The sequence below is a fragment of the Rhodamnia argentea genome, chromosome 10, assembly GCF_020921035.1.
Source record: "Rhodamnia argentea isolate NSW1041297 chromosome 10, ASM2092103v1, whole genome shotgun sequence".
In the NCBI taxonomy this organism is placed as follows: domain Eukaryota; kingdom Viridiplantae; phylum Streptophyta; class Magnoliopsida; order Myrtales; family Myrtaceae; genus Rhodamnia; species Rhodamnia argentea.
Window position 1 is genome coordinate 3,789,629 of NC_063159.1, and position 54,198 is coordinate 3,843,826.

Here is a 54,198-nt window from a genome sequence, read left to right on the forward strand (position 1 = left end):
CCATTAGCCCTCTGTCTAAAAATTGCCTAAGTCCTCTCTTATTTTCTTATCCTAGAATGGTTTCATGTTGGACAATTTCAATAATTTTTTATTGGGACAGATTTGTTATCAACTTGGAAATGCCACGCCGATCCGTACTTATTGCCCAATTACTTTACTGATGTGGATTTGTATCCGATGTGAAATTGCCACGTCAAGTTGAGACTAGATCACAGAGATGGTTTGAGAATAGATTGAAAATTTGTGATTTTTTTTAGACAAAACAAAAGTAAGGGTAGATCTAGAACCGGATCTAAAGTTGAGGTTTTTTTCGAGAAAAAAAAAAAGGCTCGGGGTAAATTTGAGTCTAGACCTAAAATTAAGGGTTTTATCTAAGACAAAAAATATTCGGGCCAGATTTGAGACTGGACATATAGTTTGGAGTTTTTTAGGGAATTACACCATATTATTTGATGTATCGACTTCCTAGTGATAAGTATAACATATTCTCAAGGTACCTAATTTTGTCGATCAAGGCGGGGTAGAGATGAAAATCGACATGAGTGTGTGTGTGTGTGAGAGAGAGAGAGAGACCTTGTGTTTAACTAGTGCACAACCCTAGTCCCGTGAAAGTCGCATGAGCTTTTCGGGTTGGCATGCAAGTGGCTCTCGCATAAACTTAGTGCACCTACTTCTTGACTAATTACTCCGTTGAATCTTTTCTATTGGTGTTGGTTTTATGGCATTTGAAGGGGAAAAGCAACTCGTTCAGCAATGTAGGCCTCGTTCATGGGTTGATGTCCGCTAAATCTATGGGTGCTCTTCTCGTCTTTCCATATGACCAAATCTTCGAGGCCACTAAAGGCGGCCACAAGAAAGTCGTGATTAGATCCATCAAACGGATGCATCAAATCGGATCATAAATGATCTAATTCAAATAGGCTTATTTAATTCATTTATGACTCGTGCATCGTAATGCAAATTTAGTGAACCATACCCAACACATATTGTCCTCGACCGATATTCCTAAAGTACTTTAATATTAAATCCAATATAGGAAAACTCATGGGATAAGAGTGCGGAGTGATTAAACATAAGATCGAGAGAGAATAAAAAGTTAGATCTAAGTAAATTGAAAACCTGTTTACGACCAATTTATGACCAATTTAACACTCATTATGTTTAAACCCATTTATGTCTTATTTATTTTATATAACTAACTCATATAACAACTCAACACATCTTATATAGGTTGAAAAATGAATTTATGACCCATTTTGACAAGTCTAACTGTGATTAAAGGCAGTTTACAAATTATGACGGTAGAGGACCTCCTCCATTAGCTCCCTAACATGACAATTTCATTCTCACCTTTGCAAACATCAGACACGTAATAGTAATCTTAACTCCAGCATGCCAACACCCTAGGAGAAGTTCCTACTTTTGTGTTCGCGCACACATGTTCTATGTACTTAAGCATAACACAGGAACAACTGCAACGTAGAATGTAGAAGCAAGAAACTCAATACTTCTCTACGAGGTCAAGCTCGCTCAGATCTTATTTGGCATGTACAAGACACAAGTTCAAGAAATATGGAGACCGTCATGCTTGCTTATAACTTCAACCATGTAATCTGATCATTGTCTTGAGAGATTCCACGGATATTATTATTTGATGTATCAACTCCGAGTGATGATTGTAGCATAATCTCAAGGTAACTAATCTTGTTGATTTGGGCGAGGCCGAGATGAAAAATCGACATGAGAGAGAGAGAGAGATCTTGTGCTTGACTAGAGCATAACCTTAGTTCGGCGAATGTCGCACGAGCTTTTCGGTTTGGCATGCGAGCAATATCTCGCATGAACCTAGTGCACCCATTTCTTGACTAATTAGTCCATCCAGTATTTCCTGATGGAGTTGTTTTTATGGCGAGTACGTTTAACCCGAGAAACATTTGAAGGGGAAAAGCAACTCGTTTAGGCATATAGGCCTCGTTGATTGGTTGATGTCCGCAAAATCCATGGGTAAAATCTTCCCATGTGATCAAATCCTTCGATTTTTCAAGGTTATTAAAGGCGGCAATCAGAGAGCTGTGATTAGACCCATCAAACCGGTGGGTTGAGTGAGGTCGGGTCATAAATTGGTCACTATATTGCAATGCAAATATAGAAACCCATGTCGGACTCGACTCATACCAAATTCATACCCAACCCAATCAATATTCCTAAAATACTTTTATATTTAATCCAATTTAGGAAAACTCATACCCAAACTACGGAAATTGTGCATACCGAGTGAGCGCGAGAGAGAATGAAGAGAGACATATAGGTGAATTGGGTTTAAATAAACAGGAAATTCATTTATGACTCATTATATTTAAACCTATTTATGGCCCGTTTATTGAATATAATAGACTCATATAATAACTCAGCCCAACTTATATGAATTTAGAATAGACTTATGATCCATTTTAACATGTCTAGTTGTGATTAAAGGGAGTTTACACGAAATTATGATGGTAAAGGACCTCCACCATTAGCTCCCTAACATGACAATTTCGTTCTCTCCTTTGTATATATCAGATACAAAATGGTAATCTTCACTCCAGCATGCCAACACCCCAGTGGAAGTTTCTTCTTTTGTGTTTGCACACATGTTCTATGTGCTTAAGCATGACACTGGAACAGCTCCAACTCCAACGTAGACTTTAGAAGCAAGAAACTCAATACTTCTCTTCAAAAGAAAAAAGATATCGCCCAATAGATGAAACTCATTGACATCAAACCAAAGACCTCTCTCTCTCTCTCTCGTATGCAGATCGACGGCCGCCCCTTCACTCCGCGGGCCCGACGGATCCTTGTCTCTGCCTTCACTAGCCATTCTACTAAGGTTTGGATGCCTCATTAGTTTCACATGATCTAACAGCTGAAATAAGCACGGTAAATGTTCACGCATGAGCCGTTCATGGGTTTCTACAGTATTACCATGGGCCAACATCTAAAGAATGCAAATAACAAGCAAGCAAGTTTGGAACTTAGCCCCAAAAAAATGAACGGAGCTGGACTAAAAATCAAACGGTAACTCCCATTCGACGTTGAATTTCAACGGCAGAAGCATTGAAGATGTGCGAGTCCAGTGGAAATTCCATTCCCAACGTGGGCCACTTAGCAGTTTTCACTGGATGCTACGTCCGTACTCACTCGTGCTCGTCACATCTCCCAGTTCCTGTGCGAACCCTGGAAGGCTTCGAAGCAAAGACTCGATACATGGTCCTCCACTAATCACAGGTCAACCTTTTGAACGTGTCAGAAGCATATCAGTGTTCTTCTTATTCCTCTGATAAAGAGAATCTTGTCATTCTTACTTGACAAAACAGAAAAGCCACATGATTGGAGAGCAGGTTCAGCGTGCAAGCATCAGAAGTACGAGGTTTTAGGTTCTTCTGGGGTCGGTGTTGCTGATCAGTACGGTACAAATTATATTCAAAAGCCATCGTCTTCGATCTGATTCATTCGTGATCTCCGGACAGATTGTGCAATAATGCACGGCTCTGTCTGAGAAATAACTACTCCCAAAGCTCCTCCCTTTCTGTTCTTTTGACGACTCGTTCATATGTGGTTCTGGTTCTCCCATATTTTAAAGAAATTATGGATCATACATCATATTTTAAGACTTGTTCGCAAAAAAATGGCGGATTCTTTCGTTGTTATCGATACGTGATCAATGGGCGCAGAGTTTGATCATTTGTATACAGAGTGAAGGAATCAATAAAAAGTGGAATCGACAATCTCGAATACAGTCGTCAATGACAGGAGAAATTCCAGCGAAATAGAACTACACTCCTCTTTATCTTGTGAATGGACGGACATTATTTTTCCTACTTACTTTTTTATTTCTAGGGGTGGATTCTGATCATCTATTTCATAAAGCTTTATGGAATAGGACAATGTTCGTTTTGAAGAAGTTTGATCGGTGTGATTAGACAGTAAATATATCACCGACGCAGTGTAATTTTTCTTTTCTTTTCTTTGTTCGTTTTAGACATTAAACAGAGCCTAATGCTCAAGCTGCACTTTCAATAGTCACATGGCTCGTGACCAAAACCTCGATCTGTCGGTTAATTTGGTACTTTCCTTATTTGTCTCAATCCCATGTGGGCATTAGGTGATCTTTTGTGCTGTGATGGTAGCTCGCGGGTCATTGCATTCGATGATGGAGTCATGACATCGATGAATAATTTAGGATTGAACTGGTACGAGAAAACCATATAACCTTAAATTACTTAGCAAAACCTGATTCACATGATGATATTTGTTGCTATCTGAGGGCGAGGTGTGAACACACGCTGGACATTGGACAACATTGCAGTACACTCTGATGACACTTTTGTGCTTGCATAGTTCATGATTTTTTTTTACTTCTCTTTTTTTTTTAATGGCCTCACGCCAAATACTTTACAAGTTTCATTGGGCCACAGTCATCAACTTTCTTATGTACCCACCAATCTCAAGTTCTCATTGCGAATATCTTTTTCATGTAATCTGATCATTGTCTTGAGAGATTCCACAGATGTTATTATTTGAGCCTAATTCCCTAAAATATTCCAAACTTTTGGTTAAGTCTCAAATCTACCTCGAAGTTTGTTTTGTTTCAGAAAAAAAAAAAAAACCCCCCAAACTTTAGATACAATCTCAAATCTACCCTGAACTTTTTTTTTTTCTAAGAGAAAATCACCAATTTCTGCTCTAATCTCAAATCTGCCCCCATTTCCCCTCTGTCTAAGAATCGCCCTAAGTCCTCTTTTATTTTCATATCCTAGAATGGCTTCATGTTGGACAATTTCAATAATTTTTTATGGGGCGAATTTGTTATCGACGTGGAAATGCCACGTCGATCCGTACTTATTGCTCAATTACTTCACCGATATGGATTTGTAATCGATGTGGAAATGCCACGTCAAGTTGAGACTGGATCACGGAGATGGTTTGAGAATAGATTGAAAATGTGTGAATTTTTTTTAGACAAAACAAAAGTCGGGATAAACCTGGGACTGGACCTAAAGTTGAGAGCTTTTTCCGAGACAAAAGAAAAGCTCGAGGTAAATTTGGGACTGTACCTCAAAATTAGGGGCTTTATCTAAGACAAAAAAGATTCAGGCCAGATTTTGGAGATTGAACCTACAGTTTGGAGGTTTTTTAGGAAATTAGACCTTATTATTTGATGTATCGACTTCCGAGTGATAGTTATAACATATTCTCAAGGTACCTAATTTTGTCGATTAGGGCGAGGCAGAGATGAAAAATCGACATGAGAGAGAGAGACCTTGTGTTTAACTGGTGCACAACCCTAATCCCGCGAAAGTCGCTTGAACTTTTCGGGTTGGCATGCAAGCAGCTCTCGCATAAATTTAGTGCACCTATTTCTTGACTAATTAGTCCGTTTAATCTTTTCTATTGGTGTTGCTTTTATGGCATTTGAAGGGGAAAAGCAACTCGTTCAGGCATGTAGGCCTCGTTCATGGGCTGATGTCCGCTAAATCTATGGGTGCTCTTCTCGTCTTTCCATATGACCAAATCTTCAAGGCCACTAAAGGCTGCCACAAGAAAGTCATGATTAGATCCATCAAACGGATGGATTTAATAATATCATAAATGATCCGATCCAAATAGACTTATTTAATCCATTTATGACTCATGCATCGTAATGCAAATCTAGTGATCCAGATCAGATCCGACCCATACCCAATACATATTCTCATCAACCGATATTCCTAAAGTACTTTAATATTAAATCTAATATAGGAAAACTCATATCCAAACTGGGATAAAAATGCAGAATGAATAAGCACAAGATCGAGAGAGAATGAAAAGTTGGATCTAAGTAAATTGAAAATCCGCTTACGACTTATTTATTACCAATTTAACACTCATTATGTTTAAACCCATTTATGTCCTATTTATTTCATATAACAAACTCATATAACAACTCAAAACATCTTATATAGGTTGAGAAATGAATATATGACCTATTTTGACAAATCTAACCGTGATTAAAGGCAGTTTACACGATTATGACGGTAGAGGACCTCCTCCATTAGCTCCCTAACATGACAATTTCATTCTCACCTTTGCAAACATCAGACACATAATAGTAATCTTAACTCCAGCATGCCAACACCCTAGGGGAAGTTCCTACTTTTGTGTTCACGCACACATGTTCTACGTGCTTAAGCACAACACAGGAACAACTGCAACGTAGAATGTAGAAGCAAGAAACTCAATACTTCTCTTCAAAAGAAAAAAGACATAGCACAATATGTCAAACACATAGACATCAAACAAAATGCACGCCTCAAAAGCCGCAACCAATCCAAAGCACCACAAGGAAAAAAATGAAGGAAGCCGACATATGGCAGTCTCTCGCAATGAGGTCGAGCTTGCTCAGATCTTATTTGGCATGTACAAGACACAAGTTCCAGAAATATGGAGACCATCATGCTTGCTTATAACTTCAACCACTCCAAGCAAGGACAGAGTCCCCAGCAAAATCGAGCCGGATAGTAGTCCTTCAAATAGACCTCCCTGCTGTATCCAATGATGTAGAAACTGAAGGCCCTCTTACGATGCGTCATGGTCACGCGCGTCACTGGCACGACCGAGATTGTGTGCCTCTCGCATATCACCCTCGCGGTCGGAGGCACAGCAGCCCTCTCGGAGATGACTTCGGAAGAGAACTTATTGAGGAAGAATGAGTCCGCAAAAAAGGCCGGGGTGCACTGATATGCTTGAGTGTTGCACAACTGGACCCCTCTTGCTCTGTGGAATACCTCATCCGGAACCGAAGCGGCTCCACTTGTTGCACTCACTTTTCGGGTGGATAGAGTCTTCCTGCAACGGCAGAATAGTATCTTAGACCAATGTTTGTTCAACCACCCGATGAATACTCGAGGCATGCAAATTAAAACCGTTCTACTTCTACCCTTCAAAGGACACCTAAATCTTCAGAGCTATAAAAACTAACACACTTACACGAAATATACACCTCACAACATGCTATCACAACTGAGCACTGCATATATTTTCTAATAACATACTATCACAACTGAAAACATGAAAGCATGTTATCCAACACAATTTTTTGTTGAATTCAAGTTGGTATGCAAATTATAGCATCTCCAGTTCCTGCACTCATAAGATTTCCACAATTGCTTCGCATTGAACCAATCGCATTGAACCAATAAGGAACTATGTGTGCCATAAGCAGCTGTTATCATGATAAGTTGCTGTTAAGATGCAAAACTATAGAGTCCGAAAGTGGAAGCAAGAGTCAACAATACTCTACAGAAATTGAAGGTTTGCTTCCTACGGAAAAACAGGCATATAGTTGTGATTGTGCAGTAACAGAGGGATAGCAAGCAGGCATTATACATATCTTTGTCAAAAAGTACGGTGTCAAGACTTTTGTGCGACCAGTTAGTTCACCTACTATCTTTACAGTGTAGCAAAACTTCCAAAAGCACACGAGCACACATACCATTTGACAACAGCAACACCTCGTGAGAGAAGAGACCCACTTCCGAGACATGTTTTGCATTGAATAAGTCCACGAGATCCACAAGTTGCACAAGGAATCTTCCCCTTGCCATTGCATTTGGCACATCTATGAAAACAGTATTATTAACACGATATCATTCACAATAAACCATCAGCGTACAGTGTTCTGATGCAAGTATATATCAGGAACAATAACAGCACAATCAGATGAGCCAACCAACCAGTCTGCTGAAATCATCTCGCCCAACAGCATGAACTATCATGATGAGACTAAGATTTTGCACCAAAAATTTGAACTTTGCAGACATTAAGCCCTAGTCTAGATGGAAAAGAATGCTGATGACCCGAGAACAAGACAAAGCTTAGGAATATGTAGCCAAGATTGCAAATTTCAGAGCAAAGCTATTACATGGAATCAGATCCATCTCTATGAGCAATTAAACCCCTTCCATGACAACCAGGGCATGTGGTCATCTGATTTTCCTTATAAAACCCACGTTCCTGATCTTCATTGCAAGTGGGACACACTCGATCTCCCCGTCCATCACAACCTGCACAACTTTTCTCAAATTATTCTAGTTCATAAACAAAGCCACATATCACATGACCGATCATGATTGTGACGTAAATAGAAATTTTTCCTCCTTTTTTATCTATTTTTTGAATCTATGTAAGAGGATTATCATAGACGGCATACAGCAGATAACAGAAAAACCCTACGGTGCAGAGGAATAAAGATGGCCAGCCAGTATCACAAATTCAAACATCCTTCTATTAAAAGCTGAAGAATTAATGTATCCAAAAATCTACCTGAGCATTTCTCTATAGTCTCAGAATGAGGAACTTGTGCCCGTGTCTCCTTGTAGGGAACAAATAGGACGGGAAATTGAGATCTCAGATCCAATTCCCAAATTCCCAGTTCAGGACCCTTATCCTTTCCATCAATGTTGCCGCCACGGTGGGGTTCAGTTTCTCTTATAATTTCTCTCTCCTCCACAAAGGAATCTAAAGTTCCCACATAAACATTGCAATCTTCAACTGCGTGAATCTTCCAAGTACGAGCCGGACGACTTCCCCAACAGCAGCGATGACCAACATGATCAATAAGCAACTCCCGTATCTCTACTTCATCCAGTATTTGCCTACAAAGGTGACCCGGTCAATAGACCATTGTTCCAGCATGCAATAGGCACAACTTTTTTACATCACTTATCAGAGATCATGAAACAAAGGATAATCGCAGTTACATGTCAAAGTGTCAATTAAACAATGACCAACACTAATATCGCATGGCAAGCAAGAAATACACCCTGCAAGTATTTCTAATCAAAGTTTAATACAGGAATATGGCATTCCGTTGGCTTAACTGAAAATACTCACGAGAGTTCCACACAGAAAATGGACGATATGCCAAATTCATCACTCTTGAAAAATAATGGAATGACACAAAAGCATTTTCACTCGCATGGATTGCAAATCTCAGCATGAAAGCATGCTATATATCATACACTTCCTCCACACTATACTGATTAAACAGGGAAAAAGGAACAGTTGCATTTTCTTGATCAATATAGTACCTTATCCCTGTTAGAAGTTCTGTGAAAATATGAGTAAAAATCTCCATCCCTTGTATTAAAGAAAGATGTCATTTTTCAATAATAAAGCTGGAAGGTTAAAAAAAAGACTCACTTTTTTGGTTATACCAATTTTACCGGAGAGACAACAATGAGCTTTATTCCATGACAAGTCAGAAACTTTACGGAATTCTGAAGGATGGGAAAAAAAAAAAAAACCTATAGGAAGTGGCTGACGAGAGTTGGTTATTTCTCAAGGATAACAGTAGCATTCCCAGCAAACCAAGCTTCCTATATAAACGTTACAGAAAGTGTTGAAGGCAATCACACTTCTCTTTTCTCTGTACTGGGCATCCAATTAACCCTCTTTCGTCTGACCAAGGATTATATTATGCATGTACCAATACACATCTGAAAATTAAAAAAAAAAAAACTAGTTCATTATGTGATTTCAAACCACATAAGTATCATGATCCTGCAAACTGAATCGAGAGCACCAGACAATATTACGAGATAAAGATGTTTCAGCTGAGCTGGATGGACAACTGAAACTATGGCAGCAACAAAAGTAAATTGAAGTAGGGAAGGCTGGAAGCACAAGAAAATGACTGAAAACTTTGTGTCATAACTCGTTACGGTATGACTGGGGAGTAGCAAAATTGTTTCAGCTAACTGTTACACACATGGAAAATGATCCTCAAGAAAAAACAACAGCGGATCCACCAGGTCGTACCTCTGAAATTCACTGGTGGTTCCACCATAGCCCTCTCCATATCCACCTTGATATACAATTGCTTGCTCTGCAGAGCACAAGATTCGATAGTGATAAGAACTGAGTTAAACTGCCCCGTCCCAAAGTTTCGACTTTCCAGCACGAAGAGTCGAACCCAAAATCAATCAAGCCAAAGGATCACGCATTCCGCAGTTTCGCAAGCCGAACGACGATCATAATCACGACGTTTAGCAAGTAATTAAAAGATTCAGGCACCCAAATTTCATCTACCCAACCCACATTCTTGCAGAATACGCTTAACCCAGAATCCAAAATTCGGAGATAGGCGACGCACGTACCACTGGGAGCGGGATCGGGCTCGGGCGAAGAGACGAGAGCGGCGTGGATAGAGGGCGGATAGCGATCGGAGACGGCGGCGGCGGAACGAATCTCGTCGACGCTGACTTCGGTGCCAGCCAAAGAAGCGGTGGGGATCACAGAGCCGGTCCTGCCCACGTACTGGTACGACCGCCACTTGTCGGGCGCGGTCTCTTTTTCCCCATTTTCGCTCCTTATCTCTTCAAGTGGACCCCGAAAGTCACAAGACCGAGACTAGACATTCCAGTCGCAAGAACGGAAGAGGGAAACCCAGAGAGCAAAACGATGCGTACCTGAGAGCAGAGGTTCCTCCATCTTTCTGGTCTCAGAGGGCACTCACAGAGAGGGAGGGAGGCAGAGGTCGAATATAAACGCGGGGAAACTGCCTTTCCTTAACCAAGAAGGTAAGAGAAGCTACGAGGGAAGCGATTTTTGTCTGAATTCGAGTCGTAGCAAGATGGGAGGAGGGTCCACGCCTTACAGGATGGAGATGAGGAGGCGCGCGATGAGAAGGATCGATGCAAGAAATGCGTTCGACTTTCCTTTCCCTTTGTTTTTTCACTGTCTTTGATACGTGTTTAATATGATTCTTAAACTATATAAAATTAATTCAAGTTAAGGAATCACGTTATACATTAAATTAAAATGTAAAAATCATTTATTTCATTATTCATACATCATTCTACTTAGGAGGCGTCCTAAAATGCAGTTAGATACGATATTTTCAAAGTGGTGGATTGATATTATTTTCTTGACCTAAAAATGAACAACAATAAAAGAAAAAAAAAACACTCCAAGGCGGAAAATAATGGAAAAAAAAATGAAAATGATTTAGTTATCACTGATGGGCAATTGAGATCAGGCTTTGGATATGTGATTGAATAGGGAAATGAATGAAACATGGGTTCTATGGGCAAGATCAATCATGGTTGATGAATAGACTTACTATATGAATTAGAATGGGGGATCTATTCCTATATGCTACACTCATCTCATGCACCCTCCAGTCCACAGTTGGTTGGGTTCACATCACATATCTACTTCTCACCCAAAGAAGTAAAAAAATAAAAGGAAAAAGGACAAAAAAAAAAAAAAAGGACTCCTGCCTCACTGCTCACTCTTGCGCTCCCTTTGTATCTTTACCTCTACCAACTCACTACCCCCGCCTTAGCACTAACCATAACCAACTACCATTGGGACCGCTATTACAAGCTATTGCCATCAAAGCCCACATCGTGATTCTCTTTCTCTCTGTACCGCCTATTATGCATCTCTGTAATCCATGACTGTCACCTTCTCCGTGGTTGATGGCCACAAAATCAAGACCAACCATAGTTGTCGACCTATCCCATCATATTTCTAACTTAGAGGCCACTGTATGTGTTATGTGTTGTGTGCATATTGCAAAACCTTACTTCCTCACTCACCCGTCCCCACCCCCGGCCCCTTGAGAATGTGAGGAATCGAACCCTAACCTCCCCTTTCCCTAATGGAAAGGGCGGTCACTGGGGCAACTCCTAATTGTTATCATAAGAGGGAGATTGCAAAGCAGTAACTCAATCATAGAGACAGAGGAGACAATAATGATAGCCGATGTCGACGATTTTGTTGTATGTAACTCAAAGGTAGTGACATGTGAAGGTTAAAAGGCATATATGATACCGTTGACACTTAAAATAATCCAAGAGAGACTCGTGACAAGCACGTGAGGAAGCGATAATCGGCTACAGGAAGGGACACCGAAGCAAGGAACGTATCAATCGGAAAGGTGCCACGTGTCGGGATAAATTCCGGCGCCACTTCCTTCTAGAGCAAGAAAAGCGCGCGGAGGGAGGCCACGATCGAAGCGGTTGGCGGTAATCCCCACGAGGTAAAAAGAAAAGGCGCGAAGACCGGGAAACCGTCATCCACGTGGCTTATGGAAAAGAGCAAAGCGTGGGGGCAAAGGAAGAAACCGCTCGGCGGTTACCAAAGAGCTTGCCTATAAATACCTCGCAATAGCAAGATACAAAGACACGACAAATCCAAAACACTTGCATTTTCAAATTAGCTCTTAGCTCTTAACCTTTAGCCTTTAGCCTAGCCTAGTTGTAGCTTTCGGATCCCCGTCGTCGATTCAATTCCGGCGAGTATCATATCCAGAGTTAGGTGTCGTCGATTAGATTCCGGCGTCTACTCGTTAGGTTCATCACCGTCGATTAAATTCCGGTGTTGCACCCTTCACCCATCCCGTCCAAGACCGTCGATTCAATTCCGGTATTGTGTCCTATAATTCCCCGTCCAGTCTTGTTGATTGAATTCCAGCATTGTGTCCTACGTTATTTCCCGATCCCGTCGATTCAATTCCAGGGTCACGTCGAAGTCTGTCAACATATCGTCACCATTGCGCATTGGGCCGTCGAAGTTGTCGAAAACCCGTTCGTAACGCGCCCTTTTGTGTAAATCTATTGCATTTGACACTCTCTGTCCAAAACCGACCCGGAACCCCTTTTCGGAAAACGAACGGATTAAGTTCGATAAAAGATTCTCGCGTAAGCAACCTTCATTGGGCCATAGTCAATCTGGGCTTAGAACCCATAACCAGCAAAGCCTTGTCGAGGGATTTTAACGCGCAACAATCTTTTTTGGCACGCCCGGTGGGACCTTTGGTGTCGGTTCGAGAGAAGTGCTATGCCACGCACATGAGGACGTAACAACATAGACGGTGGTGGAGACGAACCCCAGGAAGAAATACAACGAATGGAGTCATCCACGGCCCACCAAGAGGACGTCGAGGTCTCTCGACGTAACATTGAGGAGCCAAGGAGAAATCCGGAAATGACGCATGTCATGTTAACATCGATAAGGCGTACCATCGAAGAAGTCCGGAACGAGTTTGCTGATCACATGGTCCAACGGATGACCGAAGTTGTCGGGCCGTTAATCATCAACACGTATCACGAATGTGCTGCGGGGTAGCATGGGACTACAATTAATCCACCTCATGCTCAAGAAGGGAATGGTTTCGTGCCAACAGAAAACGGGGGTCTACCAAGAACAACACCGCCAAATGGAGGTCTTGCGAGGGCGAATGCTCAACCTTTAGCACCTCCGCGGATTCTGCAACGAGGGGAGACGTTGCCGGCCAATGAACCTAGACCCACGGTAAATGCGGACACATGTATGTTCCCTAGACATCCTATTCGACAAGATATACCTGCGGATACCGTTATGCTTCCGGGACACCCTGTTCGATAAGACGAGAATATGGCTCGTCGGGAAGTAGCTGCCCTACATAACCCCGTCCCTATCAATGAACAACCGGTACCCATGATTATCGAAAATCAGGGGGCAATGCCCTTTAGGGGGCAATGGCAGGCTAGGGGGCAAGATCAATTACCCCAAGTCGGGGGGCAAGGACAAGATCGACACCAGGCCGCACGACCTGGATATCGCCAGATGAATCGGGCCCTACAACCACCAGGTCCCGAGCCAATGTTTCACTTTGTTGTGCAACCCATATATCATCCACCACAACTTGAATATCAAATGCCATATCAACCGCAGTACCATCGATCAGTATTCGACCGTGTACCCGTATACATGGACCCAATGGTAGGATACCGGGCTAATGTTTACCGAAAACCGTACCCAGATTGGATGGATACGATCCCGTATCCAAGAGGGTTTAAAATACCCGAGTTCACATTTTTTTCTGGCGAGGATGATCAGCCCACGTATGAACATATCAATCGTTTCCTAGCACTATGTGGGGATGCTACACATGCGGATCACTGGAAATTAAGGCTCTTTCCATTATCCTTGTCGAAAACAGCCTTTACATGGTATACCGCACTACCACCCAATTCGGTGTTGACATGGGAACAGATGGAGCGCTTGTTTCATGGCCGGTTTCAAAGAGCGGTGTCGAACGGGTCGGTAGCGGATTTGTCGACAATGAAGCAAATGACAAACGAGACGGTCGACCGGTTTATTGCAAGGTTTAAACGGGCTAGGAACAAATGCTTAGTTCCTTTACCGGAAAAGACATTTGCTGAGTTCGCTTTCAACGGATTGAAATTCGAAATACGAGATAGGATGGTGGGGCATCCATGTGCAGATCTATTCGAATTATCCACGATGGCAACAAAGCATGAAAGCTCGCTCAAGGAAAAAGACAAAAGGCATACCCGAAGAGGAGATGCAAGTTTTGTCGAGCCACCCGATTTCGACGAAGAGTCAACGGAGCCTGTTGAGGTAGCCGTCGCCCAATTAACCATCGACAAGCCATACACTTGCCAAGCACCGAAGCCAGCAAGGATGAAAGAAAAGTCAACTATAATGGCTAAAGCAAAAGAGGCGGTGTACTATTCATTCGATGTGAATCGGGCGTAAGAAATTTTCGACATATCGCTGGCCGACGGACAAATCGAGCCGACGGAGGGGCGTAAGATACCGTCCAAAGAAGAATTAGCGGGGAAGAAGTATTGCAAATGGCACCACTCATGGAGCCATAACACATCGGATTGTCTAGTCCTTAAAAAGAACATTTAAGAAGCGATTCGACAAGGAAAGATCAAATTCGCTGAAGACAAAGGGAAACCCTCGATGGATGTGGACGCGGATCATTTTCCAATGATGACTGGAATGGTATCTTTAAAGTAGTCGAGTAAAGGCCATACGTCAACAAATTATGCGCTTATTGCAGGCGAAAATTGGGAAACATGAATACACCCGAGGAAGGGTACCAAAAGAGCGATCGAACTAGTCGGAGGGATAAGACGCCTTTTCACATCGAAAGTACCGGACCTCGAAGAAGTTCCAATCATCGGAGAGTTTATAAGTCATTTAAGCGGAGATACGATGAAGGGGACCCCACAATTGGTACTTTAGGTGAGCCAAGCGGCAAGTTTGATTATTACGTAAGCTATGGTCCACCAACCCCACATCCTCAAGAAAGAGTCCACTATGGATGGGGAAAGGAGTTCGACAGAAATTTTCGACAAGGCCTTCATAAGCCACATCGTCGACGCACTCTTAAGATACCAAGCAACCCTGTAGAGGGGTCATGGTATGAGGTGACGGAAGATCAAGAAAAGGAGAAAATCTTGACCCGAACTCAGAAGAGAAGGGTGCAAAGAAAGAACAGGGTCCGCATACTACGGCAACAGGAGATTCCGGCCAGTCATGACTCGATGGCAGCGGCTCCTAACCGCACCAAACTGCGGAGGCCGAGAAATCTGGTTTGGCGACGACGACTAGAAGAGACACACCCAGCTCAAGAAAAAGAGGACAAGGGTACAAAGACACGTAAAACATCCGCGTCTAAATCCCGATTTAAAACCCCTGTTAGCGTGTCGGTATCCCCTCTAAGCTCTTGTATGGTACGAGTTAAATTGCCACGCGAGTTTCGACTCGAATCGACCTCAGGTGACGGCGGCGACAAAGAAACGACGCAAGAAAAGGAAGGGGCTCGGTTTTGCTTCGGCGATGAAGAAACCATGGAATTCGGGAAACCCATGGAAGATCTCTCAAATCATTTGAGGTCGCTCAATATAAATGCCAAGATCAACGGACGGCCGGTAATGAAAGTACTTGTGGATGGGGGTTCAACGTTAAATCTCATTCCATACCGCTTCTTCAAGAAAATAGGAAGAAATGATGATGAAATAATCCCATCGAATATACAATTGTCCGATTTCACTCGCGAAATTACTCAAGTAAAGGGAGTATATGTCGGCGACCCGACCGTCGGATCTAAAACATCGAGGACGTCTTTTGCGTCGTCGACGCCGACGGATCTTATAACTTGCTGTTGGGACGAGATTGGATACATGGAAACCAATGTGTCCCATTGACGCTTCACCAGATCTTGGCATTTTGGAATGGGGACAAAGTCGAATATGTAAAAGCCAATTTCCGGACTTGTGTTACCTGGACCCGTATATCCGGCCGGGACAAAGTGATGCCGGATGATTGCCTTCGCATATCCAAGCCGCCCGAAGTGGACCCAAGAGATATTGCATTCTGCCGTTTCGACAAAGGGAATACCAAATGGATCCCAAGAAAGGAACCGGTGGAACCAATCGACCCGTTTTCCGATGGAAAGTCGGTCATTTGCGCAAAACCTCGCTAAGAGGTATGTGGCCTACGGGGCCGAGCAAAGTGATCAAGCAAGACAGCTTGCAGACGGCATTTTAGATTTTGAAGAATCCCCATTTAAGGAGGACGACAAGGTAATTCAAGCTCAAGACCCACCGGAAGAGGTCAATCTCGGAGATGAGGCCCGTCCTCAACCTACTTATGTGAGCCAATTACTCGATCAGCGGTACAAGGTTCAAATGGTAAACCCGTTGAGAAAATATAAGGATTGTTTTGCTTGGAATTACCATGAGATGCCGGGTCTTTCGAGGAGCATAGTTGAGCATCGATTGCCAATTAAGAGGGGATTTCGACCACACCAACAAAGTGCTAGAAGGTTTGCTCCCGAAGTAATCCTTAAAATCAAGGAGGAGATCGAGCGTCTCCTTTCGGCCGAATTCATAAGATCAGCAAGGTACGTCGAATGGTTGTCGAATATTGTGCCTGTCAAGAAGAAGAATGGAAAACTCCGAGTGTGTGTTGATTTCCGCGACCTTAACGCGGCCACCCCGAAAGACGAGTACCGGATGCCCATGGCCGATGTGTTGATCGATTTGGCCTCCAATAATGAAATGATGTCCCTCATGGACGGACATTCCAGGTATAATCAGATATTTATAGCAGCAGAGGATGTTCACAAGACAACATTTAGATGCCCTGGGGCCATTGGTACGTTCGAATGGGTAGTCATGCCTTTCGGATTGAAGAATGCTGGTGCTACGTATCAAAGGGCAATGAATTACATTTTCCACGATATGATTGGGGAATTCTTGGAGGTCTACATCGATGACGTCATCGTCAAGACAGACCGGGAAAGTCATCTGGACCACCTAGAGCAAGCTTTTGAGAGAATGCGCAAATTTAAGTTAAAAATGAATCCTTTGAAATGCGCCTTCGGGATAAAAGGCGATAATTTCCTTGGTTTTTTGGTTCATCAAAGAGGTATAGAGGTAGACATGAATAAAGCTAAGGCTATTTCAGAGTTACCGTCTCTTGATAATAAAAAACAGCTGTAAATGTTAATCGGGAAATTAAATTTATTGCGGCGTTTTATAGCTAACCTCTCGGGAAAAATCGAAGTTTTCTCCCCGTTGCTCAAATTGAAGAATGAGCGAGAGTTTGTGTGGGAAGAGAAACATCAGGTGGCTTTCGACGGGTTAAAAGAGTATTTCATCAAGCCACCAGTGTTGACGCCACCAAAGGCGGGATGGCCATTGAAGTTGTATTTATCGGCCGCCGATACAACGATCGGGAGTATCTTGGCTCAAGAAAACGACGAAGGGAAAGAGCAGGCCGTGTACTACCTAAGTAGGATGCTCAACGATGCCGAGACGAGATACACGTCCATCGAAAAACTATATTTATCACTCTACTACGCCTGTACAAAATTACGACATTATATGTTGCCGACTACGGTACATGTAATTTGTAAAACAGACGTGATTAAGTACATGTTGTCCAGGCCAATCATTAGGGGCCGAATTACAAAATGGGCGTTCACTCTAATAGAAATTGATCTGATTTATGTGCCGCTCAAAGCGGTGAAAGGGCGGGCAATATCCGATTTCATTACCGAATACCCTTCGGGTTTAAAAGTCGAGGATGATGAAAATTATCCGGGTATTGCGCCTTGGATATTATATTTCGATGGGTCGGTGACATCCGGTTCAGAAGGTGCAGGTATCATGGTTATATCACCTTTTCAACGTAAAACAAAACTAATATTCAGGCTCGACTTTGAATGCTCAAATAACCAAGCCGAGTATGAAGCCCCGATCGTGGGATCGAATGTTTTAATTGACATGGGGATCAGGTCAATTAAAGTGAAGGGCGATTCTTAGTTGGTGATCAAACGGCTAAATGGTGAGTATCAATGTTTGAATGAAAACATTATTAGGCATCACCATCCGGCAAAAGAATTGTTGTCGAAGTTCGTCGAATACGAGCTAATCTATGTCAAGAGGAGTGAAAATTCAGAAGCTAATGAATTGGTTCGGATGGCGTCGGGATATCGTATATCAAAAGAACTAGCGGACCACATCATTACTCGGGTAAGGACCTTACCATCAATAGATGCTCGGGTAATGATGATTGAGCGATCCGAAAGTTCGGGAGAAACCGGTGGCCAACAAGATTGGAGAACCCCTTTGGTAAACTACTTGAAAAACCCAGGTTACGGCAGTAGGGACTTCAAAAGAAAAGCCTTAAAATATCTGTCGATCGACAATGAGTTATATTGAAAGACCATCGACTGATCGCTTCTCAAATGCTTGGGGCAAGAGGAAGCAATGCTAATCATGACGGAAGTCCATGAAGGGATCCGTGGTGCGCATCAGGCTGGATTGAAAACAAAGTGGTTGTTAAGGCGACATGGGTATTTTTGGCCAACAATCACCCAAGACTGCATCGATTACGCGAAGGGGTGTCAATCGTGCCAAAGGCATGGACCAATCCAGCAAGTACCGGCCGCACCGATGAACCCAATTATCAAGCCGTGGCCTTTTCGGGGTTGGGCAATGGACATAATAGGGAAAATTTATCCTCCCTCATCGAAGAAGCACAGTTTCATTTTAGTGGCCACAGATTACTTCACAAAATGGGTTGAAGCGGCGTCATACAAAAGCGTGACACAAAAAACGGTTAGGGAGTTCATCGAAGAGCGAATTATTCATCAATTTGGAATTCCAGAGACTATCACCGCTGACCAAGGGACGGTCTTCACGAGCCAAGAAATACGAGATTTTGCTAAGTCGAGGGGTATCAAGATGATTCATTCGACGCCCTATTACGCTCAAGCTAATGGCCAAGCAGAAGCTTCCAACAAAATAATCATCGGATTAATTAAAAAGCATTTGGAGGACAACCCAAGGGAATGAGACTCATTGTTGTCGACGGTGTTATGGGCTTATCGAACTTCCAAAAGATCAAGCACTGGAGTCACTCCTTACATGCTAACACATGGACAAGAGGCCGTGTTACCCCCGGAGATTACGGTGCAATCATTAAGAGTAAAACTCCAGGATGGTATGGCTAAAGAGCAAGACGATGAAATGATGTACGCCAATATTGATGAATTGAGAGAGAACCGAGCCACGTCACTGGAAAAATTGATGGCTCAGAAGCGAAGGGTTGCCAAGGCTTACAACAAACACGTGAAAGCTAAGCGTTTCGACGTAGGAGACTTGGTATGGAAGACTATTTTGCCTATGAACCTCGACAGCGAAAAGTTTGGCAAATGGTCGTCGAAGTGGGAAGGACCATACTTGGTAATAGACGCCCTCCCGGGGAATGCATATATAGTAATAGAGATCGATGGAAGAGAACTACAACGCTCGATCAACGGGAAGTATTTGAAAAAATTCTATCCATCGATGTGGGAAATGCAAGGAGAATCAGAAAGCGAAGAGTAAGAAAGATCAATTCCATTCATTCAGTAAAAACTTTTTACAATCTTCCTCCCTTTCCCTCTCTTTCTCTCTTTCTTTTTCCTTCTTTCCCTTTCTCTCTCTCCTCCTCTTGCTCGCTCGCCCCAACAGGCCCTTACCGGAAGTGCTCCCTAAAACGGACCACGAAGCCTCGCAGTAGGCACTCCAACTTGGCATTCTCTTCTCTCGCGCGGTGATGAGCTTCAGCCAACTCTTCCAAGACCACCTCCAGCTTGTCCTTCTCACTCTCCAGCCGCTGAAGGTGCTCATTCCGACTCTGCAGAAGACCATTGGTAGAGTCCAACATGGCCTTCAGACCCTCCAAAGGGAGCCCAATGGAAGCCAAGGAACGGGTCTCGCAGGCTTCAGCCAATTCATGTTCCCGCTGCTCGGATTCCTTGAGAGGCCTTCGCAGTGTCGGCGGGCCGATGGTCAGGCGGTCGGAAACAATGTTCCGAAGTTGAAGGACGCTAGCGTGAGAGGCATGGAGGGCTTCTTGGACGTTGCAGAGTTCCTTGTGCACCACCTCGCCGTTCTCAATCTCCTCGATCTTACACCAAACTTCATGTTCGGTGAGATCGTGCTGAGACATGGTCGCTAGATTCTCGCGAAACTTCTCCAGCCCGTAGCCGAAGAGTGTAACAAATTCTTCGTAGTCCGACTGGAACGGGTGGTCAGAGGGAAGATTTTGGGGCGCAGAGCGGCCGAAGCAGGCATGCAGCTTCTCGAGAGCCCGTGGTTTCACCACCAGCATGGTATAGGTGTAACTCGGAAGGGAGATAATCTCCCTCCGTATAGCCGAGAACTCACGGCTGAAGTATGTAGGAGGAGATGAAGTCGTAGAAGAAGATGCACGCTCCATTAGGGCTTTGAGAAGTTTTCTCTAAGAATCAAAGGCGTAAGGGTTTGGATGAAGACGCACTCCAGGCAAGTGATCCTATTTATAGATAAAGGCCAAGGAACGGTTCATCCCACGATGCCGAGTATCCGCCCACGACCTTCCGACGATCGAGGCGGTAAAAGTTAGTGGACGGTTATCGAGGCGAGAAGGTATATCGCGATTGGTGAAACACGTAAGTAACCATAATGACGCGAGTGGCGGGTTTCCCGCCGGCTATTAACCACGACGAACCGTCATGACGATTTGAATTCGGAAGGAGAATCGGAAACGACGTCTTTCATTAAATGCCGCATGGAAAAAGGATGATCCTGAGAAGATCATGTCATGATGAACTTTGAAAAATTGACACTAAGACCGGGAGTTCAATGATAGAATAAGACGATAAGGACAGGTAGCATTAATGTGGAACTAGCAACAACGGACTACAATACGTCTTGTTCAAGATTCAAGACAAAACTATGAAGTTGCATTTCATCATTGCAGTTGGTGTCAACAATTGCCTCCTTTCGATGACCGGCCCGCATCATATCAAGGTGCAATGATTCGCAAATTGCCTCTTGCTGTTTGACTACCTTCAATTGTGCAGATAGTACTTGCAAGGTGGTACGGCCGTCACTTTCCAGGGTATCAAGAACACTACGGCGATAAGCCGACTCATTATCAGCAAGAAGGGAATCTGTTTCCAACTTGTCGATAATCGCTAGTTCACGCCGCCTTGTCCTGAAGGATCTTAAAGTCGAGCCAAATGTGAGGAAGAGTTCATTAATGGTAAATCCAAGGGCACGACATTGGACCGGATAGGGCAAATGGGCTAGAAAAGCAAGGAGAGCTTTGATCTCGTCCTCACCGTACGCTTGGTTACATATGTAGGCATATCCTCCTCCTAGTAAGTCATGCAAGCGTGACCACTTGCCGCGAAGGTATGAATAGTCACAGCGAAGAGTATTCGATGGGCCAACCGAGGCACTCACCATGTTCATATGAACAACCCACGATTGGTTGGGTAAGTCATCCGTGCGGCCGTTAGAAGCTAGTGAATCATCCGGGAAGAAAGTCGGATCAACAATTACATCAAGCAAGAATCCAGAGAAGTACCCACTTCCATTATCAGATTGTTTATATCAACAAAGGGTTTACCTTCATCGACTGGTTGCTCAAGTATAATGCTCGATATAACGAAAGGAGCGGGTCTTCTTAGAGGATGCAGCAAGCCCAATGAGTGTCGACGGACTTTCGAGAGAACGTCCATCAGACCGGTTGAGAACAAAGAGGAGCGGTAGGAGAGCCACCACTTGTCGAAAAATGAGGTGCTACATGGATGGTCAGAGAAGCCGACAAATACAAAGCGCCCGAGAACGGCATGAACAACTTCGATATGGCCCATCATGTCGCTTACCTCTTTCTTGCGACCGGAGAAAGGGAAATTCATGGAATACACCACCGGCATTGGAATCCCCTGAGTAAGCCCGAATTGGCGAGCACAATAATGAGGATTGTAAATCTCGAATCCCGATGAGAATTTGCCGCCACCGGACAAATTCATGGCTAAGTCAGCTGGGGCAAACACACTCATCCGGAAAAGACGAGAATCGGGATCTGCACTGGAGGAGCTATAGATATCATTATCAACGGGCAGCCTGGAGAAATCAAAGCTGGTGAGAGACAACAGTTCAATAAGAAAGTCGTCGAAAGCGGTAAGATTGTCGGGGGCACAGTGAAGGGTCCGATTGAACGCCATGGGTATATCATCCCTTTTCGATGATTCGGTTGTCGAAGTGAGTGCTTGATCAAAAAACATATGAGGAAAGTACACTCGGAGCCAATGGTGCAGAATCCATAAAGGACCCGAAAAGGGAGCATGATGATTGTCCATCAGCGAAGATTGAGCATCCGACAATCCTCGATATAATGCAGCCAGGAACATCCGGCCTAGGCCAATATTAACACCACATGCCAGTTCATAGGTCATATCAAGAAATTCTGAGGAAATTCGACATGTGGGGAGACAAAAAACATATTTGCAAAGCTAACATAGAATGAAGGCTGTATGTTCCTCGAGAAGAATGGGTCCCGAAGGTTTAGCATGGCGATCCATGAATTCGCCGTATGACAGGTCAAGGCAGCAGGACGTATCAAGGAAAAATTGGTCGTCCGGAGGACGAGGGTCACCGTCGATAAATGGAGAAAGACCGGTCAAAAATCAAATATCAAGAAGGGTAGGAGTCACTGGACCAATAGGCAAAAAGAAACAGTTCGATGACGGTGACCAAAAGCAACACAAACTACCAACGAGGCTATACTCCGAGGGGTCAATAGATGTACCGCAAAAGGACAATAGGACATCTATCCCGGCTTGTGCCCGGATGGTAGCTGCTTCTCCTTTTAGTCTTTTGTACCAGTTGTAAAACTAATGGTCGAAGGTTGGGTATGAAGAAAATCTATAGTTACTCGACGACCAAGCAGAGGTACAAATAACGGATTGCTCAAAGGGTAAGACTTCTTCAGAGCAATGAGGAAAGCAAGTAATCAGTGAAGAAGGGGGTGGCAAACTTGTGAGATGCGGACCCAAAATTATGTGACCATTGTTGGGTTGGTGATCCATGAAGGATAAGGAAAGTTCCCTTTTGGCATCGTTGTGAGAAAAAGCGTCGAAGCGCGACAGGCGTGGAGCTGCGCGAGTACTCATGTGAACTTGATAGCAAAGTTCGTATGAAATTGGCGTTTGGAGGCAATCATTATTTATAAGGGATTTTGAAGTAACCGACTCGGGATTGAGATGGCAGTTACTCGGACGTGGGCAATTACATGGATCGTGGCGTAATGCAATACGGAAAATAAGGAGAAAGAAAGGGAGATTTTATTGACGAAAATCGGGATCTGGAGCCGTCTTGATCTCCTCAAGCGGTTCACAGAGTAAACGTTCAAACTTCTTATTTTTATCTATGTACATATTCCTAGTATGACGTCGGTCTACTTCTGCCCGCATAACCCGAGCGCAATCGGCTCGTTTCCTCTCTTCTAAGGAAGTCGCGAACGTTTTCGGTTGATCTTCTATAGAGGATCGACGAGAAAGTATTGTCGATCGCCGACTTCGAGTCTCCTCTAGTTCTCTCTCTATCGCCGGTCTTTGTTGCTCCAGGGTAGCCTCCTTCTTATCTAAAGCAGCAAGCTCGTCGACAGAGGATTGAAGGGACTGTTCTCCTTGAGTTACAAGTTGCCTCGCCTCTTGAGTCTCGGAGCTAGGAGAAAAGAGCTGATCGGGAAAATTCGACTGAGCAAGCACCTTGTCCCGACAACGTCGAAAATGCATAAAGGGAGTAGGAAAGTGCTCCAAGAATGTTTTCAAATTGCAGACTAAGCCTTCAGGAAGCTTCGCGCTGATTTCCTCTTTGACCGACCACTCCATCACGGATTGGATGTTTCAAATATTCGATGGGTTGTCAACAAAAGAGGCTACCCCTGAATGAACAAGGTCGAGGGAGCAAGATAGCATGATTCCCAGCTTGCTGAAAATCTCTGAGTCAGGTGAGCTGCTTGATTCAGGCATACTCGGGTGATCTGAAGAGCGAGAAGATCCAGCGGGATGAGCTTGAACGTCTTCGATGGGCGACGGAAGAAGAGAAGCAGCGGGAAGATCCCGGATAATATCCGCAGATGAAGGGTCTTCAGGTGTTGAGGGACCTTCAGCTATTAAAGGAGCTTCGACCATCGGGGTCGGGACAATGGCAAGGGTCATCGAAGAAGGTTCCCCTTGAGGCTCTATAGGCGAAGGAGCCGCGGGTTCGGACGGATCCTTAGCAATGGTAATATTGCTAGACCCCCCAATGAGTGGATCAAGATCTACCAAAGAATCTTCAGGACAAACGGTTGGAGACGCTTCGACAAGTCGAGGGACTATCGGAGATTCCACCGGAGATTTGCTCTTCTTCGCTATCATCTTTCGCCGTTTAAGAGAAGTGAGCGTCTCCTCATCGGCTCCGTCGTCAGAATCGTCACCTAACAACGAACATAAAGCAAAAATCACCTCGGGCCAGTAACACTGCGAAGACCGGGAAGAAAGAGACCCACCCGAAACGGTCGTCGGACGTTTGCGACCACCAATCGAGAGGGCTCTGGTGGCACCCTTTTTCCTAGTTTTCTTCAAAGCGGGACCAAAGGGCTGTATCCGGCTACTCTAGAGGATGGATGAGATGGCATCTTCGAAAGGGCTTTCGAAGGCAAAGGACGTCCACCAGGTCGTAAACTCGGAAGTCACGCCAGGGCTAGAACGAAGTATTGTTGGGATAACCCCCGAAAACCACCGGTACATCATGGTGGTAATCTCGGCACAGCGGGTGAACGGTTCGTCAATCTTGATATTATACATCTTCTTGTCCATCGATGGGAAATCCATGAGATAAGGGATAGGCATAGGCACCGCCTGTCGAAGACCGAATTGCCTAGCGCAGTAATGAGGAGAATATGATTCGAAGCCTGGATAGAACCTACCCTTAAGACATAGCCGGATTGGAAGGTCTCTAGGGAATAGGACAAAGGTCCAAAAATCACGGTGGTTGAACCGTTTCAAGGTTCGAGAGTTGAAACAAGAATTGAACTCGTCTGAGCGGTAAGGAAAGAAATCTATTCGATCAGCCTCGTGAGACAGAAGTCGTCGAAGGAAGAACCGAAAAGGCTGAACATCACCGGGGACCTTTGAGGGGACAGCTTGGAGTAGTCGTATACCAAGCTTCAAAGGAACCATGTTGGGATTGAAGGAAGGGACGCTCTCAAACATGAAAGGGAAGTAGAATGCAATCCAAGATTGAAGAATCCAGAGCGGCCCCGACAAGACACCATCCTCTTCCGAATTCGACATTAGCCGAGCGGCATAAGAAACACTCCTGTACGAGACGCAAGAGCAAGAGGGCCAAGGGCAACAAGATTCCCTTTTGCTAGAAGTAGGGCGAGATCGTAATAGTCCTTGGACACTTTGAGTGTTGGGCTAAAGAATAGATATTTCGATGACCGAGTTAAAAGAAGGAAGGTCATTCGTTCCTCGAGGGAAACATCCCCCGGACGTTTTACTATGGGCATCGATAAACTTCCCATAAGCAAGAGAATCGTCAGAAATGGGGCAATCCTTAGTTTTTCCTAGATTCTTGACCGAGGCCCCATAAGGAGAGAGACCAGCTATGACGAAAGTATCTAGAAGGGTTACAGACATGGGACCCCACGGGAAGAAAAAGCAATTAGTGGAGGAGGACCAAAAGCTTGTAACGGACCCCCAGCGAGACCTCTATTCAAATCATGGGACAACATGCCGACCTCAAGTGCTGTCCCGATTTGCGCTGTTTCCCGGAGGCCAACTGTTGGAATATCCTCTTGAAGCCTTTGGAACCAAGTATAAGCCCTGTCATCAAATGACGGAAAACTCCTAAATCGCCGAGCCGGCATGGACCAAATGTCCTTTAGCGAAGAAGCTTGAATGGGAAGCTGCTCGTCGGCCCGCATTGGAAAGCAAGACCGAAGAGATGATGGAATGTGGTGGTGATCATGGAGACTAGGCCCGAGAATGAGACCGGCGTGCTCTCGTCGAGAGTTCAACAACTTGAGGAAACGGTGATCGGCGTTATCACTATTGATGATCCCATCGAAGCGGGCGATGAGTTGGTGAGAAAGGAACTCGGGAGTTTCGGTCGCCATGAAAGCTTGGAATGCTCAGAGAAAGGGGTTTAGGGTTTAAGGGAAAACCGCTGATGAAGAAAGACGACAATTGGGAGCTTTTTTAAGATCCTTAAAAAGCAAGATGAAAAAGGCCGGTGCACGGTACGAAGTCGAAAAGGTTGCGCTTTGGGAAAAGAGATCAAAGGGAAAGCGTAATCATCATTTGTATAGCTGGAGATCACCAAACCAGAGGAAGATATTTTAAAAGAGGTAAATCTTCGATTTACATCTTTTAAGGGGGCATATGTTGACACTTAAAATAATCCAAGAGAGACTCGTGACAAGCACGTGAGGAAGCGATAATCAGCTACGGGAAGGGACACCGAAGCAAGGAACGTATCAATCAGAAAGGTGCCACGTGTCGGGATAAATTCTGGCGCCACTTCCTTCTAGAGCAAGAAAAGCGCGCGGAGGGAGGCCACGATCGAAGCGGTTGGCGGTAATCCCCACGAGGTAAAAAGAAAAGGCGCGAAGACTAGGAAACCGTCATCCACGTGGCTTATGGAAAAGAGCAAAGCGTGGGGGCAAAGGAAGAAACCGCTCAGCGGTTACCAAAGAGCTTGCCTATAAATACCTCGCAATAGCAAGATACAAAGACACGACAAATCCAAAACACTTGCATTTTCAAACTAGCTCTTAGCTCTTAACCTTTAGCCTTTAGCTTAGCCTAGCAGTAGCTTTCGGATCCCCGTCGTCGATTCAATTCCGGCGAGTATCATATCCAGAGTTAGGTGTCGTCGATTAGATTCCGGCATCTACTCGTTAGGTTCAGCACCGTCGATTAAATTCCGGTGTTGCACCCTTCACCCATCCTGTCCAATACCGTCGATTCAATTCCGGTATTGTGTCCTATAATTCCCCGTGCAAGGCTGTTGATTGAATTCCAGCATTGTGTCCTACGTTATTTCCCGATCCTGTCGATTCAATTCCAGGGTCACATCGAAGTTTGTCAACATATCGTCATCATTGCGCATTGGGCCGTCGAAGTTGTCGAAAGCCTGTTCGTAACGCGCCCTTTTGTGTAAATCTATTGCATTTGACACTCTCTGTCCAAAACCGACCCTTAACCCCTTTTCGGAAAACGAACGGATTAAGTTCGATAAAAGATTCTCGCGTAAGCAACCTTCATTGGGCCATAGTCAATCCGGGCTTAGAACCCATAACCAAGAAAGCCTTGTCGAGAGATTTTAACGCGCAATGGATACTAAATTTACTAATGAATAAAGCATAAATATCATGCACATCTAACATCAAGTGATAAGCTATGCCAATCATAATAAGAAATGAATAGATTCATTTTACAAATGGTGTGATTAAATTAATTGATTTTCTTTGTTGGATATATTCATATGTCTATATCTAAGGTTTGCGTAAAACTACAATCAATAAAATTTTCGTAATTCTACCTTCTCAAAAGGAGGGATATGAAATTGTTTTTACTTTCTTAGGGATCATGAGATTGAATCTAACTATAAAAAGAATGCTAGACTGATAAAAAGCTCGCTTATCTTATAGTCGGACGTGTAATTTAGACATAATGTCCCAACTATAATAGAATGAGGCTTTTAATGATCATAGCAAGCTTAAAAAAACCTAGAGGTTGGAAAATAAAAATGGCATAAATCAGGCCGATATCATATAGATTAGTAGGTAAATACCTCTTTCTAATATGTATTAATTTATACTTTTATCCTTGTGTCCATATTCTAGAAGTGATGAGTTGTTGAGGACATTTTGGAAAGAAAAAAGATTTCCCTCAAAATAGGCATATCTCTTTTCATCATTGTGATTTGTTCAATGTGGCCATCGAACTATTCTAAATATTCAATCTAATATATGAACTTTCAATTTGTTTAATTTAGTCCCTCAACTCTTCATAGAAAGTCTTCAGTTTTCATAAATGTTGTATTGTTTGGAATTTAGGATATCTTTACATCAACCCATTTCCTATTTCAATAAAAAAAAAAAATATGACCATCTTTTGTATTACCTTTTTACTTTTTTGGTCTTTACAAATATTAGGATAGTTCATTTGAGTATATTTTAGCTTATAATATTCATAATAGTGAAAGTAAAATCTCATTTAGAATTGCATCGAGTTGATATTTTTGTTATTTTTATTTCCTGATTTACAGATCAGACTAAATTTAGTAAGAAAGCATGACGTTAAAAATAAGTTTTATCTATCTAAAAAATTAGGAACAAGTTTCAGAATAATTTAACTGCGAGGAGTCTATAGATAGATTGGTATCGTCATTAACTATTCTTAGGAAATCACTTCTTTTTAGAATAAAATGGATGTAAATCAATATCACTCTAAATGGTTATATTTTGACTATATTGAATATCATAAGTAAAAATATATCTACATGGGACTATAGTAATATTTATATAGCGTAAATAATAGAATAATTGTGAAAATTTTGGAATAGTACTGAACAATCGATTTGACTTTGTTATGGGAACTAAATTGAACAAAATAAAAGTTTAGGTATTGTATTAAATATTTATGAATAGTTCAAAAATCATATTAAACGAACTAAAAGTGAATGAATGATTTTGTATATTCAGTTAGAATTCAGGGATTATTTGTATTATTATTTCTAATTATACTTGTAACTCGTTGCAATTTGTGTCAACAACGCATGAAAATTTGATTGAAAAAGCTAAAATTGCGTGCCGTAGCTCACGACAAAGAGAACATAAAAATTCGGCATGTCATTTTATGTAATATTTGTATCTTTCTATTCATATTTTGTGTTTTTTCTCGTGTCATATTCTCGATGTGTGAGTAGATTATGCCTAACATTACCACATATATTCATTGTGTATTACGCGAATTGTCACGAGTTTCCAATAGGCATTTGCCAAGCACGTGTTTCTAAAAAGTCTACGATTTTTATCTCTCACTTTTCTCACGTTACATGTAAAAAATACTTTCAAAATCAAGCCATTTCATACTAAATTTACCAAATGAATAGCCTTTGCAACAAAATTCATTTTGTTCTACAATACACAAATAAACAAATAGATAAATTGATTTTCCCAATCGAACCTAACGCGCCTCCTTAATCGTCGGTTGTCCGTCGGATGCCAGCTTGCCACGGTCCTTGTATGGCAACTTAAATCATCTTCCTTCATCGAGATATTTATTATATACGAAGTTGGGTTGGGCTGTCTTCGTAAGGCTCCGTTTATTTAACGAAAAGTAATAATTTTAAAAATGTGTTTTTTAAATTATATATTTTTGGCGAATCAAACGGGTTCGGTATTAAAATGCCTTGATGCTACGGCAAAATGTGATACTTCTATCGGTTGTAGGATCATTCGGCCTTGTCGCCGGTGGTGACTGGTGTTTAGCCAAAACCTTTGAATTTAGGGTTTTTCTTGTCGGATTTTATCCGTGAAGAATTTGGAGAGAAGTTTCCTCAAATTGGTGAAATTGCCGGAATCTAAGGTCGAGAAGGAGGAGGTTGCATAGATTTCCGGAGGAAGATGCTTCAGATTCGATTGAAGAGGGACCCGATCTCCGAGGGTGGCGGAGGGTTGAAGCCGTCGCCCGTGGAGACCGTGACGGTCGCTTGTCCCGACCACCTCGTCCTCGCCGACCTCCCGGTGGCGAAGGGCCTCGGGTCCGTCGCTGCCACCTCGCTCGTGAGGCCCGTCGGCCGCAAGTCTCGCCGCCAGCTCGGCGAGCGCGTCCACTTCTGCGTTCGCTGCGACTTTCCCATCGCCATCTATGGGCGCCTGGTGTGCATTCTTTGTTGCTTGATCGAACGAGTGGATGTCAGGGCCTTGGTCGCCTTGCTAACAGGTTTATTCCTTGTTTTTTGTTGGCAGAGTCCCTGTGAGCATGCCTTTTGTCTGGACTGTGCTAGGAGTGATTCAATCTGTTATCTGTAAGTACGTCTTTCCTATGGCGCTCGTTACGACAAAATGCATCTCCTTAAGCAATACTGGGTACGGTTTGCGCTGTCTAGTTGGTGTAATTTTAGTGGATCCGGGGTTCTGAAAATGAAGACGAGTGCAAACTCTGGCTTGATAGAGCAGTCTCCATGTATACATGAAACTTAGACTAACCCCCCAATTAAACAATTGTGAAAGGAGACCTGCTTTAAGAATCATCATTTAGTATCTCCTCTGTCATATCTTCCTCATCTTATTGTACTGCCCTGTAATATATCTTTGCCTGCCAAGTTCTTTGGTTCCTCAACTGATTCCTATGTTTGACACTGTAAGTTTCTCGGTCACCTCGGGATAACTAGAATTTTAGTCGGAATATCAGTAGTAAATGGTCTGCATGTGACGTGACTATGGTAGATGTTAGATTCTCAGGCCGACAAGTAATGGCGTAAGATAGAGAAAGAGAATGGACTAGCTATGACAAGGTGCGAGTGCAGAAGGATCTGGATCAAATGTAGCATTAGGAGCATCAGCTGCAATGACAATATTCTGGATGTTTTCACTGGATTTTGTGTTTAGGATACTCAAGATCCTCAATGTGAATGAGTATCCTCAATGTGTAGATGGTCACTGGTTGGGATGGAGTGTATGCATCTTCTAAGTAATCATGATCATGTAAACTGAGTTTTTGATATGCGGAATTTCTGTGTTTTGACCATCCAATAACTACATTTAATGGCTGAGGCTAACTCAATTTTTTTTCATTAGTCAGGAACTCTACAGTAAAGGCACATTCTTCTGTTGATCTGTTTGTGTCAGAATTCCCAACTAGTTATGCAATGGCGATTTTTCTGCTGCTTCTGAGATTTTTATGTTGATTTTAGTCAGTTTGCATGGTGTGTGACCTATTATAATTTGTTAGTCTCTTACTGGATCCTATTTTCTAGTCAAGCAGCTGAAGTGGAGTGAACTGGAGAGTTTATTCATGAATGGAACGGACTGTGTTGAACTTTTGTTTGCCCACTTGGATTTATATACCCATACCCTGCCTGCCCTCTACATGAGAGCAATGTAATTCTAGGTGACACAAATGTCACATGCAATTTTATGTTGGGTCCTATAGTTGGTTCAATGCATTAGTCAATTATTTTCTTTGCTGGGATAGAAAAATTAGGTCAGATTTTATTGGTAAATTAGATTGTGGCTTTTGGGACAGGATGCCGAGGGTATCTCTCTTTGCAATGATCTATTAGCAAAACATAACAGAACGTAAGCAAGTTCAGTGCTTGCAATGGGAAGATAAATGTACCAGGTACTTGCAACGGGAAGATTAATGTTTGCAAGAAGCAAATTGCTTTGTCTAAGGGTAGACTTATTGCTTCTTTGCTACCATTTGCAAGGATAGCAGAACAAGAGCAAGTTGAGTACGTGCAAAAGGAAAAATCATTGAAGCACATTGCTTTTTGTAAGGGTAGACTGATGCTTCTTTGTTGCCATTAGCAAACTATTGGTGGGGGTATTTTACTATTCTTCACCTGTTTCTTAATTAAAATGTAGCAGCTGCAGAAATTATAGCCTTCAGGGCAACGAACAGTAACTACATTTTGAAAATTTAATTGTAGCAATCATTTCTAGCATTGAAAACTTTATGAGATCATATTGACGAGTGAGCTGAATAAATAGTTAATTCTTTGTGTGACGCAGGTGTGATGAGCGTATACAGAAAATTCAGACCATAAAGATGATGGAGGGAATCTTTATATGTGCAGCACCCCACTGTCTGAAGTCTTTTCTAAAGAAAAGTGAATTTGAATCTCATATACATGAGACCCATGTTGACCTTCTTCAGCCAAATGCTGAAAAGGAAGATGGAAATGAATCAGATGCACGCGGTATCAAACAATCTGCTGCTTCTGATTCTACTGCACGAGCTCCACCGAGGCCTGTCTTTTCTCCTGGTTCATCACAGCTTCATGATCGTGACGACAAGGCTCGCCATCAGCATGGTAGAGAACAGCCTCCTCCAAGGCCAATTATGCACCAGAAGCCACCGGCTTTCTTAGGGCAGGTCCAAAACAATCCTTCAGATTTGCAAGCAGACAACCAACGTCTTCCGGGGTTTGATAGGCGCTTCCATATGGATGCGCAGGGTGGACCACAACAAGAATCTAGCCATTTCCCAGAGAGACAGCCTGGAGTTTTATCAGACTCTCCCTTTCAAGAATACCCTCTGCATTCTATTCAACAACCAAACTTTGTTGTGCCATTACAGTCCAATCAAATGCTGACGCCCCCACCTCCTTTCAGTTTCCCTCCTTTCCCCATGGAGGGAGCTCAACCATTTTTTCCCGCACCCTATGATATAGTGCGGCAGGATTCAGCTCCTGAAGGTGGTCCAGAGCCAGGTTCATTGTTGGGATTCCCACCAGGTCCGCCTGGTGGTGTGAACTTCATGGCCGGCTATCCTCAGCCATGGAACACTGGGATGGCTGCACCATTTGAACCTCCAACAGGAGGCCAAGGAGCTGGAGATGGTTATGCAAATCCTGCAGATGTCCAAGGAAGAATCCCGTTATACCAGGGTGAATACATGCGAAATTCAGGAACATTACCTTTGAATCCTCCTCCCCCACCTCCTTTAGCTAGCAAGGGTATGGAAACTGCTCGAGGAGGTAGCAGTGTCGATGTAAGAGATGGCAAGGGAATATTGGCACCACAACCCTTGCCCCTTCCACCACCACCACCGCCGGGACCTCCATCTCACATTTCGCAGATCCAGCGGGGCAAGTTCTATCCGGGCGATATGGGGCATGAGGGACAGGGTTATGGGTGGCAGCAAGAGAACCGGGATAGCTTCGGGAGCAGTCACGAGTAGAGATGCCAATTTTCCATAATCTTATGTATCCCTGTTTTTTATAGCACTGAACTGATTGATAAAGCTTCATCTGTAATGCTGTTTGACGGTATTGGTCCCCAGTCACTGTATTCTTGGCTTTGTTCCTTGTTCTGCCTGAAGCCACCCTCAAATGCCAAAGCAGGTTGCCTATTTGATACTTTCACCTTTTTATTGTTAGCACGCGGACCGTTTATTTCAACCATTGCTGATACCAGGGATTCCCGTTGCAGTATTTCTTCTTTTCAAATACAATCTTTGCTTTTGCGATATGACTGTCTCCTCCCTAGGTTCACATTGGGGAATGGAGAATTACCTTATTTTACTTCGGTGCTGATATTCAGACTGAGCTATAGAGCGTGCTTATGTCATAGCCATTCAGGTAAAATGAGCAGTGAACAGTGTGCCGACTTGCACTGTTAGAACAAGCCAATCATGTCAAATAATGTCCTGGATTGCGAGGTGTCAACTAAATTGTCCTGGGATCCTGGACAGGAATGATTCATGATCCTGGAACAACCACAACATTTGACAATTTTGTGCTAGGATGTTCTCAGTTGCTTGAAATCCCCCATGGTCAGTAGGTGATCACGATATTGTTCATCATTACACTGCTTCTTTGATTCTGCTCTTATAGGATTGTTCGAAGTGACCAAAAATGTGTTGCCTCTGGTTTTGTTAGTACTTCTCCACAAGTAATTCCAGTTAACGTAAGTCAGGAAACGATAACAGAAATTTACTGTAGACAGCTTCTAGTTCACAATGTCTACAGCAGTTCGCCTACATAAACCATGACAAATATCAATTACAAGGATATTTACTTGAACTTGCACCAACCAATGTTCACACACCAATTGATCAACCACAGAAGCGATTTGGTCAATCCAATAACACGTTAAGAGTGAGAGACGCAGAGAAATGCTTATCATACTTCAAGCCTAGCCCCAAAAGAAATTAAAATTTGTATGAATCGCAAGTACATACAAGTTTACTTTTTCATGCGTTCAACGAACAAGAAGGATGCTCTCCAGATACTCAACACAACATTTTTGCCCCAGTTGAAAGGTACCGTTGGACAGACTCCTCATAGAAGCTCCAGATTCAGGCTCCAACTTGATAAGCAAAACACTATATTGACCCCCCCAAAAAAAAATGGCATATAGGGAAAGGAAAAAAAAAAGCACTCAGAGCTCACTAATAATCTTGTCCACTCCAGCATCTTGGAAAAATGGAATGGAATGGGAGACAGAGACAGAAAAGGAAGATACAGTGGCTACAGAGAAGGGTGAGAGATGTAGGACATCAACTCAGCTTTTTCTGCTCTGCAATCCATTGCTGAACTTTGCTGATACAACCCTCAGATAATTTCGAGTAAAACTGCACGGCACTGCCATAACCTGCCATGACGTACTTATCAAAATGTCCTTCATGCTTCTCATAGAGAGCTGGAACTGTGAGGATGATGACAAGGCCTGCCATTTGGTGGTACAAGATTTTGAGTGGAATGAATCGGTTAATACAATGCCATAGCAATACGCATTTTGAAATTCATTTTCGACTACCGATTCTGGAAAAGGACAGTGATGATGAAACTTACTTGTGTATCCCAATGTGAGGAAATCAGTCAAGCTGCCAACTACGAAAATCAGCAACAGGGATACAGCAAATTTAAAGAACATCCATGTATCTTTACCCAAGGCAACATCTTGGAAAACCAAGAGCAGAGCATTTATATGAGTTCGAGCTACAGCTACCAGATTGTTCATCATATCTTCTGATATGTGCATCTCTGGTAGTGGTGGAGGTGGTCTGCGAAAGTGGAAACAAACATAAAGTAAAACTGAGTATCAATTGAAAAAGGTTTTGATGTCATCGTATGTAAATGTCATCAGTGGTTCCATGCTCATATGCCATCAAGAAGGAGATACTACTTGCCAGCAATTTCATTTATATGGTATATGTCACCAACAAGAATGAAGTATCTTTTTTACACTTAACAAATCTGCTCTGACTCATTGAATCGATAGCAAACAATGTCACTGGGAAGCTGTATCTCAGATGCAGCCTCAGCACATCAAATGTTCAAGACACAGAGTAGACTATGCCTGCTGGTAACGATTGGATTAGATGCCCAATGCCTTTAAGTTTAAGATATCCCTTGTAGCTCAAACATGCTGCTATGCAAATAATAATGGCTTGCTAATTGTCATCGGGATCCTATAAACTTTGCAGCATGAAAATCAAACTGACCAGTAATCGAGTTGATTCAATTTCAAGCAGTAAGCACCTTCTTCCTGGAGGACTTTAATACGGATCTGCAGTGGCAACAAAGCTTAACACTTCTCTAATAACTAATACATAGAAGAACTTTGAAGTGGAAGAGAATAGCAAGGTGTTTGATTCCTTAGAAATTCTCCCAATTTTCAATCGATCAGTCCCCTTTGCCATCCAACCGTTACACCGTTGAGCATCTGCTTTTCTTCTTGTTAATTCTTTTTTCCTTTGAAACGATTTGTAGTAGGCAATAAATGTGGTCTGGATCTATGGGGCTTAGATGGTGAATATACTCAGATCAAAGACTATTTCTGTGGTAGTGGATCACAAAGAGGAAACAGTCAATGGTAAGAAATGGTAAGATCCTAAATTTGCAGATTCTCAATCAGAATCAATGCCCCACCAGAATCTCTTTAATCAATATCATTCGAGATTGTAACTATATATTGCAGACATAGACAACAAGAGATTCACATCTGATCATCGCATAACTAATGAATCACGCAACCACTAGAAGGAAAACCATGTTTCTGTCAGATGCAGTTTAATAACCACCGAAGTATCAGAGCACGATGAAAATAACGCTCATTTACACTTAGTGCAGTTAACAGAAAGCACTTTACATTAGACTCACCTATTAAGTACAGCCGCAGATTTGGCCCAAAGAAAGAGAATTGTGGTGAGGAGGAGCAGAACACTGGAGGATAGTGATACTAGAGTATATCCAGATATTTCAAACACAACCCAAGCGGCTAGAGTCACTACCAGCGTCCCCCATGTCAATTTTTTCCTCCTCCATAATATAACATCTGCAACTGTTCAAAACACAAACAAAATGGGGAAAATCCACCATTGATTCCTCAACAACATATAATGCGAAAATTCATGGATCAGAGGCAAAATCCACGACAGTCATACATTCAACGGGTAAGTATCAATTTACAAAGAAGAATCAAGAAGACCCATCAACGACACAACACTGCATTCAAAGTCAAGTGCACCGATTACTAACGAAAAGAGAAAAGAAGAAACTTTTAGCAATTGGGCAAGATCGAACGGCCGATGATTGGAAAGCAGAGACGGATTGTAACGAGGAAAAAAGGTAGAAAGTCATACCAAGACCTCCGCCAAGCACTTCATGGACAGTTCTCTGCCGGTTGAACAATCGGTCGGACGGACCCATTTCCGAAGAAAAGATCGGAATCCTTGGAGACCCGTTGTCCTAGAACATCTGAACGTGTTGTTCGGAGACCAGTTCAGAGGAGCAGCCGCAATGCCATGCCTTGGACTCTCTCAAGTTTCTTAATTTTCTTTTTTTCTGTTTCGTATTTATTGAAACCACTGAGTTTAGCGGTATGGAATTAAAGCACCACTCGAAAAATCTTAAAGAACAAAAAACAGGGGATGGATGAATGTTGAAAGTTGAAAGTTGTGATTGGTGGGTGTGGTCTCGCATTTCCAGCCTAAAAGCAGAAAGAGCATCGGTCATTATCACTCATGACCTCTCCTCTCTGGTTCCATCCATGTCCTCTCTTTTTCTCTTCCCTTTCTTTTGTGAGCTAGCTAACTAATAAAGAAGTAAGTAGACTAATAAGGGTGATCATGAACATGATCATCCATATTCACATCCAAGTTTTGATTTTTTTTTTTCTACCTATTAAAAATAAATGTCGGATATTATTCCTAAGTCCAGCGATCCGTAAAAATTATTAATACAGTTATTTATTGGACGTGCGACGTGTGATTAGTTTGTGTAATTAACTTTTTTGGCATGCCAATTACTCGCGAGTTTGTTTGGACATTCCATGTATAAGTTGTAGGAAGCAGTGCCTCTTCAAACGAAATACTCCTAACCAATTACTGAGAATTAAACAAGTGGGATCGTGCAACGGTACGCTTCAACAGTTCATTAATTGAACAACTTGACATGGCTTCAAGATCGGGGAAGAAGACCCCATGGCCATCAATGCGTTATTCTCCCCCCTAAGGGCCACAACTCTGTGTGAACCACAGTAGAATATTGTCTCCCGTCTTCTCTTACTGAGCAAATTTCTAAAGTACTATAACGGATAATTCATTCCGAAGAGAGCGCTCTCTTGGTCCGGTCAAGGTCTCGGCGACCCCTCAACCAACCATGCTCAAGATCAATGTCCCAATTCCACAGGGAAAACACTTGTATAGACCATGTAGAAGCGGATCATTAACAGACAGCGAGTCGAATGCTAGGTAGTAGCTTTCAGCTCTATCCATGACAAGTAATCTGCTAAGATAATCCCAAGATTCACCCTCACGCCTCCCCTGAATTCTACGTAAGAAAGGCATTCACTATCAGGAGCTGCGATAGATTATTTGCACAATTGTGATGAACTTTGAGCCTCAGTGAATGCAATTTATCGATTCTACATCCTCAAATTTCGCAGTTCCTTCCAAAAAAAATTAGAAAGTCAAAACAATATTACGTTCTATCTTGTTTCCTTCTCGGCTTGACTGGTTGCAGCTTCGCTTGTTTCATTCTTGGCTTGACTGGTTGCAGCTTCGCTTGTTTCCTTCTTGGCTTGACTGGTTGCAGCTTCGGTTGCAGCTTCGCTTGTTTCATTCTTGGCTTGACTGGTTGCAGCTTCGCTTGCTTGAGGGGTCACGGTGGTATCCATCAGGCTGGCAGCTATTGCAGCCTTCAAGTCCTCATCTTCCATATCAGAAAGGGTTTGATCAGTTTGATCGATTCTTTGAGGAGGAGGTTGCGTTGTATTGCAAGATTTTATGATTCTCTCGGCATCTTCAGGGGATAGCCACTGGCCATAACCACTGGGGGCTTCGGATGATGAAATTGGGAATTCTCTCGGGAAATTCCCCCTCACCAGGAAAATACTCCACCCAAAGCCTTTGAGTGAGTCCAAATAGGCAGAGAGATAGAACTTGGAGAGATGCTGTGGTGCAGCATATAGGCTGTCGAAGTTATACCACTCTCCATTCACTTTCCTAATGCAGAACCAGTGGTCCTGCAAATGGCATATGAAGGCATTTTCCAGCTCCGGATCTATCTGCGCCGGTTCGGCGACCGGTGAGTTCAGGGGGATGACCAGCAGGTCAAACACCTCTAAAGCCTTTTCTAAAACCTGCAACCAAAGATTCGTGTAATAGTTACTTACCCATGCGCATGTTCGAGAGTAGTGTCAAGTGTACATCATATAAGATTTGTCCAAATGAAAAATCAAATGAGTCGAAACAACCTATAAGGTAACTATTTAAGGACAAATACTTTCCAACTTATCAGAAAAGGTAAGCACATCTCCCCCATATACCAACCGGTTTTCAGGAGGAAAGAAAGAGAGGAGGGAGGGGAAGGAAACGAAAGGACAGAAGGAAAGGAGGAGTGGGGTTCACTTTTAAATTTAAAATGAGAAGTTGTAGAATCTTATTGACTATAGGCAACTCTGAAGAAATGACTCATTATGAACTCTTTTGACCATCACTTTTAGAAACAACAAAGAATCAGCATAGCAACTATTACCACCTTAATCTTCACGTTCAATCACTCAAATGCAGGAAACCTCTTAGCAACATCGTCATCAGATGTACAAATCAGTAGATAGTCGAAGTCCCTGCCATTTATCCAAATTTTCCGACAATAGATAGTTGTCCATCCCCACCATTTCTCCAAATATTTCAAGCATCACATTTTCAGATGATACAATTAATAGAATGCATGCTATACGATGTGTACTCCACCAATCACATAACACGAAATTCACTTATGCTTGGGTTGGGAAAAGAAAGAAGGGGGGGTGGAGGGGGGGTGTTGTTGGGAGATAGAGAGAGGCACTAGAGTAATAACGGTATCTCAATGTTATTAATATCTTCTTTTAGTAAATTTCTCTTCTAATTGCCTTGTGGTATAGCTATACTACCTAGCTCATTCATAAAAGAGCAAGCGCTACCAGTGGTGAGATCATTTCTTGAGCCCGGAAAGCAGAAAGGAATCCCATTATTATCTTAACAAAATTCTTAACTCCTTCTGCAGCTTTCTTTAGCAACTGTCGGGATGCATTAACTCAAAAAAAGAACTTGTCAGATACTTACGTGTTAATTACTGGTTTGAAGCTGCCAAAGAGACTATCATTGACTCAAAAGCTAACATGGTTATGTCCACAGCATATTTTACGAATATGCGTTAAATACGCCATAACAGGATCAAAGCATCGTGACAAAACAAAGGTGGAAGAAACTTCAGAATTTGACAAAACTGTCAAGCAGATCAGAGTTACACCATGACTACACCTATACTGAGGCAAACATGATGATCCATTGAATTTCACACCCACAGCTTCTTCACAAGATGCACCATTTGAGTTTGTCAATACATACAAATAAATAAGTTCCACTACTGAAATGTGTCTTCTCTTCTGGTAATGTAGAACTTAAGCATGTATGTTCAATTTTTTTTTTTTAAAGCATGTATGTTCATTTGACAATATGTAGGCAATCTTACAGTACAATATATGGTTAGTGGAGAAAAAAAGAGAAAAACTGGAGAAAGGACTCCTAAGATGCTTTAAACCACCTAACAAGCCCAAGTGATCACTTTCGGTAAATTATCTATCACAAGAGGATTGTTATTCTAACTTAAGCACAAAACTCTAGTCAACCTTATAAAAGTCACAAGCATAACAAACAGGGCAAAGTTACCGAATAAAAAGGACGACATATAAGTTGAATTTGAAAGAAAGACTACACAATAACAATTTACATCAGATTGGACAGGATTCGCAACCTGCACATGAGCACTGGCATGCACACACGAGCTGAGCTCTAGATGTGTGCAAACATAAAAAACCAAATAATGCCTGTTTGTACAAAAGATAATATGTGCCTAAATGCAGAACCGGAGCTATAAATTCCACAACCACGTCATGCAGAACATAGTGACATCAATACGCACTGCACAGAATCATAATTCAAGGTAGAGGTGCAGTTAATGTGCAACATCATGTTTGAACCATTGGTCGTGAAAAATTGCTCTAATTGCAAGGCTAGGAAGCTGAGTCTTCCATTGGAAGTTGGAAGCATACGCTCTTAATACTAAACCCAAATTCATGACTTGTTTTAAGTATTGGAACATTGTCTCAAGCGCCCAGGTGAACATTTTTCAGTAAACAGCTCGGCCGGCCAGCCAGTTGTCAAATATATGAAACTTGTTAGCAACCACCCTGAGGACACTAATTAAGCTTCATCTAATGTAATTGGAAGATGTAAACAACAGCTATTATCCATCAGACTCATCATTCTTCCTTGCCACTTCTATCCACGTCCTACCACACTTAGTCGGACAAGGCTTGGTTTATTGTTGTACCACCCCCCCTCCCACCAAAACCTTTTCCTTCTCTTGCTGTAGCTCTGTTTGTTGGATGATACAGACATCAAATTTCTGCAATTAAATTATTTTCTATGGCTTTGTCAACTGTAGATACTCCACAAAGTTCGATCTTTTTATCTTTTAGTCGACAGCTATTCGTGTAATGTCTATACAACTGAAAACAACCCTGAAGAGATTCAACAATGGGAAAAATTATCCATCAAGTCTAACCAACAATCAAAATGTCAAGGCCCCGAGAGCAATGTAACACACAAATGCCTACTTACATAGTTGCACTGCCAAATCATGCTGGTAGTCCCCTATTTCTTGTCAGGTAAACGCAAAGAACCTTACAGCCCGTTCATTAAATTAGGATTTGGCTGGTTAAGCATCACATTAAGCACAAAAGACTACAAGTTTTACTCCATCTCTTGTGGATTCACAAAGAAGTAGATTACCTTTGGTATCATACGCATTAGCATCCTCATCAATATTTGGAGCCCCTCACATGCTCAGAGACTGTTCGATATAGAGGTTTAAGGCTATGTTCTTGTATATCTTGTGATTTTATAATCTTAGTTTATTTTTCAGCCACAACTACATTTAAAAAAGAGGACCTGAAAGAACAAAATTCTAGAAAGTCAAAAGCCAGGCAGAGTGTTTTGACTGCTAATGATATAGAACCTAAATAGATTAAGTGCATATCTTTAAAGCATCATGCTCAGTGATGACGTGTTCTTTTCAGAATTCAGTAAAAGGTGGAGTAGAGAAAAAAAAAAAAAAAAACTGTAGATTGCTATTTCAAATCCAACCCATTTCAATTGATGAGTTGTCGTTTGCAATTTCTTAGGCAATTTAAATTAGTATGTCATCAGAAAAACTCTATGCTTTTCCCCTGTTTACTTGTTGACAAACCCATGATTTCAAAGTGTCATCGTATAAGTAGATAGCATATTAAACATGACATCATCCACCGAGTTAAGCTGTGTATCTGGTCGTTAGGCATTGAAACCGTAACTCTTTGATGGGGAGATAGGAGGGGGAAGGAAAAATGGTGTTGGAGAAGAAAATTTTACACTTTCCTTCCAATACACTCTCGCATAAAGTTCAATTTTCTTTCCAAAATCTTCCAGGCCGACCTCTCATTTTCCCTCTCCCTCTTCCTCTCCCTCTCTCCCAAACAAAACATTAATATAATCTGAAAAGTAAGGCAAAGTGTCATGCAATCCCACAATTTCAATCAATTTAGTTCGCTTTTATTCAACTGCTCCACCCCTATGGATGAACACACAACAAAAAGACGACAACCATCTGTGTAGACTTCCGAAACAAAATAAACATTTATTTATGTATAGTGAAGGGACATAAGCATGCTACTAAGCATTTGATGAGCCATTTCTTGCTTTTTGGAAGTTCTTTGCATTACGTCGATAATGAGGCATATTCCTCCATTGAAAGACGAATCCTTTTGGTAGCAATTCTATACTTTTGCTCATTTCTAATTTAGAGAAGTTCACAATTTCAATTTTGCCCAAAAATCTATAACAGCAAGTGTATTAGTGTCTTCATATACCGGAATTTTTCTTCGACATGATTGTCAATTATGGTACCTATTTCACCGATACCAACAAATTAGTTAGCTACTTTGACATGGTTGTCAATTATGGCACCTGTTTCACCGATACCAACGAATTTGTAGACTAGCTCACTAATTTGGATGCGTGAATCTAGGAGACCGATACACCATGTGCTTGATATAATACAGACACGGCCAAAAAACGTTTGAATCCATGATACAGATAAGAGCACGCATAAGACCTAGATTAGTACTAGGATGATCTAAAAGATCCTAACTACCAGGGTGCATTTGCAGAATACAACATTCCGCGTGGTTGAAAACTAATTACTTGCCATAGGTAGACATCAACATGAATAATCACCATGACGCTTATCCTACATTTAAAGAAGGAAAGCTCCATCTATAGCGAAAGAAGCACAAACAAGGATTTTCAATGCGATAACAACCACTTCATCCGTCATGGAACGAGAGCTCTAATGAACAAGACAACTCAACAGCGCCTGACCAAAGCCATCGAAATCATTCTAAAAGGCCCGATCAGAAAGGTCCAACGAGGCTCAATTTCGAGCGGGGGGGCGAAGAAAGCAGAAGAAAGCGAACCTGGATACTGAAATCGCCGTCCAGTGAGACGTTGTGGGACTCCTGGGAGAGGAAATCGCCGCCCCCGGCGGCGCCCTGCGGCATCATCATCTGGCGCTCCTTGCGGTCGAGATCGGAGGCGAGGGCGGCCAAATCGAACTCGGAGAAGAAGGGGCCCTGCAGGACGGTGTTGACGCAGTGCACCGCGCACAGCTTCGACTCCTGCACCTCGTGGTACAGCATCCCTCCATTGCTGGCTCCCTCCATTTCCGCAAATTGGGGACGAAGACGCAGAGGAGACGAGACGAAACGCAACCCTAGCGATTGGATTTTGGAATATTTCTCTCTCCCTATTCGGGCGATTTTGCTCGTCGATTTTCGTTTTGGATCGTCTCTTTTCCCCATTTTTCCCCTGGACGCCGCGACCGCGAGTCAGCACGTGCCCGCCACGTGTCTGAGGCAACCGTCCCTCCTCCAGTGGATCGGATCGGATCGGGTCGGGTCGGGTCGGTCGTTAAATGGGAGTAGCCTGTCGCCTTTTTTGGGTCTTTTGCCTTGATTACGTTCCTTCCCCATGGATGGGAAAATATCTTTTCTTTTCCAATTTTGCACGCCATTCTTTCCTCCTTTCTTCCTTCGTTTGTGAATTTCGCTCGATACTTTCTCCTTCCCCTAAAACAAAAAAAAACCAATCTAGTCGGGATCTCCTATAATCATGGATCGGGCGACCGACCCACGAGTCTATCTCGATCCATTTAGTGCAATGACAGCCCGAACACAAATTTTGACGAGTCGAGAAGCGATCATCTTTTAGTTGATGAGTAGGATTTGATTCCGCTCTAGCCACGCCCATCCCGCTTGATAAAAATGTTTTATCTTTATTTTCTACTTATTGGCAGGCCTCAATAATAAGTGAGGTCGATGCTATTCTAATCTCGACTTACCCCAAAGATCATCTCTCGCATGTATATCAAGGAGGTCCCTTTTTTTTCCAATTTTTAAGGCAAATCTTGTACAAACAACATGGAGACAGAGCCGCATTTACCTGTCGGTTTAAATGCAAACAATAATGTGATTGACCTTCTCAAATTGCATATGGCGGAAGAACTTGACAAGTCGCGATTTATTGAACTGACTTTGGGCACGTGACGAATCAAAGCCACTGGTCAGTTACTTGGCCTAACGCTGGTAAAAAGTCAAAGGTCATGTCGCACGAAATCGGTGTTGACTCCGTTGACATTAAATCAAAACTACTCAGCCTTGGTTTTCCACTTCCAGATTCCTCGTAGATAGAGGAAGAAACGAGATTATTTTAGCTTAGAGTTGGCATTACAGGTAGGGATATGTCTCGGTAGTTCCACCAAGCAATGGCCTAGGACCTGTCCAAATTGCGATATCGACGACGGAGAATCAGGTCCGGCTGAGTTCGTTGCCCGGCCAAAACCCCAAGATTCCAATTTGACAGCAACGATCACAACTCTGGCGCAAAGTACACTTCATCCTACAATGAACACTCGAGTGCAGTTAAAAAATCCGAACGAAGATCTCATTACAAGGAGTTCCAGTAAATCTGAGATTGTATCACATTCCTACTTGAACAAATCAAACAAGCCAACAAAAAAAAATCTTAAGACTCTGCTATTTGAATTAGAACTAGCTGCTGCATCAAGCCGGGCTTCTCATCAGAGTAACATTTAATCATCTGTGGTCCAAGACTACTCACAACACTACAACTTCTCGAGGTTTGATTTGACAGTAATCATCTACAAGTTCTTGAAATGTCCAAGTCTATAACGATGTATTCTCCAATCCATGTTTAGAGCTTTCTTCGTGCCAGCTACATCTTATCTGTAAAAAAAACATCTCTTAAGAGAAAAAGCTAACTATTTACTCTCAATTCTCAACCATCGGAGCACCTCGAAAGATAACGGTCGCTCTAAACATGACCATTTTGCTCAAAACAGAGAACCTAAGATCAGCGCTTTTTAATGGCAGAGCCAACTTATCAAAAGGCTGAAGATATAAACGTAGCCAGATATTTCCAAGCGAATCCATTCGCTCCTCGGACAAAACCAAGAGTTGAAGGTAACAGCGGAACGGCAATAATCTTGAAGCAACACAAAGAATCGTCATCAAGACGAAGAAAAATGACTCATCGAGCCGCTCGCTCCAAAGGGCGGAGACTGAAGCGTGAGGATCACGCGGAAGGAAGGGATTGCTATCGCAACGAAGAAAAACAAAAGAGAGTGAGACTGAGAGGTTTAGCGAGACTTAACAGATCTTTGTTCAAGAAGATGGAAAACAATAGCAAAAAAGCAGGATTCGATCCGTAAGATTTCATGAGCTTCGCCATTTTCAGCTGCCTCGCCAAAATCTCATTACAAGAAGGTCGACCGTTCCATCATATGTGAGCGCCAGGCGATCCTAAATCTCCTCATCTTAGATACGAAAAGCTCTATTAAACTCAATAAGAGATAGAGCGCTGCGCCTAACACTAATAACTTTAGCACTTAATGTAAGTATTCTCTTTTACTGTTGTATTGGAGAAATTGGCGTTGTAAGGAAAGTTGAATCTTATAATCAGAATACCTGTGTAGATGCCAGAATTCCGAGAAAAATTGCCTCAGTCTCACTCTTTGCAGATCTTTCCTTTCATTTGTGAAATCCAAGCTCTGCGATTGCATTAGAGGTAGCTGCTACAGTTCTTCAAAACAAAACTGATTGAATTGAGTTGGTGATACATTAAACTAGACTTCCCATCAGAGTTAGACTTAATTCACCAATGCTGAACACGTACTTGTCTACCATGACATGAGACATCTTGTCTTTTACGACTACTTGAAGCTGGCCCTGTCCATCAGGAGTATAATTGGAGGAAAGACACATAATACCATACAAAAATCCAAAAATCCAGTCTATAATGATGTATTCTCAATTCCATGTTCAGAGCTTCCAACTGATTTAGTCGAATCTTCAAACCAGCTGCATTGAAGCCACTGACTATTTACTGTATACATTTAGATGTGGCACTCACAAAAACTGTAGCTAATCTATTGAGTATCCCTCAACTGGTTTCGGCCTACCGTGGCCATCGTCAGGAGAGCGGTATTAACCCTCAACCAGTTTTGGCTAAAATTGGAGCATTAATATGATCAAATTAAAGTCAGTTTTGTCCCTCCACTGTGGTGTTCTCCTCCACGCTTCTTCTTCTTCTCTTCTCCTGCTTTCTCTTCTCTTGCTTTCACAAGAAAGCTTCTTCTTCTCCCGCTTCTTCTTCTTCTCAAATGTTCTCAAATGTTCTCATTCCCCCGCCCGTCCCTCTTTCCCATCCTCCATCATCCAATGCCACCTTAAATTTTTGCTCAAAACAGAGAACCCAACACTAGATCTTCTTCTAGAGTGCAGTGGCAGAGCCAACTTATCAAAAGGCCGAAAATATAATTGTGGAGACATATTCCAATCGTATCAATTCGATCCATCCTCACAGTAACCCCTGATAGTTGGACAGAACCGAGAGTTGAAGGCAACAACTGAACCACCATAATCTTGAAGCCACACACCGACCCGCCATGTTCGCAGTCGTTCATCGGGACGGTCGGAACATCAAACCAATTCATCAAATCGCTCACTTCGAACAGGTGGAGAGTGAAGCGGGCGAATCACGCGGAAGGGAGGGATCGACATAGCTACGACGAGAACGAATCGATGCAGAGACAAGAGAGAGTGAGACTGACAGGCTTAGTGAGATTTGCCAGATGTTTGTCGAAGAAGATGGAAAGCAAGAGCGAAAAGCAGGATCGGATCGACCCGACCCGACCCGATTTCATTAGCTTCGCCATTTTCAGCCGCCACAGAAGCCCTAGATTTCATGAGCTTTTGTTCTGTATAACGTCGAGCTAACCTATTTAAAGGGAAACCCTAATCGACGGGGACGATGAAACATAATTAATACTTTTTCACAAAATATTACCTAAATTATTTAAAATAATTAGGGTCTGCATGTTAACAATTTTGTTTTTGTGATTCTGTTCCCAAAAGCAAAAAAAATAAGAATCATGTTTGATAACACATATAATTTTGATTATGATTCTAGAAGCGGAATCGGTTTTGAAGAAAAAATGACCATTTTTGCAAAACCACAAAAAAGTTGGTTTTGACAAAAATAATCACTTTTACAAAACACAAAAACTTTTTCTTTCCTCCTTTCTTTCGTTACTTTGCTTGACCTCTCGGAAGGTCTTTCGTTACTTTGCTTTTGACCTCTCGGAAGGATACTCCGCCACGACACTCTTGAGACTCTCGTTCGCGACTCAATTCATTGCTTCGTCCGCCGCTCTTGTGACCCGCCAGCTCTACCGCCGTCATCCGTTGTTCCTGTTGAACGACTCTGGTAAGTTTCGCTTGACCGAGATATGTCCTCATCTTCTCGCTTGAGCCAGATTCGCCGTCTCGTCGCCCGAGCCCGAATAGGGCGGCTCTTGCCGGATCGGCGAGGGCAACCACCCTCTTGGCCTAAGGTGAGACTCGCACTCGCTAATCTCGACTAGGGCTGCCCTAATCGAGCGACGCAAACTTTCCCCTCGCTGAACTCGACCGGGGTCACCCTAATCGGACGACGCGAGCATCCCCTCAGTGATCTCGACTAGGGCCGCCCTAATTGGGCGACGAGATGGCGAGCTTCGGCGAGGAGACGATGTAAATGTGAATATGCATACGTGGTTTTTCTTGTTAAACTTGCATCATACAAAGATTCAATTTCTCCTTTTCCCAGTTCACTGGTTCAATGTCATTGACTCTCTCCGTTTCTTTCTTTTTCACTTCCTTGATCAATGCAATTTAGTCATTCTCTCTCTAAATTATGGAGGCTAGAGTTTAAAAACCGACATGAATATACGCGGTTGTCGATTTCCGGACTCGTTATCTGCATATCTAAAAGGGGGAATTGTGCAATTCGATCGATTCCGATCGATTTGAAATGGGTGTAGTGAAAGTTGCGTGAGTGATATGACGATGTGAACTTCTACAACAGAGATTGTGTTCTTGATGCCTGAACTTTGTCTGCAGGAAGAAAAACTAAAATCACGCCAGACGCACCATCTGCACATCAGTTGTCTCTGTCCTTGAATGAATTTGGAACGTCCTGAAATATGTTGAGGTGATTCTGTCTTTGGCTACCTGGCAAGTTCCCGTTCAGCGAGTGAGATTTTCCTGTGTGCAGGTTCTGAAATTTATATCTTCTGTTGGCATTCCTCTTTATGTACTTCACGTTATTTTTGGCTTAGCGAAGAAAACTCAGTAGCTGTCATGTGCTTTTGCTTTTTGATCTGTAAGAACGAAGCTTTATAGATACAGACAACCAAAGCATGTACCCTGCCGTGTGCAATTTCTCTCTGCAGTTTTGTGTATTTTGAGCTAATATGAATAAGTGACAATGTGGATAGATACCTTAAATTTTTTACTATGAACTAATCAACTCAATATACTGAGGGGGGAAAAATCCTATGTACTTACAAAATACAAAGAACAAAAGTTATGGTGACTTTAAATAGTATATGCTTTTCAGAATTTTGAGGTGTTCATACTAGCAGAATGTGCATGTAGCATTTCTTGGAAAAGTTTCGCTGTTGTTGTGCACTACTATTAAGTTGCTGTGATTTCTTTCAAATTTGTAGAGTCAAATGGGTGTACCAAGTTTCAATTTCTATTATATTTGTTGTACATATAGATATAAGAACATAGCAATTCTAGATCCAATTGCATTTCCTAATGCTTACTTCGCTTAAATTGTATGTATATGCATTTGACCATGTTATAGTTGCTTGTGGTAGCCAATGGCATCCCAAAAAGATGAATCTAGTGCAAAGTGGACCGACTCTTTAACCAACCTCTTTATAAGTTTGATGGTGGAAGAGGTAAAAAAAGGAAACCACACCTCTTGTACTTTCAACAAAGTGGGGTGGAAAACCATACGGGCTGAATTCACTACTCAGACAGGACTTGAATATAAGCAAGCACGGATGAAGAACAAGATGAACAGATTGAGAAGAGATTTTGGTAGTTTTAAGAAGCTGCTTTCACAATCCGGATTTGGCTGGGATTATGTAAATAAAGTAGTTGTTGTCGATGATCCAAGTATATGGGAAAAACACATCAAGGCATCATTTAGCTTTGGTCATTTTAGATCATTATATATGTCTGTTTTAAAAGGTTTTCTTATGTCGCTAAAGTATGTCATTATTGTGAAAATTGCAGGAAAATAATGAGTGGGCAAAGTTTAAGAAGGATGGGTTTCCTCAATATTCCGAGCTGTCTATTATATTTGGTGATACCTATGCTCTCGGGGAGGAAGCAAGAGGAAATGTGGAAGATTTGATGGTGTCGGAGGAAGGTGACAATCGTGGCAATCATGCAGACGATGATCCAAACGAATTTGGTGAACATCCCATTGATCATGGAGTCTTTACAAGTGGACAACACAACTTGGATATGACTCCAAATAGCAAGAGGAGAAGAAAGAGTATCGCTTCTGATGTTGCCAATACCTGCAAAGTCTTACAAGAGATGATGAAATCTAGGGCAAGTCAACAGAGTGACTCTGCTGCCACCTCACAAGTCACATCATCGCCTGTAGACCCCTTTTTCGTATCTGCTGTGATTGAGGTCCTACTTAGCATGCCCGAGGTGGATTCGGATCTTTACCACAAAGCATTGGAACGAGCAATGGATAGTGCCACATGGAGGGAGGCTTTCATCCAAACTCCAACCGAGATGAGAAATGGACTTCTCCAACGTCTTTAGTAGATGTTGGAAAATGTGTTGGGGATTGCGTGGGATTTTTTGTTTGGTTTCATTTTACTATATGACTTATGATGTTATTTGGCTTTCATCTCACGATGGATTGCATAGGATTTTTATGTCTATTTTTCTTTTACTTTATGACTTATGTTATGATGTTATTTGGTTTTCATCCCACGATGGATTGTGTGGGTTTTTTTATATTTGGTTTGCTTTCACTCGACGACTTATGTTATTGGTTGTTATTGGGTTACTTTTCCCAAACATCTATATTAATGTTCTTGTATTTGTGTGATGGCATAGGTACTATGGACGGGGGACAAAATAGTGAGTCTAATGACCAAGTAGCGCCAAGTGATCATTACTTGGACGAATGTGATATTGACATAATAATAATATGGTTGTGGATTGTTATGATGGACATGTCCATGCATGCGAAAGAACCTATTAGGGACAATCAATTGTCGGGAGCCCAATGGATAAGGGAGATTCTTTGTGGACATTCTGATAGAGTGTATGAAGCCTTTAGGCTAGAGAGACATGTTTTTTTGAACCTGTGTGCTTTAATGACGACAAGAGGTTGGTTGAAAGATAGTCGTTATGTTAGGGTGGATGAACAACTCGGGATCTTTTTATCTTTGGTTGGTCATGGTAACTCTAATAGATATTTATGTGAGAGGTTCCAACGCTCCGGACAAACAATCAGCACATATTTCTCTATTGTCTTGAAAGCATTTCTCAAATTGGCAAAAGAGATTATCGGACCACCTTCTTTTGATGATATCCCGGAGGAGATTCCTATGGATCCGAACCATCAATGCTACTTCAAGGTATGATTTTCATAATATCATTATGCCATCAAATACATGTGGTTGATAATATTGTATAACACTAGACTTTTATGAAATTGTAGGGCTGCGTTAGTGCTATTGATGGCACCCACATCAATGCTTCTGTCTCTGCATCAAAGCAAATCCCGTATAGAGGCGGGAAAGGGATTACCACTCAGAATGTGCTTTATGTTTGTTCATTTGATATGAAATTTACTTTTGTGTATGCTGGGTGGGAAGGATCTGTGAACGATTGTCGAGTCCTCTCGGCAGCACTAGATACTCCTAGGTTGCAATTTCCTCGACCACCGCCGGGTATTTGCTTTGTCCATAAGAAGTAATTTTATTTATGATTGTATTGCAACTGCATATCATAACAAATATATATATACCTTGTTATAGGCAAATACTACGTGGTAGATTCTGGTTATGCAGCACTTCCGGGATTTCTAACTCCGTTCAAAGGTGAACGGTATCATCCGAACGATTATAGGGGTAAAGGGAGACGACCTAGAACAGCAAAAGAAATGTTCAACCGTAGGCACTCTTCGCTAAGAAATGTCATTGAGAGGTCATTTGGGGCATTGAAAAATCGTTTTACCATTTTGAGACGTATGCCTCCATTCAAAGTTCGAAAACAAGCATATATTGTAATTGCATGTTGTGCTCTTCATAATTACATTCGTGACCAAGATAGGATGGACAGAAACTTTTCTCGATATGGTGATCCGGAGTACCCATGTGGACCTATACAAGAAGAGGTTGCCGATGATATATCTCATGAGGGAGCTACCGAGATAAACATGCTTAGGAAAAGTATTGCCAATAAAATGGCAAGGGATAACAATATGGCTGAAATTCCATGACTTTATGTTGATGGGGCTGTAAATGGAGGTTTTTTTGGACTTAATTTTTTGCTGGCTTTTTTGGTTCATTGTGAAATCTGGTCAGAGAGATGATGATCATGCAAAAGTCCCTCTTTTTGGCAAGGCATACTCTTGTGCATTACACCATCAGTTGGCACGAGTTGCTAGGAGCTGTTGGAGAGGTATTTGCCGGCTGGTCAAGTGGTCTTGGCCAACGTTTACCGTGCAGCTGAAGCAGTTGAGGACTTCACTGGTGTGCTTACATCATTGAAAATGGAACTTGATGACAGTATTGGATTGAGCGGCGAGGTTAAGTTCTCCTCATGACTGAGAAGGCCAAACACTTCCTGCACCTGCTACTTTTTCTTTCCTCATGTTTATGACTTATAGTTTTCTTGCAGGATGTAAAGCCCTTGTCAGATGAGAATGCCAGTGCCCTTCAAAAAATTTATGAATGGTATACTGCCTATCTGGATGCATTTGGACCTGATGAGGCTTATTTAAGAAAGAAAGTAGAAACAGAGTTGGGAACTAAGATGATTCACTTAAAGATGAGATGTTGAGGCCTCGGCTCTGAATGGGGGAAAGGTGAAGATATTTATTTCTCATGACCAGGCCTTGGCGTTTTTTTTTTCTTTTCATGGTTATATTTTTATGTAGTTGTTTAAATCAGATGTTGCGGTCTGATATGCCACAAGAAAGCTCCATCATCTAGAGAGTAACTACTATTAACTAGCTCCTTATCGGCCCTAACTGAGGTGGAGTAGCTGGTTTCTACTTGTCACAATCTCGACCTGCGCTGGCTGCTGGTTCTACTTTTCGGTTGTAGATTCCCTACTACAACCTTTCGGCTTATGTGCTTACATTTTCACCCTTGGTCTTCTGGACTCTCTTTTGGCTTTGCGGTCTGCGGTATTGGTTTCCTCTATCATGTTGTCTCCTTTCTTCTGTTGTCTTGTCTTCTTTTGGTTAGCTGGCCTGTGTCCTGCCTTTTCGCTGTTCTGGTTTCTTGCGAGCCTCCCCTGGCTTGGTGTCCAACCTTCAATTTCTCTCGGGTTGGGCTATTGTTTGCTGTTACTGGTTGTCTGTTGCTGGTACTGGGGCTGTGTTACCATTACTGTTCTGCTTTTGCTGGTTTTGCTATTGACTCCTCCATCTGACATGTTGGTTACTGGGGGGTGTTGCTGTCTTTCTCTACTACTGCGGTAGTCTGGCTGCTGGGGTTTTGAAACTTCCCTCTCCTTGGATGCTGCTGGTTGTTTTGTTCGTGTGTTGGTTGTTTTTGGTTCTTGTTTTTCTATTTTGTATTCACTTGCTGGTTTTTCTTTGGTTTTTCCTTCATGTTGGCTACTTGTTTGGCCTTGGGGTTGTTTTTTTTTTTTTTTTTCACTTGCTGGTTTTTGATGTTGGCCTCCATTCACGCTAACCCCTGTTGGCTGCTCCTGCTGCTCCTTCAGTTTTGTTTCCCTGGAGTCCTGCTGCCTCAGGCCTCTGCGGTCCTCCCTACTGGCCTTCCCTTGCTCTTTCTTTCTTGTTTGGCTGCCTCCTAGCCCTGTTGGTCCTTTTATTTGGCGTTGAGTTGCTGCTGCTGTTTCATTGCCATCTTCTCTTGTTACTCTCTTCTTGGCTCGATGTGCCTCTCATGGTTGCTGCTCACCTGGTTGCCGTGGACTCACTGCTGCTGCTTCTGGTTTTGGATCTCCTTGGCTGCCGCCCCTTCGTTGTTGCTGCTCTTCTTGGCTGCTGCTCCACCGATGCTGCTGCTGCTGCTAGTGGCCTCCTCAGTACTCTTTTGTTCTCCCAAGCTTTACTGGTTTTTGGTTTTCCTGGATGTCTCTCCAGTTTTGGCCCCTTGTTTGGCCTTCGCTCTTTATCCTGGTCCTTTATGCCTTGGGCTTGTGCTTTATCTGTTGTTTCTTTGCTCTTTTGCGACCGATTCACCTTTGAACTCCGTATGTCACGCACTGTGCCATATTGAGTTCATGGTTTTTGTGTCCGGTCTCTTATGTACCTAGTGCTTTGGAAAGATCAATACATACTTACCTTATAAAAAAAAGAACTATTTAAAGCGATGTGTTCAACTTGATTTTGCCCTTTCTAGGGAACTGTTGATTAACATTTGTTTCATATCCCTTAATTGTTGACACAATGGTGGGGTTAGGATGTATCATGTAATGTTTCCCATGTTTATATTGGTCATGAAGAAATTTTCGAATTTTCTCCCCTTTGATAGTTGATTATAGTTGCTTCCAGTGCTAAAACATGAACATTCCCATGATCCTAAATAACGTGTTCTAAGAAGAAGATGAACCTGAAGAAAAGGGAAAAAAGAATGGATGTTCCTTTGGTGGTTTCTGTATTGATGAATACTGATGGTGCTTGGCTTTCAAACGCATTTGGAAGGCACTCGTGATACAGTGAGATTTCCATATTCAGTGCAGGAGATAGAAGTCGAAAATGCTCAGATCGATTTGATTATATGACTCAAAACTGATGCATAGTTGTTGAAATGGTGATTATTCTGATAGAAGATTATCCAACTTCGCTTAGGATACGCGTCTTTGCAAATTGAATGCCTTCTAATATACTAGAAACTCATCCACAATCTTCAATCTCAGCGTGCAATAAACCTGTCTCTATTTCTGTTTTCCCAACTTTTACTGGTTTGCCGTAAGCTGACAATTAACAATTCTCCAGCAATGTGACCAACTTCGTCCAAAACTACCCATTTATTACATGAACAATCACAAAGAGTCCCTAGATCAAACAAGCACTAAATA

At 42.5% G+C, this 54,198-nt stretch overlaps 6 protein-coding genes and 1 long non-coding RNA gene across 10 annotated transcripts; 4 read left to right on the forward strand and 3 right to left on the reverse strand.

Moving 5' to 3' along the window:
• Positions 1–6,263: 6,263 nt before the first annotated feature.
• On the reverse strand, positions 6,264–10,616 carry LOC115741979 (protein SSUH2 homolog). Its single transcript, XM_030676041.2, has 7 exons — positions 10,491–10,616; positions 10,179–10,397; positions 9,841–9,907; positions 8,344–8,675; positions 7,943–8,084; positions 7,514–7,639; positions 6,264–6,867 (listed from the first exon to the last, which is right to left on the reverse strand). The coding sequence occupies exons 1-7, from the start codon at positions 10,510–10,512 to the stop codon at positions 6,483–6,485; spliced, it is 1,293 nt and encodes a 430-aa protein (XP_030531901.1). The 5' UTR covers positions 10,513–10,616; the 3' UTR covers positions 6,264–6,482.
• Positions 10,617–29,643: 19,027 nt separating this feature from the next.
• On the forward strand, positions 29,644–33,302 carry LOC115741987 (E3 ubiquitin-protein ligase HAKAI homolog). The gene is made up of 3 exons (XM_030676053.2): positions 29,644–30,096; positions 30,187–30,245; positions 31,954–33,302. The coding sequence occupies exons 1-3, from the start codon at positions 29,842–29,844 to the stop codon at positions 33,122–33,124; spliced, it is 1,485 nt and encodes a 494-aa protein (XP_030531913.2). The 5' UTR covers positions 29,644–29,841; the 3' UTR covers positions 33,125–33,302.
• A 779-nt stretch (positions 33,303–34,081) lies between these two features.
• LOC115741977 (reticulon-like protein B12) lies at positions 34,082–36,953 on the reverse strand. Its single transcript, XM_030676038.2, has 4 exons — positions 36,533–36,953; positions 36,051–36,231; positions 34,740–34,951; positions 34,082–34,614 (listed from the first exon to the last, which is right to left on the reverse strand). Exons 1-4 carry the CDS (start codon positions 36,597–36,599, stop codon positions 34,445–34,447), a joined length of 630 nt encoding a protein of 209 aa, XP_030531898.1. The 5' UTR covers positions 36,600–36,953; the 3' UTR covers positions 34,082–34,444.
• A 769-nt stretch (positions 36,954–37,722) lies between these two features.
• Positions 37,723–43,309, reverse strand: LOC115741976 (ataxin-3 homolog). 3 transcript variants are annotated; one of them, XM_048271189.1, is made up of 3 exons: positions 42,949–43,309; positions 38,039–38,532; positions 37,723–37,990 (listed from the first exon to the last, which is right to left on the reverse strand). In XM_048271189.1, exons 1-3 carry the CDS (start codon positions 43,192–43,194, stop codon positions 37,879–37,881), a joined length of 852 nt encoding a protein of 283 aa, XP_048127146.1. In that variant the 5' UTR covers positions 43,195–43,309; the 3' UTR covers positions 37,723–37,878. The 3 variants fall into 3 exon arrangements, with proteins under 3 accessions (XP_048127146.1, XP_030531896.1, XP_030531894.1); XM_030676036.2 differs by having other exon boundaries at positions 37,723–37,939; positions 38,025–38,532; XM_030676034.2 differs by having other exon boundaries at positions 37,723–38,532.
• Positions 43,310–48,739: 5,430 nt separating this feature from the next.
• On the forward strand, positions 48,740–49,799 carry LOC125312610. 2 transcript variants are annotated; one of them, XM_048271191.1, is made up of 3 exons: positions 48,740–48,839; positions 48,918–49,082; positions 49,180–49,799. In XM_048271191.1, the coding sequence occupies exons 1-3, from the start codon at positions 48,759–48,761 to the stop codon at positions 49,723–49,725; spliced, it is 792 nt and encodes a 263-aa protein (XP_048127148.1). In that variant the 5' UTR covers positions 48,740–48,758; the 3' UTR covers positions 49,726–49,799. The 2 variants fall into 2 exon arrangements, with proteins under 2 accessions (XP_048127148.1, XP_048127147.1); XM_048271190.1 differs by having other exon boundaries at positions 48,744–49,082.
• Positions 49,800–50,288: 489 nt separating this feature from the next.
• On the forward strand, positions 50,289–51,421 carry LOC125312630 (putative nuclease HARBI1). The gene is made up of 3 exons (XM_048271325.1): positions 50,289–50,552; positions 50,636–50,867; positions 50,955–51,421. Exons 1-3 carry the CDS (start codon positions 50,289–50,291, stop codon positions 51,416–51,418), a joined length of 960 nt encoding a protein of 319 aa, XP_048127282.1. The 3' UTR covers positions 51,419–51,421.
• Positions 51,422–51,607: 186 nt separating this feature from the next.
• LOC125312612 lies at positions 51,608–51,858 on the forward strand. The gene is made up of 2 exons (XR_007196667.1): positions 51,608–51,727; positions 51,820–51,858. It is a non-coding gene; the product is annotated as an uncharacterized LOC125312612 (long non-coding RNA).
• Positions 51,859–54,198: the final 2,340 nt, after the last annotated feature.

Bases quoted from the DNA above. Each gene is read 5' to 3' on its own strand.
- LOC115741979 (XM_030676041.2), bottom strand. From the start codon at position 10,512: ATGGAGGAACCTCTGCTCTCAG. The intron at 10,398-10,490 runs GTACGCATCGTT...GTCCACTTGAAG, and splicing joins GGAGGAACCTCTGCTCTCAG to AGATAAGGAGCGAAAATGGG. The intron at 6,868-7,513 runs GTATGTGTGCTC...CTGCCGTTGCAG, and splicing joins GGTGTTGCTGTTGTCAAATG to GAAGACTCTATCCACCCGAA.
- LOC115741987 (XM_030676053.2), top strand. From the start codon at position 29,842: ATGCTTCAGATTCGATTGAAGAGGGACCCGATCTCCGAGGGTGGCGGA. The intron at 30,097-30,186 runs GTGTGCATTCTT...TTTTGTTGGCAG, and splicing joins TCGCCATCTATGGGCGCCTG to AGTCCCTGTGAGCATGCCTT. The intron at 30,246-31,953 runs GTAAGTACGTCT...TGTGTGACGCAG, and splicing joins AGTGATTCAATCTGTTATCT to GTGTGATGAGCGTATACAGA.
- LOC115741977 (XM_030676038.2), bottom strand. From the start codon at position 36,599: ATGGGTCCGTCCGACCGATTGTTCAACCGGCAGAGAACTGTCCATGAA. The intron at 34,952-36,050 runs GTGAGTCTAATG...CCACTTTCGCAG, and splicing joins TCTGCGGCTGTACTTAATAG to ACCACCTCCACCACTACCAG. The intron at 34,615-34,739 runs GTAAGTTTCATC...ACCAAATGGCAG, and splicing joins CCTCACATTGGGATACACAA to GCCTTGTCATCATCCTCACA.
- LOC115741976 (XM_030676034.2), bottom strand. From the start codon at position 43,194: ATGGAGGGAGCCAGCAATGGAGGGATGCTGTACCACGAGGTGCAGGAG. The intron at 38,533-42,948 runs GTTCGCTTTCTT...CTTTGGTTGCAG, and splicing joins ACGGCGATTTCAGTATCCAG to GTTTTAGAAAAGGCTTTAGA.
- LOC125312610 (XM_048271190.1), top strand. From the start codon at position 48,759: ATGGCATCCCAAAAAGATGAATCTAGTGCAAAGTGGACCGACTCTTTA. The intron at 49,083-49,179 runs GCATCATTTAGC...TGAAAATTGCAG, and splicing joins TATGGGAAAAACACATCAAG to GAAAATAATGAGTGGGCAAA.
- LOC125312630 (XM_048271325.1), top strand. From the start codon at position 50,289: ATGACGACAAGAGGTTGGTTGAAAGATAGTCGTTATGTTAGGGTGGAT. The intron at 50,553-50,635 runs GTATGATTTTCA...ATGAAATTGTAG, and splicing joins ACCATCAATGCTACTTCAAG to GGCTGCGTTAGTGCTATTGA. The intron at 50,868-50,954 runs GTATTTGCTTTG...ACCTTGTTATAG, and splicing joins ATTTCCTCGACCACCGCCGG to GCAAATACTACGTGGTAGAT.